The sequence below is a fragment of the Caretta caretta genome, chromosome 10 (assembly GCF_965140235.1).
Source record: "Caretta caretta isolate rCarCar2 chromosome 10, rCarCar1.hap1, whole genome shotgun sequence".
Classification (NCBI taxonomy): Eukaryota; Metazoa; Chordata; order Testudines; family Cheloniidae; genus Caretta; species Caretta caretta.
This window is the reverse complement of record NC_134215.1, coordinates 31,065,924-31,137,815: the sequence shown is the minus strand read 5'-3', so window position 1 is coordinate 31,137,815 and position 71,892 is coordinate 31,065,924. Positions and strand designations below refer to the sequence as shown.

Sequence of the window (71,892 nt, the reverse complement as noted above, 5' to 3'; positions counted from 1 at the left end):
CTCAGTTGCTAGAAGAGGTTTTTATGTGGGGTTAGTTTCCTCTCCAGTTTGCACAGCAAAGGGATTACCTGGCCGATGCCACATCACCCCTGCTGCCAGCATGGTGGCCTCACTGCAGCTCTAGGCCAGCAGTTCTCAAACTGTGGGTCATGACCCCATTTTAATGGGCTGACCAGGGATAGCTTAGATTTATTGGGGCCCAGGACCAAAGCCCAAGCCTGAGGGCTTCAGCCCTGTGTGACGGGGCTAAGGTTACAGGCCCCCTGCCAGGGGCTGAAGCCCTTGGGCTTGGGCCCCCCAGCCTGGGGCAGTGGGGCTTTGGCTTTCCCCCCACCACTCCCGGGGTGGTGGGGCTTGGGCAGGCTCAGACTTCAGTCCCCACCTCCTGGGGCCCCGTGGTAATTTTTGTTGCCAGAAGGGGGTGACGGTGGCAATGAAGTTTGAGAACCCCTGCTCTAGGTGGTTGCAGATCTTCTCCATGAGCAGCCGGAGAAATGCTGACAGGTCCAGGAGGATGTCTGTCTGAGCCTAAGTAGGGTTGCAGAATGCTTGCCCTGCTGCTCTCTGCTCAAACAGATGCTCCAGCATGCAAAAGGCAGAATTCCTTGGTCACCACCTCCTGCTTTATCTGGCAAAGAGAGTGAGACCAGCCGCTCGTGCTGCACAGAGACGGTTTCCATGGCCTTGGATTTGACAGCCACTGTAAGCCACGCTGCACCTGGGCATCCCCCTCTAGAATTCCCTCATCACCAGACTGAGGCAGTGAAGGAGGCTTCCAGCACGTCCCTGGCCTCCATCATGCATGGCCTTGGTGACATGCAATCCATTGTCCGTGTCCACAACACTAGCAGAGAGTTAGGGGCTCACCCATTCCTCTGCAACAAGATGCAGCTTCCCCACAATGCTCCTGGAGGAGTCCTGCTTCACAAGGTGCAGTCATGGGTGGTACTAGTCTTGCAGTTTCTTACCCACTGGGCCATGACAGCTGTTTGACCACTGGTCCATATATTAGTGGACAGATGCTCCTTACCACCGTCACAGTTACCCAGGGAACACCGTATAGCTCCCCTCATGGCTGCGCACAGCTCTGCCATGGCCCTCTTTGCAAAATAGGACTGTCAGGATATATGCCACCTGGGAGCATAAGCAGCTGCAAAGTCCCTGTACCCCTTACTCTCCATTTGGGAGAAAGGAAACAGGTGCACAGCATCATCCTTGGACAGGTTGCAGTCAGTGATATGGCCAAAGGCTGGTTAGGACCATATTTCTGTCCCACTTGAACACACCACACTGTGCTCTGCCAACCCCTGCTCTGAGGGCCCAGTGCATATTTGTTGTCCTGAGACAAGCTGCTGCTACTTTAAGTCATGAGGGCTGTGCGCCATGTGGTTCAGCATGCCAGAGGCCCCTGCCCTTTAGGGGTCACAGTCAAAGCCAGCCATAAACATCTGCCTAGCTGGCAAGTGACCCTTATATTGCCATCACCACCATTCAAAAAGAGGGGTGTCTAAAGGGCTTTGCAGCAGGGACCTGGGGTTTGTAGCTGGTGACGGCTGCTGCTGAATGGTAATGTGTAGGAGCTCTGTCTTCCCCACAGTGCTCCCACTAAACCCATGTCCAGCAGAGGGGGAGGCAGTGCCAACTTCTGCCCCAAACTGCTGCACAATATTCTGTTGGTGCGAACACCAGTGCTGGGAATGAGGTTCATAGAACATTTGCTTCTGTTCCCCAGGAGGTTCCTGTTAGCTTTTATCTCACGGCCGTGCAGGAGGTGAGAGTTCTCTTAAAGTGTTCTAGATGTGACCAGTATATTAGGCGTCAAACTGGACCGCAGTCTAAATAAGTGACAACTGGCTGGAAAGGGAGTGGATGATCCTCAGCACAGACTGTAAGGGGTTGATAGGCCAGGCAATTGTTTAGATGGAAGTTTGTGGGCACTATCAGACTCTCAGAGCAAATCTCCATTTGATGAAGCTTTGGCCAGAGCATTCATATCCTGGCAGAGCGTCTCTTCAGCATTGGGTAGATCGTTATCCACATCAGCGAGACAGAGCCCATCCACATGTACATACTTACAACCTACCACCAATTAAAGCCAGAAAGTATATATGTTGAAAAGGAGGAGACCTACAATGGATCCTTGCAGGAGTCCACTACAGAGATGTCTAAGCCAGTTAAGTTTGTCTCCAGCTTGCAAATAGGAACTCAAATTTATCATCATTTCCAAGATGAGCTGCACCATGGGTTTAGAGAGAATAATGTGACACAACTTGGCAGTCAGCCCCACCTGCCAAACAGCATCACGTGCAGCTGATAGATCCACCAGAACAGCACCAACTTTCTTGCTCTTCTCAAAGGCATCTTCAATGTCTTGTGTTGGGTGAATAATGTGATCTTGGGTACAGCGTGCTCATCTGAAGCCAGCCTGAACAAAGAGCAGTTGTGGCTTGATAACCTCATTGATGCACATCAGAATCGATCTCATCATAAACTTGTATTTGACACAAGGTAGAGAGATGGATCACTAGCTCTTGGGATCTTCCAGGGTTTTCCTGGTTTCAGAATGGCTACAATCTTTGCATTGTGCCATTTTTTGGCATGCGGTTATTCTGGAAACACTGATTGAGGAACCAAAGCAATCACCTTTTAGCCCTAGGTATAGTAGGAACTTCATATGGATAGGTCTGGAGCCTTTTCTGTTTTCATAAACTTTATGGTCCAGTAAAGACCCATCAAGTTTGAATCCACACTAGGAGCCTGCCATCTGTAATCTCAGTTTTGACTGCAGGGCTGAAAGACTTATCCAGGTTCTGTCTATGGGCAATTGCCATTGGCTAGCAAATGACAGCATTTGTAGAGACAGGAAACGCCTTTTTGATGAGCCTGGAATATCCAGAAAGACTTTTAATGGTCTGCCAGGCTTTCCGGCTGAAATGAGTAAAGTCCACCTTTGTGACTGTCTCCCTCTATCGATCACACCTGGTTTGATCCAGCAGTTGAATGAGTTCCTTGCTCTTATGAGCAGCCTCCTGCTTGTTACCAGCAGATCTGAATTCCTGGCATAGCTTAATTGCCTTTGATGACCACCCAGGGATATAATGCTGGCAATAGATTCCAGGGATTGATTTCTTAGCAGCTGGCTGAACTAATTTGCTATTCAAGCAGCTCTAATTAAAATTTCAGCCTTATTGTTCCAGTGTGTTGTGTCCCTGTCCCCTCCCTATGTCTGTGTGGTCCGTTTATTCTGTATGGAATTCACAGTAGGGACTGTCTGCTACTCTGTTTAGCACAGTGGCACCCCATTCTTGGCTGGTTCTTAGGCTGTCCTGGAATAAATAATAATTCAGTTAACATGCCTCCTGCCCCAACTGGCACATGCCACCTGTGGGAAGAGCCAACAGCACTCAGTGAGAGCAGAATAGTTTAAGCCAAGAAGTGAATAGCCTAAGACCAGAAGGGGCCATTATGATCATCTTGTCTGACCTCCTCCACAACATAGGCCAGAAAAAAAAATCACCCCGTGATTCTGGCATCAACGCCATAACTTCTAATTGGGCTAGAGCAGGTCTTTTTGAAAGATACCCAATCTCACCACAAAGACTTCAAGTGATGGAGAATCCGCCACATCCCCAGGTAAGCTATTCCATGGTTAATCACCCTCACTGTGAGAAAATTGCATCTTATTGGTAGCCTGAATTTGTCTAGCTTCAGCTCCCAGGCACTGGATCTTGTTGTGCCTTTGTCTGCCGGACTGAAGAGCCCTCTGCTGTCTTCTCCGCAGGTAGATACTTACAAACTGTGATCAAGCCATCTCTTAACCTTTATGATGAAAACCTTCCACTGATCAGAAGAAAGGGGAGAAAACAGCCTGTGAGGGGTCTTGGAGATCACCATTCTCCCCCATTGCAGGTCTTCACTAGGCATGTGTCACTATGATCTGCCTTACCCTTGCCCCACTGTTTGCTCCATGGTCCAAACTGACGGGACAATGGCCCCTCCCTTTCCTACCCACATCTTAACGTTCAGGACCCAGAGCACCACATGGGACCCTCAGCAGCAGGGTGTGGAGGAACACCAGCAGCTGTAGCATCAGCAGCTCCTGGTGGCATGACCTCACATAGGGGTGCTGTGCTCACAGAATCATTGCACCAACACAGAAACAGGTGGCCAGGTAGCAGAAAACCAGGAAGAGAGTAGTCAGAGGAAAGGGAAAGGAATGGTTGGTGCTACTTGCAGAGTGGACCATTGTGGCAATTTAGACCACCACTGCCAAACTTTTAGTTCAGAGTTACCCCAAAAAATCACCCTTCCCAAACATAGCTTTAGTTTACATTTTTGAGAACAGCAACATTTCAAAACGGTGGAATAGGGGTACCATAGGGACCTGACAAAGCCAGGGTAATGGGCAGCATGACGGCAGATGACATTCCATGTTGGCAAATGCCAGTTAATGCACCTTGGAGGAGTAATTTTAACTTCTCACACTCCTTACTGAATTCTAAATCCACTGGAACCACCCTGGAAAAAGAGCTGGGTTGCACTGCAGATGGCTTAGTAAAGTCCTCTGCTGCGTGTAGCAGTGGCCAACAAGCAAAGAAAATGGATGGAAAATAATAGTGCAAATAGCGTTATACTGTCAATTCTATCACACCATCCAAAGAATATACCAGAAATCAATGAGCTCCAGAGATGGGCAATGCAAACAATTAGAGGAGTGGACAGATTTCTGTATAAAGAGGCGTTAAGACTAGGACTATTTAAGGGGAACTGGATAAGAGGGGACATGATAGAAGGCAGGGGCTAGAGAAGGTAAATGAGATGCTCTTATTCAACCTCCAATACAAAAAAGAACATGGAAATATTCAATAAAATTAAAACTAACAGGAAATATTTTGAAACCCACTAAAAATCCATCAAAAAGAATACTAAACACCATTTGCATACCCACACACCCCCATATCTATATGTAATCAGGCTAGGTGAAGTTCACACTTGTGTAGAGCACCATCACAAATAGACGCAAAAATAAAGTGGTGCACCAGCCTTTGCTAACCCTCAGCAGCATGATGAATTTCACCCCATTATCTTTTGCTTTTGTCTGTGACAATTTTTATCTTTTCAGGGTTAATGCTTATCTGTTTGCCTGTGACTATTGTAGCTGCACTTGTCACTCATTAATTTCTTAAAACAAAAGTGAATTAGTATATTACAAAAACAAAATGCAAATCATTAACTGCTTATATATATTCATATTTAAATACAGAAGTATAAAAATATTATAAATATTAGAGTTTATACATATTTAATATTTCTCACTATAAATGCATTGTGTGCAGTGTGGAGATAGACATTATTCTGTGGAAATATTATAGATAGTTTTGCAGTTTAAACTTGATATGTAATTCTGATTGTGTGGAGGTAAGAGACAGCAACCCAAAGCAGGAGCTTAGGGCCCCAGCTCCTGGAGCCATGTGATGATGCCAGACTCTCAGCTTTCATTTAAAAAAACCACTCCTGGCAGTGAAAAAATGTTTGAAAATGTGACCTAAGAGTTATTGCTACAGTAATCTCTGCCTGAGTCCGAAGACAGCCTGATACAATAACTCTGAGAACTACGGACGACATCATTCATTTTATAGGGGCATAGGAATTGCCAGACTGGATCAGACCCAGACTCCATCTAGTCCAGTGTCCTGTCTCTGACAGTGACCAGAACCAGATGCTTCAGAGAAAGGTGTAATACCTCCATAATAGGAAGATGTGGGATAATCTTCCCCCAAACAGGTCATAGCCTCATCTCTTAGCTTGAGTCTTGAAGCCTATCTTCCAAAATTTGTTCATAATTAATTATGATCAATCTGGATCTTCTTGATATCCATATAAATGGCCAATCTCTTTTGAATCTTGTTCAGATCTTGGCCTCAATGATTTCCTCATTACTACCTGCCTTTCCAGATCATTAATAAATATATAAAAACAACACAGGACCCAGTATGGAACCTTGAGGCCCTACTGCTAAGCTTTGCCATGATGAAAATTGACAATTGAATCTTAGTGTTTATTTTCTGTCTCCTAGCCAGTTTTTTGATCTATGGCAATACTCTGCCTCTCGCCCCATGACCACTTAACTTCTTTAGTAGCCTCTTGTATGAGACATTGTCAAAGGCCTTTGGGAAGTCAAAATACAATATATCAGCTGGTTCTCCTTTATCCATACATTCAAAGAATTCTAAGAGATTAGTGAGACACAGTTTTCCTCTGCAGAAACCATGCTGGTTAGACCCTGGCAGAACATGATCTTCCTGGTGTTTTGTTATTCTATTTTTAAATATTGTTTCAACCAATTTACCAGGTACAGATGTAAGGCTGACTGGTCTGTAATTCTCCAGATCTCCTCTACAGCCTTTTTAAAACCTGGGTACAATATTTTCCACCCTCCAGTCCTTTGGAACAGTAGCAGTTTTTAGTGAGAGTTTGGAAATGTTTGTTTGCAACTCAAACTCAAAAATGTTTGTTTGCCTACTTAAGCTCCTTCAGAATTCTTGGATGCATCACCTGGGCCTAGTGACTTATTGTGATTTATTGCAATTTAAACAATCAGTTTGCTCCAGGACCTTTTTCAGACACCTCCATCTCTGAGAGCACCTCATCTTTACCAGAAAGTCCAATCCCAGGTAGGACTCTTCCTAACAGTGGACTGAGGCAGAGAAATCATTTAGCTTCTCACCAATGTCCTTATCTTCTTTAATTGCTGACTTTAACCCTTGATGATCTAGCAAGCCCACCACTTCTTTTGCAGACTTTATGATTCTGCTATATTTAAAGAATCCCTTGTTTGTTTTTATTCCCTTAGCTATTTGCTCTTCAAACTCCATTTTGGCCCTTCTTATCGCCTTCTTACTTAATGTCTGCTGTAATTTATTATCCTGTTTATTGGCTTCAGAGGCTTAGATTTCCAAGTTTTCAAGGATTTCGGTTTGGCTCAAATAGCTTCTTGAACCTGTCATGTAGAAAACATGGTTTACTCTTTGCCTTCCTGCTTCCCTTTCTGTTCAGTAGTCTGTGTCCTCTGAGATTCTATTATAGGTTTTTCTTAGTAGCATCCAAGCCCTCTCTAGGGATTTTCTTTCCTTTACTTTTAGCTTTAGAGCCTTAGCATCTAACCTTCTCATTTTATTGAAATCTTTTTCTAAAGCAATCTGTGTCACTTTTTGGTATCCTACCTGCCTCGTGGATGTTTAACCTAATTATATTGTGGTCATTGTTAGGTTTGTCACTTTTAAATTAGCCTGAAGTAACACACAGGAGTTAAGTCACAAATAACCTCTCCTCTTCGTGCTCTAGAGCTAGCTGTTTCAAGAAGCAATTACATGAAGTGTTGTCAGGAAACCTTGTCCTGTTGGGCCATCTGACAAGCGTATGTGGGTAACAGTCTCCTATTACTAATATTAGGTTAGATATTGCTGCCTCTTTCATCTCTCTCGCCATTGTGTACTTATCCACCTACCAAATGCCTTATAAACTACACATTGTTGAATCTTGGCCTGTTGAGAAACCTCAGGAGCACTGGAAAGCCTAAAAGAAATTTTAGAGACTCTCTGAAAAAGGCATAGTAAAGGTTGCCAGATTTCTGGATTCAGGGAATAATGCACGCCAGTGTCGTATTTACAGTAAAACTTTGAGCCCCCACACAACCTGGAAAATATTATTATCAGTTGTAGATACAGGAACTTATGCAATTCCTGATTCACAGCAGCTATCACAGCATATAGAGGAAGTCACAATCTTTGCTGTCATTTTATCATAGCATTGTGACAATATCTGTTAGTTTTGTTTAAGGCTGACTAAAGAATCATATCCCGAATAAGTCTCTCCAACCATTCTCTAGTCCAGTGCTTCTCCAGCTATCTGATGGGGGGGACCCGCAATTTTTTTTCTAATGTGCACGCAGACCGGCAGCCGATGGCTTGTGTCCGCGGACCACCACTTTGAGTAGCACTGCTCCAGAATGTACTATTAATTTGCCCTCTCTCCCCACTGGAGAAGCTATGTAATTCAAAGCTTGGTCCTTGACTGGACAGGGCTTCAGCACTCTCTTCAACAGTATATACATGTCATCCCATAAACTATGGGTGGGATTTGCAGAAATACTCAGTGTTGGCTTAACTCTGATCCCATTGAAGTCAATGATAAAATTCCCATTAGTTTCAATGGGAACAGAATTAGACCAACATTGAGTGCTTCAGAAAAATCCCACCTTGTACATTTTCCAGTGAAACTGGGCTTTGAGATAGCTCATACAATAACTTGGTGTTGTCTGAGCAAATGCAAAACAATTGTTTTTTTCTAGGTAATAATTAGAGCTGCGTGAATGCAGAATTTCCATCCTGCAGGAAATTCTGACACTGCAATATTTTGAAGTTTTCTGTGGAATGGCGATTTGATTTGGGAATGCTGAAACATTTCCTTTAGATATTTTTGATCCAAACAACAAAACAATTTGACATTCCTTTCAGTTTGTCAGAATAACCTAAAATGCTTCATATGGAGTCATTTCAACATTAAACTGCATTTTCTTATGGGAGAGCCTGATATCACCATTCTACCCAAAGGGCCAGGCCCCCGGCCTGGACTACAGCTCCACAATGCACCCCAGCTCATATATAGCCTGTCACAGGGTCCATCCTTAGTATTGGCTCTGCTGGCCATCCTTAGTATTAGCTCTGCCAGCTTGCGCTCCCCCTCCAATGTTGTCCCCCCAATCTTGTCTCACTCTGCCGCCATGATCACTCCTGGGTCTGCATCTTCCTCTCTGTCGCTTGGCTTTCCAGGCAGGTCATTAAAGTCCTCCACTTCCAGGGAATTCAGAGGCTTTTCAGACCTGTTGTCTGTCTGGCACCTCCAATACCCCGGCCACTGCCCAATGGCTGGTAGGGGAACTCAGGCCCCCTCTTTATAATGGGTTCCAACCCAGGGACCCTATAACAAGCAGCCACAGTCCCTGTGTACTCCTACCTCTTACTGTTTCCCTGGGCTTTTTCCTACATGTCTGGTTTGCCCCCTCTCTGGTTTTGCAAGCCTCTAACTCCCTCCACTCAGGGAGTGACTACAGCCTTTCCGAGCAGCAGCCCTACTCCCTGGGAGCAGCTACCTGGGTTTATACCGGCCATGCCTCTTCTTGCACAGGTGAGCCTGTTCTTAATTAGCTGTCTCCATTCTAAATCTCCCCTGCTTGCAGCCTAATTAGCTGATTGGGCCCATCTGGCCTAACTCAGCACTTGCTGGGCTCATATGGGGAGCATACCCCCATTATGCACCACTCAACTTGGTCGCAGTGAAATCAGTGCATTGCCTTATCAGAGATGTAGTCCCTCTGGAGCCTAGCCCATAAGAGAGAATGGGGGCTGGAAATACACCACCCATAAGTAGGGTGACCTGGTGTCCCGATTTCATAGTCAGGGCTTTCTCTTAAATAGGCACCTATAGCCCCCACCACCACCCTCAGTCCCGATTTTTCACACTTGCTGTCTGGTTGCCTTACCCATAAGACAATACGCCACACAGTAGGATAAGGAAGTTTAATTTTGTTTAACTGATTCTAGCTGAATCAATCTGGGTCATTTCAAAAACAAACCATTCCAGTTTGGATCGACTTGGCCCAAACTGAAATATTTCATTCTGATTTTTCCCAACAGAAAGCTGCATTTCGCAGAAACTGCACTTTTCACTGGAAAAATCATTCTGATGGAACATTCCAAACCAACCCTACTAATAACATATTTCAAAATAGTTTGTTAAAAAAGGTACAACTAATACAATTGTTTTCACGCCCAACATCAGCTGCCATTTTTAGCTTCTGTCCATTCACAAGCAGTTGCAGGCTTTTTTACTTCTGATTTAATAACACAGTTATTTTATCTCCTGAAACAGCTCACAGTCTCCCTCCCATTGGGGGTTGCTTTAACTCAGAATTTCTGTGGCCCCTTTTGTTTATGATTTGCTTTTTTTCTGCCAACTCTAGCAGCATCCCACTTCCTTACAGCACAGAGCTTTGGATTTCCTTGACCTACGTTTATTTTGTGAATGTGTGTGGACAGTTCGCAGCCACAGCAGATTTTATGAAGGTAAAATCCATATTTTATACATATGCTGAAGCATCTTTTTGGCTGAAATGGTGGGTAGCTGGGCAAAGAGGCCGTGCTGTACGTGCTCCGGTCGGCCAGTATAGCAGAGAACGCTAGATCCTGCCGGTGCTGACTCAGATAGTCATGCCATGGCAACTGCCTTTTCTACAGTGAAGCCCTCCTGTTGTAAGCATCTTTCACACAGCATTTTGCTGAGCAAACTCCTCTGCAGATTGATCTCAGATCATGACTAATTCAAACGTGCCAAAAACTCACACTTCCTCAGAAGCCCACCTAGTACAGTTCCTAGTTATAGATTTTTAATAGAGTCATGTGGTGTGGAGTCCCGTGCAATAGGTTAGCCTCGTATGTTTGCCTATGCCTGGAGCAGGAAGAGGGAAGATAGACCCAGGGAGCACCTGAGCGCACCTGTGACTATGCAGAACCAGCACCGGGCTTGTCTAACATATGCTCCCCTCTGCGATGGGGACTAGAACTGTGAGAGTGACTGTGAGAGCATCCATGACATTCTTATGATGGAGGGACCCCAGCCACTGAATGTAACTGCAACCAGACCCCAGGGCCAGGGCGTGTGCCTGTTACTCTGACTGAGGGTATGACAGTAGGTCAGGTTCACTATCCTAGCAGTCAAGTATCAGGCGGTAGCCATTTTAGTCTGTATCCACAAAAACAACAAGAAGTCCGGTGGCACCTTAAAGACTAACAGATTATTTGGGCATAAGCTTTCATGGGTAAAAAAACCACTTCTTGAGATGCATGGAGTGAAAATTACCCAGCACATTGCCAGCACGCCACCTAAGATTCCATATGACGACAGGCCAAGGAGTGCAGCTGACACGATGAGAAGGTTTCTCCACAGGAGACAGACAACACGATGTTTCAGAGAGAGCTGCGAGTACGACAGCAGCTCTCTCCGTCATGGAGCGGATTTTCCAGGGCCCTGTATCAGATGACCGTGGTAGGGTACAAATTTGGATCATGTTACCCAAGATCTCTTGATGTCATCTTATAACAAGATAAAAGAGAGAACTGTCATGCTAATTATGGTGGAGTTATAGCTTTACCAACGTTAAGATTGCACCAGAGGTTTTGTTTAAGCAGGAGTGTTAAATTTTTGTCAGAAGTGTCTGAATTCTCAAAAAGTCCAGTTTGAAATTAAGAGCTTAGGCAGTCTCATTAAGAGAAATGGGAAGGTGTGGGACCCCAGCAAACATGACCCACATCTTCCCATTTCACTCCAGTTACAGATGTTTTGAGGGCCCCCTGAACTCAGGGCCCTGGTACAATTGTCCCCCTCTTCCCCTCTTTGCCAGCCCTGAGCTTAATTGTTTCCAAAGTCACAAAAGTCAGTGCATGTGAGCAGGAGAAATGAGGGGGACAGGGATTCCCCCCAAACCTAAATAGTCTCTCTTCTTCCCCCCAGAAAGATGTATGATTTCCTGTTGCATCCCACACCATTGTAAAGTGTATATAGCCATTAACATATACCTTGAAAATATGTTAACAGCTGTAGTTCTTACTCAGCCCAGTTAATTATTTGTTAACTAAGATTACCACCAATCACACTTTTGCTACTAACCAAATAGTGCAAGGTCAGTACTATTTAGTTTACAGCATGTTTCTCCATTCCTATATAAAACATAACAGTTTGAAATGCAAAACAGCCAGGCCCTTTTTCATACTATTCAGCATTCCCATATCATGTGTAATACATTTTTGGAAAACCACTCTGAAAGAAATTTTAAAATATACGAGAGATAGGACTCAAACCGGACTTAAAGATAAGGGAGTTGGCCTGTTAAAAAAAGATTCAAGTCGGAAATGAGGAAGTTACTCGTATTCTTGCTCTGTATAGCAAAAACAAAACAAAATAACCGTTCTTTAATTTGTGGACTCAGGCAATGATTCCTACTGTAGATTTCTGGGAAAAAAAACTATTAACAGAATATTTTATAATGGAAGACAAATTCTGCGAGAAGAGGGCCAGACAAATTCTCACACACAAAAAAAGGGAATTGGCATACTTTGCACAAACCTTTATCTTCCTCTTGGAGCTAAAGACTATGAGAGTCAATAAGCCTGTCCCAACAGGTGGGACAGCTTATCTGGGGAGCATTAATTAAGCTAAAGTAAAATACACAATTACCAGGAAAGGAAAGCTCCAATGGTTAACAAAGTCTTCAAGTTACTGTTAAAGGGAACTTCCCATGATTTGCATGAGGACATAATTCCCATTCTACTGGCTTGCTACAAAGTATTACGAACCAGTGATGTGTGTACAAACGTAAGTTTAAACCCTCTAGAAATAACTAGTTATGAGACCCAGAAAACTGAAGGTCAACTGGAACAAACGACCTGTTCCTGCAAGAAATCCAATCCACATTGCCTTCACCTCAAGCTATGCATTTGTTTGCCTTATGACTCAGATGCACATCTCTCTGTGACTAACCTGTCTTATTCTGACAGTATAAAGTCTCCAACCTCATGATAAGCCCCAGAAGATGTGAAGTGAAAAGAATGTAAAGACTCTGCCCACTAGGGTTAGAGGAACTATAAAGGATGTTGTTTGTTTTCTTCGTAAATTGTTGCACTCTAGAAGTGACAGGGATTGCATGGCACAAGAAGGGAAAAGGAATGGTCTAAGCACCCACTGAGGGTATAGCTTGGGGAATTCCAATTAATAGTCCTGGCTAATATTGAAATACAATCCTTGAAATGAATCCAATATAAAAATCCTACAATAAGGATAGGACTGAAAGAATGTGTTATATACCAACACCCTCTACTGAATACCAAGGGAAGTTTCAGAGAAATTGAGAGAGCTGAAATCTGAATACCTAGCTGGCCAGTGTCCAGTACAAAATAAGGGGATTGCCTTCCTCCAATGGACCCTGAAACAGTATCTCAACTTGGATCATCTTGTGGGACCCTAGAGCTTGCTGAACCCCTGAAGACAGCCTCTCCCCTAGGCCAGAATCACAGGATGGAGCAGGGATGACTGAACCCACAAATAAGCTGCAAAATCCAGACAGGAGAATGATGTTTGGATCAGCCATGAGGAAAGGATTCTCCCCTATTTCATGCTTAACGGGGTAAGAAGTGGTGAGATTAAATTTCAAAGATTGTATTTCTCCTTCTATTCTGTAATATAAATAACTGAAGGTTAGTTTGTTGAGTCTGCACTCTGTAGAGAGACCTCAAATAATCATATTCTGGATTTTAACTAATGCTATTAGCACTTATAGAATCATAGAATCATAGAATATAAGGGTTGGAAGGGACCCCAGAAGGTCATCTAGTCCAACCCCCTGCTCGAAGCAGGACCAATTCCCAGTTCCCAGTTAAATCATCAAAGTAGTTACTTCTACTTTGTATGTCCAGCAAATTGGCCTAAGAGAAATTTAATACAATAACTATAATCAATTGCTTTTGATATTTTAAACTTGTTCCTTTTAGTCCATACCATTCAAATAGCAGGGACCATACTCTTAGAAGTGCCTTAAGACATCCGTGCACATTAGTGAGGGACCTCTAGTATAAAATATGTATTAGAAATGCTGACAAAGTGATTATTATTGATCTCATATGTAATAAGAAATCTTGGTAGTTTGCTTTGTTCCTTGGCATAACTGCTGACCCTTGACCCTAGTCTATGACAATCGCTTCCAAGACTGTGTTTTTGTGTTCAGTACAGACCTAGAAAATTGATTGTGTCTACAGCTGATTGAAGAACTGTTTATGGTATATGGATGTAGTTCCGGATAAATTAATAAACTGTGGATTGATTAAGAATACCAAGTGTACTGATTTGAGAAACACTGTCTGAGCTAGAAGTAGACCTGAAAAAAACTTCACTTTAGAATTAGTAAATTAATGCTTCCTAGACTCAATAAAAAGGGTTAATCCTTAAATTCCATTCCAATACAACACATATTAATTTGGCAAATCTGGTTTGTCAGATTTCAGCTGTAAAATCTAACTGGCATCTTCGCAAGTTGACAAAATTAAGCCCGATTTACACTGCTACTATCTTGCAGCAATGTGCTGCCCTCCCCTGTGGCTCTTTATGCCATCACCACAATTGGTTCCCAACGGAAAGGAAGAGATCAAATCTCCAGGGCAAGCCGGGAAAGGAATGTCTTGTGTCCCTAGGGCCATGACGTGTATGAGGGTAGCGTTGGAGTCTCCAACCCAGCCCAGCCTAAACCCACTAAGGGAACCAACCCTGTTTAAACAAAACTAGAAAATTAAACACACACCACAGTTTAATTTGCTGTAGCAGCACAAGTGTCATGGTTATGCTTGTTGGTAGGTGTAGGAGATGGAAGTGACAGCCTGTGTTATTGCCCACACTGTGGCTATATGAACTGTGCTATTGACTGAACCGGGACTGTAAGGAATATTTAATTAACAGTTCTGTGACTTTACAGAGTGTGCTATTGACTCGACGGTGGCTACATGGAATGTGTTATTGACAGAGATATGGGCTATACAATGTGTTATTGACCACCCTGTGATTATACCGAGTTTGCTATTGACAACCTTGTGGGCTATACAGAGTATGTTATTAACAGTGCTACGGTTGTATGGAGGGTGCTATCAACAGGGTGGTGGCTATATGGAGTGTGTGAGTACACCGAAGGCATCCTTCCTTACTAGTTCTGGCCCTGTGGTTACAGAGCGTTGGACACCTGGCAATTCCCCCCCCTGCAGGGTATGAAGAAGGGGTTTGAACTTGGGGTTCTTAGCCCTTACATGAGTACCTTCACCCTGGTCTATGGGACAGTCTTGTGTGAGTTTGTCCATTTCTCCAGTTGAAGCTGTTCCACTGGGTATGAAATAATTAAATCTGCATTTGTTCCGAGAGCGAGGGAGTAAGGATGATTCTTTACTCCAAAGGTTCAGGGACTCACCAGAGCGGTGGGACACCCACATTCAAATCACTAGTCTAAGTGTTATAAGGGCGATAGCCGCCCCCCACGCTTGTTTTGTGCAGAGTTTGGCATCAGCTGCTGCCGTTCTTGCAAGAAGTGCCTTAGGCACCTGAGTCAAGGGAGGGTTCATGGCTGAGAATCACAAATGAAGAGAGGTGCCAGCCTCCAGCCAGCACTTGGTCATCTCAGTCCTTTTGAGGGGCCACAGCTTAGGCCACCTCCCTCCGCTTGGTATCTGCTATTGACTAGCTTATACCGCTCTCTGCTCAGCATTCTGGCTTTTGCGAGTCCCTTTCCTAGGTGCCTAGCTCTCCCTATGCATTGTGTAGGAAGTCTGGGCCCCTAAAAGTGAGACACTGCAACACACCACCTAAGTCATTCTGGGCAGTTAGTTAGTCCTGTGGCTGTGTGGAGCATGTTATAGACAGTGCTCTGGTTACCTGGAGCATGGGAAGGTGGCAAGGAATGCTGGGGCTGTGGTGGGGAGCCGGGGGCTGTGCTCTGGGTAATGCACTCAGAGGCAGACGGCCTGTGATTGCCCTGCACGGTGCTTCTCACAGCTGCAGCACAAAGTAAACATGTGCCCCCCCCGTAGGTGCTTCCAGTTACAAGCTGGTGTCTACATGGCCCTGACCACAATGAGCCTGCCTTACTGTCGAGCACTTTCAAGTTGGTCAGGCCAGCCTAGTGCCCAAGGCTGCGCTAGGCCTGTCCTGTGCCTGACGGCTGTGGAGGTAGCCTTAGCTTATCCACTCCAGCATGGCTTTGTCTCCTGAGCACAGCTCTTAATGAAGGGCATATACAGGCTTTCCTTCTACTGCTGACTTCCCTCAATGTGTAAACTGGACTGAATTCACATGGTGAAGAGATACCCAGGAAATCTGGGGTATAAACAGTAGTGGACTGAGCCTGGCTAGGAAAACTGGAATAGCCTGTAACAAACTCAGAGGAGCTTGATTGGCCCTGGTTCTGGTCTGAGTGCCACCGGGCTCTAGCTAAGTCCTGCTCTTCTTTCAAAATCAGTGAGAAAAATGCCCTTTTTTCGTAATGTTTTATTTTTCCGTACATTTTTATGATCCAGCATTTGCCTTCATTCCACTCCAAGCAGGTCTGAGAGGATGATCCCAAATCAGGAGCTCCATGCACATTCCTTCCCTCACCTGAGCAAGATGGCCCAAGTTTACCCTTCTGTTGAATGAGCTTTAATGGCTTACTGATTCTTAAAGTACCACCTTAGAAAGCAACACGTCCTGTCCTGGCCATCCAGTAAGCAAGCAACCCAGTGCTTTGGGATAGTGCAGACCTCGTGATGTAATCAAGCTCCCAGCCAAGACAGCTCCAATTTATAGACTATTTGACCTGTTTTACTACAGCCCCTAAACCCTAAATCCTGCCCAAAGAATCCTTGCTTTAGCTCTGTATGGAATTCTACCCTTTCGGGTCTGACGAATCCTTTTCCATTTTGCTTTGAGTCATCATTTTGCACTCAGGGCTAGATTAAGGAGATCTGGGGTTAGGCACACTCCTACATGCAGCTCCCCCAGACACCACCCCAGAGGATGCTGAATCAGTAGCCTCTCCATCTCTCCCAGAAGTGATGGGAGCAACACACCTGCTTTCATTGAGAGTGTAGGGCCAGGCAGCTTCCTCCCTGGCGGTAGCGGCTGCTGCTCCTGCCTCTGCTGGAGGCTCACTGCAGCCGTCATTGCCTCGGGGACACCTGGGCCACATTTTCAAGCTTTGCTTTGCAACCACATGGACTAGAAAACAATTTTTCAAAATTAAAGCTTAGATTCTGGCATCATTGCACAGCTTGGGGAGCAAGGGCCATAGGTGTGGGCCTATAGTGCCTTCATCCAGCCCTGTTTGCTTGTCTATAACACCTTCCATCCAGGAGTCTTTTACTGGTGAGGTTGGAAAATACCATTACTCCCATTTTACAGTCAAAGAAACTGAAGCACAAACTGGTGTTTTGCCCAAGGCGGCACAAGGAATCAGTGACCAAGCTGGGAATGGAAACGATCTCCTGTCACTCAGTCCTGTGCTTTCACCAGCATTTCCTCCGCTAGACTTTGGTTAGCTTGTGACATGACCTAAGGGTCATGTCACAATAAGTGTTACTAGAAACACACGATTGGGGCTATTGTCTGAGTGGAACCATGAGCTTCACCCTCCCCCTGAAATCCAGGACAGTGTTTTCAGGATATTTAAGGGGATGCTTGGGATTGGGTAACTGAATCCCAGAACCTCTGCAGCTACTACCAAGACCTTGTCTTTTGTATGATATGTGGAGTGACTCATGAAAGGAAAGCACTGACTGGCCTCTGGAAGCAAGCAAGCAGCAGAACCAGGGCTTGCTAGCACATATTTGTCTGAGGTTCAGCTGATCTCTCAGCACACCCTCACTGCCTGATTAACAGACAAACAAGCAAAGTCTCCTCCTCGCTATGAACAGGTTGTTCCCCCTCTGTCCTGTTTGGAACAATGAATTGCTAAAATTCTCAGGCTTTCATCTGCTGAGAGTTTACAGTTCCAAATAGCTCCTCTAATTATTTGTTAAGCTGCTGAATCAAATAGAAAACAATGCAAGCTGAAAGGAAATAGTATTGCCACTTACCAGCAGCATTGATATTTTCCTCACAGGAGTACCAGATCCCAGTGTGGAAATACCGGAAGAGAAAGCGGTCATCCCCCGTCTCCCAGCTATAGTGCACCACATTCTGGTTTGTCTCATTGGCCGTCTCATTCCCACTGTAGTTGAGGCAATTTGTCTTCTTGTCTTTCCCACAGTTTGGCTTGGGGACCCTCTGAGTCCCTTCACACCAGTGGGTTGTGATAAAGGCTGTGGTGGAGAAGAGGAGAGCCATCAGGTTCAGACTCACTGCTAGGAGGGCTCTGCATCTTCGGTTTGTCTTCATGGTAACCCACCCCCTCCTGCAGAGAAAAGAAATCAAATGTGGGGTTTGGGGGCTTGGAAGTTCAAAGCCCGTCACAATTCAGAATGTGGTTTTCCAGTCACAGAAACTCTCGGCTTCTTCCAATCTGTTGCTGAAACAGTGAAGGAAATGCTGCAGCCATCCTCCCATTTTCCTCTTTATTTGAAATCCCGTCTTGGTGTGTTACAAGAGCAGCTGCAGCCAGCAGAAATGTAGCTGTATTGTGGTGTGTGTCGTGGCTAAGAGTGCTGAAAGGCTCAGAGAAGGTCTGTCTCAGAGGCAGCATGAAGAGCAACTGAACATCTGCTAGCGTAACACACATGATGCTGAGCAGCTATGCAGCCTTCTCCAGGGGGAGACACCTGCAGGCTGTGGGACTACATTGTACTTGACTCCAAAATCAAGCAGGAGACAGACAGCAGGGGCTGCTTCTGCATGCCATCAAAGTCATTTGTGAATCTCGGCTGTTACTGCATCATGCTGACTGCTGAACGTTACAGAGGAGGCGGGGGAGGAAGCCTCATTTTATATTCAAATTAACAATTATTCAAGGCTAAGGAGCCCATTTTCAGAAGCTGTGCATGAGGAAGCTTCCCCAGAGGAAGGGGGAATTCAGTATGATTACAGACTTTTTATGGTGTCTTGAGTAAGGAACAAGTCAGGGAGCTGATCCTCCTGTTATGTTACGTGGTGTAATTCCTCTGACTTCAGCCAAGCTACTCTCGATTTACACCTATGTGAAAGGAAAATTAGGCCCAAAGGTGATTAATTACTAAAATGCCATAATTAGTAGGAAAAAAATAATCCCACAATAGCAAATGGAGGCCACTGTTACAGACTTATTTCCAGATATAGCACATACAGGTGTGTCTCAGGAAATTATCTGTAGGATAATTCCACTTTCTATGGATGGAGAGAATTAACTTAGAACAAACTGTGATCTTTGCACCTTTGTGTCTGCCTCTTGCCTGCCAGCTGATAAGAGGAACTCCTTAAAAAGACCATATTCACAAGGAATGATGTATTGACCATCATTGTCCACCTGTTTACTGCGTCTCTGATCAGTATACAATCTTTTATTCAGAATTATTCAGTGAATGCTCAGCCTGCTTGTAAACTGTCTCAATGAGCACTGTTGTGAGAATTTGATATACAGAATTCCAAATCCAGCTGTGTGGTTGGTCACCTTAGTCACATGATATTGTTTTTGTGCCCTTATCAGATAAGCATAACTTTTTGAACAGCAGAAGTTGCACAAACCTCTGGGGCTCTGATCTTTTTAGGGAGCCTCTGGAAGCGCTTTAGGGACATACCCAATAAGTGTTATGCAACTTGTATGACATCACAAATTTGACAAAACTCTTTTGTTTGGAAAAGTTTTGACTGACTCTATCCATTTCACTACTGCGCCTTATGTTCCATAGAGAAATGTGGGGACCATACCAAAATAGTGTCTGAACGTAAGCATTCTAAAGCTGAGGCAATGCCACCACCAGAGAAGCAAGCAGCAGCAAACACTGTAGCTGGACACACCTAGGGGCTCCAGGAGCAGCTGTAGCAGGCTGGGGGTGGAACAAAGCTGTTCTGGGCTCCCTGTGACCATTCCAATAGACTCAGCACATGGTTCCTATGGCCTCTGCCCCCTGTGGACACCAAATAGGACAGGAGTTTCCCCAATTTATGGAGGGAATGGAGAGAAAGCCAGGCTAGGCTCCCCTCAACGACCTCCCAGACCTCGCACCTAACTCTAGTGCCTCTTTCCCCGCACTCCTAGGATAAGAGCCTTCACCTGCTGGCAGTTAATGAAATTAGTGCTGTAACTCACTAACAGGTTATCTGTCCTGGAGGTTCAAACACTACTGATGCTGGACAATGGAGCTGTTAGCCACTTCATATGTGTTAGGTATAGTATACATCATCTTAATAGGTATTATGCTCATGGTATTAATGATATACATCATATATGTCATGCTAGGAAGTTATGTTAACTGAATGTATTATGCTTTTTCCACAATTCTGTTCACCCATGTCAGTATCCCACAACACTTTGCAAACCCAAAGTCAGCTTTGGCATTAGAAAATAGGAAGCCTGTCAAAAACAAGATACATGAATAATGTGTAGGTCCTAGCACATGCTGGGATGTCCCTCTTCACCCAACTGATTTAGAATGTAATAACAAAGAGATAAGGAAAAGTACAGAACAACAAGTTAAGGAATTTGTATGAACTGATGGGTTGGATCTTAGGTGATGTATAAAGTGCTTTTAGCTTGTAAACAACCCTACGATAAATAGAGGTAATTTGAGAATGTATCTTTGAAGCTCACCTATCATGTAAGATGAACATGATGTGACAAGCAGCTTCCCAGAGGGAATTACATATAACCCCATGTGACAGAATGTACCCCTGTATTCACACTCTACCCACTCTTGAAATAATCTTTGTACAAAGTGTGCCTTGTATGATATCATCTAAAAACTTAAAATTTGCTGGTCAGTATCATCCTGATAAAATGTGTGTGTGTGGCAGGGTGGACTAGGTCCAGAGGCCTCCTGCTGGAGGCTTCTTGGCCCTGCATCACACTGTCCCAGAATAGAGCAGCAAGAAATCCTCCAGGCAGCCTAGAGTGGCTTTAGAAGAGTGGCCAATCAGAGGGGCTGCTGGAGTGACCAATAAGGGGCCAGAAGGGCCAGATAAAAGGCAAGCAGCAGAGCAGAGCCTTCAGTTCCTGTATAGAGCTTGATGAGGGAGGACCAGGTAGCTAGATGGCCAGCTGGCCTGTTGATAGGTTACTGCAGAGAGCTCACCAGACAGAACTGAGCCCAGCAAAGACTGGGGGCCTGGCTGTCTGACTGGATAGAATAGCAGCAGAGCTGTCAAAAGGACAGTGTGGGCAGGCTGAGCCAGGGGACTGAGTATAAAACCTGCCCAGACCAGATGAGGGTACTGAGATGGGCCCTGCTGGTCTGGTAGTAGACTGAGCATAGGGAGGGATGCTGAAAAGGTCACCAGTTGAGGGTACCAAGATAGGCCCCAGTTGAGTGGTTGAAGAAGACAGTGCCTTTGGGAGAAGCCTTAGAGCTATGGCCCTATACCAGGGCTGTGATAAGAAGTCAGGACTGTATACCCCAGAAAGGGGGACAGCGTTTGTGGCTTAGCTAGCGGGCTGAGCTGCTGAAGACCAGCCAAGAGAACCACCAGACATAGGGAGGGAGGCACTTGCAAGAGGTGGGTGCCACCCTGTTGAAAGAACAAAACACCAAAAGCAGGCTCATACCTAACCAAGAGAAAGGGGGCCATCCACTAGAGGTGGGTTCCCCCCCTCAATGAAAAGAACTGTTTGCAGGCACTATCGGCCAGAGAAAAGGGGGCATGCACAAGAGGCAGGTGCTGATGCCATTACAGTATGACAACATTTAATATGAAGTCATAAGATTCCAATGTATGGTGTTCACACATATTCCAAATGGAGGTTGGCAAACAGGTCTGTCCTAAGCAAAGGAATATGTGCTTGCCTTAATTTGCATTTAAGCAGTAAATAGAATCATCAATCAGGAATGGAAACAAGGGACACCCAAACAGGTGAGGGGGAGTGGGGGAAGCAGCAGGGAACATCTTTCCCCCTAGTCTCTAAGTACTCAGCTGAAAATGTTTTTCAAGAGGGGGATTGACACTATAACAAGGAGGGACAAACACCCCAAGGGTTCCCCTTCCTCTCTCCTAGCCCATTGCATTCACGGCACCTGAAGCAACAAGACAAAGGAAGCATTTGTTGGATACTTGGAGAAGGGGTCCTGACCTAAGAAGTTGGGTCAGTAAGACTGCTGAAAGCATGTGCTGAGAAAACTTTGCTTTGAATGTATAATAGTGTGTTAATCTAGGCATCAGTTGCATTTTATCTTTATTTTTCTTGTAACCATTTCTGACTTTTGTATTTCATTCTTGTATTCACTTAATCTCTCTTTGTAGTTAATACACTTTGTTTTATCTAATCCAGTGTGTTTAAATTGAAGTGTCTGGGAAACATTAGGGGTGGCAATTTGTGTGCATATTATTGCTATTAAAGAAATAACAAACTTGTATTGTCTGGGACAAGGCTGGGTACTATAGGACATATATTTCTCGGGGGAATCTAAGACTGTAGGTGTGTTGTGGTCACCCTGCAGTATAACCAAGGCTTGTGAAAGCCAGACTGCAACCCGCTTATGGCTGGCAGGCTGCAGTTTCTCTCTCTCTCTCACTCAGGGTGTGGTTTGCATGCTGGAAGGCTTTGTGAGTGGCCAAGGTGCGAACTCTTTCAGCAAGGCATCGTAAGGCACCCAAGGTTGCAGGGTGGGATCACACTGCTGCTCACTAGGCTAGATTGTACTCTGAGACTTGGACAGCAGATAGGATCCTGGATGCTTAGAATGAGGCTGCAGTGCAGGTGCCCAGAGACAGAACCTTAGGCACATCTGGAACTTTTACTGCAAAAACTTAGGTGCTGAGCATGCTTAGGATTAAGCAGCAACCATGCATGGATCACAGTGGAGCCTAAAACTAGTGCTTAGGCACCTGACTACTTTTATGGATCTGGACTAAGGTACCTAATTCCCATTGGTGGATGCCTAGGCACTTTAGAAAATCCCACTAGACATCTTAAGGTGCATAAATACCTTTAAAAATCTACCCCTTAGATACCTTTGACAATTTTACCAGATCTATTTTCAAATCTATTCATAAAACAATGTTGATTCATATTAATTATGCTACCTTTCTTTACTGATTGCATCCCATATTAGCCATTTCATGACTTGGCCCAGGATTGATGACATCCTCACTGGCCTATAATTATCCAGGTCATCCTGTTTATGCTTTTAAAATCGTGGCCCAAGATTAGTGTTTTTTTTCTAGTACTTCTCCAGTATTTCAAAAATTTATTAAATATCAACATCAGTGGTTCAGAGTTCCTTGGTCAACTCTTTTTTTAAAATTTGTGAATGCCAATTATCCAGTCCTGCAGATTTAAAAATATTTAGTGCCAGCAGTTGATACTTAACATTCTCCTTAACTACTGTTGAAATAGTAATTATACTTCAAGATATGAATACACCATCAGATTTCTTTTCAAATACAGAACTTAAATATATATTTAACTCTTCTGTTTTTTTCTGCATCATTATTGACAATTTTACCATCTTTCTCTTTTAAGGAACTGACACTATTACTAGGATTTGATTTGTTCCTAATATAGTCTTTTGTTGTCCTAACCCTACTGTTTATAGATATGTCAGACACCTTTTGCTTCTCTTTAGTCTCCTTTCTGTTTTCACTCCTTCTTAACCAATACAGTTTTAAAGTAACCATCTTCTTTCATTATTGGACAATTGGGTTTTTTGCATCTATTAAAGTTTGCTGAAATGACTTCAAATGATCTTTCCCATTGTTTTGTTTAGATTTTTCCTCCCAGTCAATTTTGCTCATAACTCTTTTCAGCTAAGGGAAAATGGAATTATTGTGTGTATGCGTATATGCACACACAAACGAGACGGGGGAGGGAGGTGGAGGGATTTTTTTAAAAACTGAGTTTTTGGGTTTTTTTTTAAAATGTGTTTCAAGATATAGTAATAAACCTCACATTTCTCAGGAGTTGGGGTTTAAGAAAGCCTATTACATGGGGGAATAAAAATCCTCTTATGTCAGGGGAGGATCAAAAAACCCTATTTTGGGAAGTTGAATAAAAAATACCCAGTATCAGGGAGGAGTATAAAAAAACCCTTATATAGGGGAAGTGGGGGGCAGCAGAAGTAAGACTTTTCCATGGTGGGGATTTAAAAGGTCCCTCCACCTCAACCACATGTGTAAACCTGTCTATCGTAATGGGGATACATAGATAGATGAAACTTAAAGGTGAAACAATTGTCATATCATCTGAGAAATTTATTGAAACTGAAACCCATACCTGTTCACACAAAGTACAGACCGAACCACCACTCCCCATCAAGCCACTATCCATGCGACTGCTCTTGCCATTTGTCTCTGTAATCCTGGGGCCACATTGATCAAATTCAAAGCTGAGAGAATTCTCACCTTTAAATTTTATCTCTTACCTCCCCATGATTTGCAAAGGTCTTTTCATGTACCGATGACTGTGTAGCTGTGGTGTGGCTCTTCCTTTTTGTGAGGGACATTCAGGTTATAAATCCCTGGATATTTAGAAATTTTTTGTGGGAAGAGGTTGCAAGATTTTAGTACTGTCCAGATATGTGGATCTGGAGCGAGAGGAGAGTCAGAGATCATGTCCAATTACAGGCCTATGTAAGTTGTGGTGGGTTCCATTGTGATAAAGGGGAAAGAGAGAAGGTTTATGGGGAAAAGATCAAGAGCTCAGTTTTGCAAATGCTGTGTTAAGGGGATGGCTGAACATACACAAGGAGGTGTCAGATGCAGGTTTGGTTGGAGGGAGCCATGTCCCAAGTACAGAGAGAATTTTACATTGACTCAAAATATCTAGTTGAGGTTGTGCAAGCAAATAAGATTGCCTAGCGATGCGGGGCAGACAGAGAAAAGAAGGGGGCCAGTGATGTGCATTCTGTGGGGCCCCAGGGAAAGTTGGATGGAGAATGATCCATCTAATGAAACACTAAAACCAACTGGAGAGAGAGGAGGAGATCCAAGTGAGGGTGGAGCCACAAAACCTGAGTAAGGAAAAGTGTTAAAGTATGGTAGACCGTTATAAAAGCATTGAATGTTCCCATATTAGTCCACCCTCAACACCCATCCCCATGCCTCGGGTACCCAACATAAGAACTTTCCCCGCGTCTTGCCTGAGGGTGCTGCCATTTCATGCAACAATATTTCAAACAATCTGGGCCAAATTTTGCTCTTCTTTATACTACAGCAAATCTGAAGTACACAGGTGTAAAGAAGAGCAGAAATGGCTTACTGCATTTCTATATGTAGACCTAAAAAAAAAAGTCAATTAGTTTCTCAGACAGTTTTTGTATAAATATCCACTTTTAATATCATTGGACTACCAGTCTATAGAGAAGCAATTGCTGCCAAGGAGCTATTTAAAGATACTATAGCCGTGATAGAAATTGTACTTCCCCGTAGCATTCCGAAAGCTTCTACTTTACTACTACAGATAATGCCACATAAATACAACTTAATCCTGATATCTGAACTGCTTTCTGTAACACATGTATGATCTTTCCATTTTTATGCATTTTCAAATCTGATAAACTGGGATTATACAGAGAGGAATGGTTGATGTGTTCCAGCGTGAGAAAAAACAGAGAACCAATTTCCTTCTTTTCAATTAATCCCAACATACACTACAGAAAGTCCCCGTGATTAAGCGAAGCTGACTTTCATTACGAAAAAGATAAATTTCAGGGTAAAACCATCCTGATTTTTGGCCAGCTGTGCTTTAGGTTCAGCATTTTATGACTTTTGAGTTTCTAAAGCTGTTTATTGTAAAAAAAAAAAAAACCTAAGAAAATGCCAGAGAGAACGTTCTTGCATTGTTTGCAAATATCCATTGGCCAAGATTTTCATAATCACTAGTGATATTTGGTGCCTTAATCATAGCCTGCCCAAATTTTGGGACATAAATGAGCCTGGTTTTCAGAAAATGCAGAGCACCTGCTTTCTGAAAATTCAGCCCTTCTAATCTGCATTGAGTTGGACAACTTCTGTGGCTCCCATAATCAAAAGATATTTTTAAGGAACCCTGGCTGAGTTCACCATATATCAATGTCTATCACTTTCACACCGACTGGCATTCTGCTGGTCTCTTGATGCTGTCATTTTAGAGATGTAGAAACCTGGGGAACTTCTAATTTTCATTGTCATGATTAGGTTAGGTCATCTAATCATGCTAGTAATTATATTATACAACCAAAAGTCATGTTTCATGAAACAAAGGGATAATTCACAAAGCAGCCTGTCTTAAAGAAAAAGCTCAAGAACCCAAGACTTTAAATAAAATACAGAGAAAACACAGAAAAACATTAAACAAGTGCATCTAAGCTATTCTAAAGCTTCTACAATTCCTCCATGAGACATATTTTATTAATTGTAAGTTATGTTAATTAACATTGATCACTCTCTCTCCAAGAGAGACTCTAGACCTCTGGAAAAATAATGCAAACATGGCACAACAGTCCCAAAATTCCAACTAACACAGTTCCAGGCACGCTGTCCATCCTCCAACACAAGGAGAAGGCAAGTAGAGAAGTGGGCACCAGCTCATTCAGCTCCCTGATTTCAAGGTGTTAGAGAAAATACATGCAAGACAAAACTCCACTGGGGCACACAGGGCCCAACTTTCAGAATTGAAATGACAGCAGCCAGAAGGAAGGATATGCAACCCTAAAGCTGATGATGGTGACAAGGAAATACAGTGGATAGAAGTGGTCATTGAACCAAGTCCCTGGGGTGGGTGGCCATCGCAATGTCATGTCATTGTGCCCAGGACTCACCTGTGCTTTACTGTGATGTCACTGGAGCACGCTCTAGCCAACGTGGCCAGCTCCTAGAAATCAGAAAATAGCCTCTCCAAGCAAAGGTACTGGGCGACAAGGAACCCAGTGGAGGCCACTAGCTACAGACAACAAAATCACCAATAATGCACCAATGGCATTGGCTCCTTTAGGCATAGCCCAGCACCTCGGCTGGAAGGGGAAGAGGTGGATAAGTGAGGAGACAGCCACTGAAAGGGGCTTGCCAATTTGTCAAGAGCAACTTTTGCTGTTAATTCTCTGGTCCCCTACAGCCTCTCTAAGCTTCAAACATGTGTCAGAGGCAGACACCAAACACACTCAAGCACCCCTTCAGATCCCACATCACACTCCACTACATCCAAAAAGAGGGAGGCCAACTAGAAGGGAATGGAAAGTTTGTTAAAACTCAGAATTAAGCCAGTCAAGTCCATGTTTATTCTTTGGAGACCTCCACTAGCAGACAGCAATTCTGCATGTTCCTGTAGGGCTGTCCCAGCAGTATCCACCTCATCATGTCTTATGGGGTCCTCAGTAGCTCATCATTGGGCTAAAAAAAAAAATCAGATGAACCATTAGATTGTGTTAGCAGCATGAGGAGCATCAAGGGCTGGTCCTGCTCTGCATCCCTGCCAAGCTGAGCCCCATTAAAGGCATGGTGTGCACCATGAGCATGGGTCAGTAACACCAAGGAATAAGTGATGAAAAGCATGGGGTGGGGGGAGAGAGAGAGAATGGTTACATAGCTAGAGTCCATTGGACCAGAATTTGGATGAGTGACTTGTTCTCTCACACTTGCCAAACCAGGTGCCCTCAGCATTATGTTTTGGAAACCTATTTTGTCTACTCTTTTGGAGTATCTGCCTCCCTGAAGACTGACCTTTCTGTGCCCTTTATGCATGTTTCCTTCTAGCTGTGTGAGGCCAGGCAGCTCGGACTGGGCAGCCATGAGGTAAGCTGAGCACCTCTCCTTGTATGGGGATGTTACAGCTAAGTAAGTAGACTCCATCATTTACTTAATCCTCCATTTGCTGGGAATTTGTTTCCCTATTGACCATGCCTTGTCCCAGAAAATTCCAGGAGTCCTAGTCAATGGTTCTGGTTGAATGGGAGCTCTCAGGACTGCTGTCTCTGCCATCACTGGCATCTTCTCCATTGAGAGGGCAGCGCACATGTTAACATGCATGCTGGCCAGAAACATGCATTAGTGGAAGCTCAGACTTTAGCAGTGTGGCTACTGATGAAGGAGATGGTTATTATGCCATAGCTGGAGCAACTCCACGGTTAAGTTTGTAGCAGACTTTTCATTTTAGCAGTAAGTATATTCAAAACATTCCATTTTCATTTTTAGAATTAATTTGAAATGGTAATCCCTCAGTCCTCAGATGGGTTTTTTTTAAACACTTCCCTGTAGAAATAAGGCAGGGTTCTACTTCCTCCCTGCAATAGGGATTTTTTTTACACCTCCTCCCAAATACTTTCCCCCATTTTGACCCCCAAAATAGAGAAATTTTTTAGACTTCCCTCCAAAAGAGGGTTATTTTACCCCCAAAATAATTTTCTTGACTCATCTTCCCTTCACATAGAGTTTTTTTATTCCTCCCTGCCAAAATAGGGTTTTTCCTTCTCTTTCCCCCTGAAATAGGGATTTTTTTCATTGCTCCACTTCCCTGGCATAGGGTTTTCAATTCCCCCCCTGCCCCCTGAAAAAAAATAGGCTTTACCCCTCCCCCAGAATTAGGATTTTTCTACCCCAACCCTGAAATGAGATTTTACTTCCCTATTCCCCCAGTGTATGGGGTTTTTACCCATTCCAGTACATAAGGTTTGTTTACTCCTCCACCTATAGATTTGTAAGCCCCAGAGCTAGAAAGCATAGAGGGCTGGACAGGAAAAGGGGAAAAGCCAGCTCTGGCCAGCCTTATTTACTTACACGAATTATAATGCTGCTTACCCATAGTTCCTTCCAGTCTTTGGGCAGTTGTTTAGGGAGAGATTCTGCCTTCCCTCAGCTTGTCTCCTCTGGAGCTGCTGGTAGCAAGTTTGCTCTCTTCCTTGTTCTGCCAACAAATGAGCTGCTCCTCTGCCTTTTAAATTCTCGGTTGGGGGAACCCATTTGTCACAATCTAGGGCAACTGCCCCTGTGTTCCTCCTCTATGGTTCACCAAATGCACTCAAGTCTTCTGCTTCTGACTCCCCAACCATCACCTCTCTTGGGTGGAGACATGTCTCTCTCCCCACTCCTAACTGGGGTATTTCCAGGCTGCACAGTTCCCTGCCTACACTGTGAATTCCCCGGCAAGTCAGACTTCCTCAGCAGGCCTGCTTTGTCTTCCTTCCTCGGAAGCTATAAACAGCATAATTGCCCACAGTAAGTTACCAGCCAGCTCTTGCTAAGCAAGCACATTTATTCTTTAGGTAAATGCATAACAGAGAAAACATACTAAAAACAATAAAGGAACCTGCACGCATGCAAATAAATTTACCGGAGATCATCTTTCCCCCCCCCCCCCCCTTCCCCCAACTCCTACAAGGGCTCTGGTAGGAGTCAGTCCTTCAAACTCCACCAAGGAGTTATTCTGTGGTTACAAATTCATAACCACATTGGCTCAAAACAAGCACCCCCAATGAATCTGAGACTCACTCTTTTGAACAGTTGGGCCTCTGATTTTGTCTTCAGATAACAGGTGATCAGCAGATGCAGGTCCCCTCCTCAGGGCAAAGCTTCAAAAGGCTGAGTTTTTGCATAATTGGAAGGGTTATATTCAGTGCTTAATTTGTAATGAAAAATATGCTGGGACTCAAGAAATGAGTGCGGGGGCTCAAGTAATTTTTTTTTTTTACATTCATAAGTTATGCAGCACACCCAGAGGTGCCGGGGCTCAGCCTTGGCAAGCCCTGGCACAAATTAAGCACTAGTTATATCTGCATACACCTCCCCCGAGAGATTGCCTGGGAAACCCATTTAACTTCAAAAATTCACATTGTTTCAAACAGTCCTTTGATGCTCATAGCACTTCCCAAGGTGTCCATTAGTCAGGTTTCCTCCCTAGAGACATTACATACAAGCCCACAATAATACATAAACATTGCATTTTTAATACAGCAAACTCCTAAGATACTTAAGTTAAACCTGATTGAATTAAGTTTAATTCAGTCAGGTTTGTCTGGGATATTGCAGGCAATTGCCATTTCTGTTACACCACTGTCTGAGCCAAATGATGTTGAAAACATGACTGACTTCTATCTTTTTATTTATTCATTCATTTTTGATGGCACTTGAGTGACAACTTGTGGACTAACAATAAACTGCAATAAACAAAAACAAAAACAAAAAAACAACCAAACAAGAAAGGAATGAATTGAAAAAGCAAGCTACTAAGAATAATGGTATCAATATTTTTTTCAGAGAGTTAGCACTTTTTAAAATATATTTCCAATTTTGGGACAACATTATACTACAAGGTAGATAAAACACACTGAAAATGTGTTATTTTTAACTTAGCAAGTTTGGAAGAGAAAAAAATAGTTAAAAACATCTAAAAATCACACAATCTTTGACTATCAAAGATTTAACCAATTACTTTTCTGGTTAAAAATAGGCTTTAGCATTTTTACCAACAGATTTTTTAATTATGTGTTTTTAACATCTGCCAAAAAAGTTGTAATTTTGTATTAAGAACTAATTAAAATAACACCACAGAATGCATACTCTGAAGGTCTCTGTTGACTATGAAAATCATATTCATAGGAAAAAATAGCTATTTACCTTACAGTAACTGTGGTTCTTTAAGGTGTGTTGTCCTCACACTCTTGGCATGCGTTCAGCTCACACATAGAAGTTCAGATTCTTTTTGCCAGCAGAGTCTGTTGGGGCCATGCCTGCACCATAGATGTCCTCCCACACCTCCCCCCATGCCTCCTCCCACCTGATGGCATAAAGGGTGGAACGGGCCCAACCATCCCTCTATTCCTTTGCCAATCCAGAATCCCAGAGGAGTGGGACTCCATAACAGCAGGAAAGGAAGGTGGAACCTGGAATCCATGTGGACAACACATCTCAAAAGTTACTGTAAGATAAGTTACCATGCTTGCTTCTTCAAGTGATGGTCCACACAGATTCCACTCTTGGTAGTTAACAAATTGCCAGGTACCTGTTTGCTTGGAGGTTGGTAGCAGAAGTCCTTCTTAAACAATGCAGGACAGCCCTACCAAAGTTGGTATCTGATCTAGAAGCCTCTACCAAAGAATAGTGACTCAAAGGTGTGGACTGAGCTCTGCGTCACTGTCCAGCCTCTTTCAGAAAGAGGTGCTATCTTCAAACAGGCAGCAGTGCCTGAGTGCTAGTGGCATGAGCTCTGTTATTGCGTGGCTAGGTGCGTGTACCCTGGCTAACTTGTAACACGTCCTTATACTGTTGGAGACCTGCTTAGACAAGCTCTGAGGATATTGCCTTACCCTTCACCATCTCTGCAAAGTCCACAGACAGTCTGGGGATGTTCTGAATGGTTTGGTCATGTCGGTGTAAAAAGACAGGATCCTTACTACATCAAGTGTGTGAAGTTTAGCTCCCCCTAAGGCTGGGGGAAGAAAACTGGGAGATAGATAAATTGGTTTGCATGGAATTTTAAAACAACTTTGGGCAGGACATTGGGATGAGGCCTGAGAGTGATCCTGTCCTTATGAAACACTGTACGGGGATCTTGCCATGAGGGCCTGAATCTGCCCTACCCTTTGAGCTGATGTGATGGCTACTAAAAAAGGCAGGCTCCACAGGGTGTCATCTTGGAAATAAAAAGTTTGCACTGCTGCTGTAGTGTAGACACTATAGCAATGGAAGAGGTCCTTCCTTCACTGTAGTAAATCCACCTCTCGGAGAGGTAGTAACTAGGTCACCAGAAAAATTCTCCTGGTGACGTAGCAGTGTCTACACCGGGGCGTAGGTAGGCTTAATCACATCACCCAGGACATGGATTTTTTCACAGCCCTGAGCAATGTAGTTAAGCTGACCTAACTTTGTTCTGTAGAGAAGCCCTCAGAAGCTGGTGGCTTGGACTAAGGGCAATACCATTCTCAATTTCTCACGCAGAGATGACTCTGATACTGGGCCCACAGTTTAAATTACTTGGTATCATGTACGCTTTGGGTATTAAGATAGCCAGTGCTAAGGTACAGGGTATCAAGGAACACAGTTCAGAGATGATGAGTCTGAAGGTAGTAGCTATTGGGAATTTCAGTATTCAGGCACTCAGTACTAAGGCTGTAGGTACCAAGGCACCCAGTGCCAAGGTTGTTTCTTAAAGACTGGTACTGACACATGGTCCATAGACTCAGTAGGTACCGCTGGCACGCTCTTGGTAAACAATACTGCGGCATCCAAGGAGGTGTATCAGGCTTTTGACCCTTAGGAAGTTGAGCCCAAAGATGAGTCAGAAGTTTGATGACACTTCTGTTTTGGCTTCACAGGCACTTGAGAAGATGACTGTGCCTTGTCACCTCCCTCAAGTGGTGCTCTTTCCTGCCCCTGTCAGATGACATTGACACCCAGATAGTAGCAGATGACTGGGGTCTCTTAGTAGATGTGGCCTAGGAACTTGAGGTAGAATCTTGGCTCACCAGGGCACTAATGGAGAGGGACTCCCCAGATGACTTCAAGACTCTCAGTATAAACCTTGCCTTGTAGGTAACAGAGGATCCCAGTTTCTGAGCTCCCCAGAAATGTCAAGTCTCTCTCCAGACCTGCCGACAGCAATTCCGGGCCCCAGGGCAGAACCGTCAATGGGCCCCTGCTGGTGCCCAGTGAACTGCTGGCTGCGCTGCAGGGCACGCTTTTCTGGCACGACCAGGGCTTCCACATGCCCGCCCAGCTGCCTTCGCCGCCACCGGTACCACCATGTGCGCGCCTAGGAGTATAGGTGCCGACTTCCAGATTTCCCAGGGGGTGCTCAACCCCCTGCTCCATACAAGGCTTCTTCCCCCAATGTCCCACCCCCACCACACCTCCTCCCACCCCTGTTCTGCCCCCTCCCCTGAGGGTGCCCCATATACAACTGGTGCCTCCCCATAGTGGGGGGGCACGATGTAAAGGACAGGTCACGTGTGTCCCCATCCCCCCCAGCCCAGGGTCACCACGCTCTCCCCGCTCTATGGTACCTGCGAGGGGCGGGGCACTTTGTCCTCCCGCTACGCCTGCCCCTGCCTGGCACGTTCTGCTGTTCTCCCTGGCAGGCAGGAGTCTAGGCAGGGAGCAAGAGGGAGCCACTTTTAACGCCAGCCCCTCCTGGTCGCTGCTATGCAGCCCTGCCCAGCAGCTGCCTGAGAGAGCCTGGCTGGGGAGAATACAGCTTCCAAACCCTGCCCAGGTCAGCTGCTGGGGACCCCGGCACCTGAGCCCTGGCAGGGAACGAAAGTCACCTCCCCAGCCAGGCTCTCTTAGGCAGCCACCACGCAGGGCTGCAGAGCAGCATCTCAGGGGCTGGAAGGGGCTGGTCCTGCCCCTTCCACTCCCGGCATCTGGGCTATGCACCATCCAGGCCCGCTCCGGCCCTGCCTCTTCCCACCCCCCGCTCCTGCCCCTCCCCGCCAGTGCCTCCAGCACACTGCCAAACAGCTGACGGCAGCAGGTGAGAGGCACTGCGGGGACAGGGATGAGCTGACCGGTGAGGCCTGCTGCTGGCGGGAGGCACTGGAGAGGGAGGGCCCCACCGGTGGGTGCTCAGCAACCACTTGGTGCCTATGCCTAGGAGCTCTGCGCCCCCCCCCCCCAAGGAGATTTGAAAGTGCCCAGGGCTCCCTGCTGCTGATGCCGCTACCACAGCAGCAGCGACCAGGGGCCCAGGACCCTTTTAAATTGCCCAGGACCCTGGGCAATTGCCCTCTTTGCCCCCCCCACCCCCCGTCAGCCAGCCTGTCTCTCTCACTGGGCACACACAGAAATTATTAAGTTCGCTGCCTCCAAAGAGGCAGAGCACAGACCAGCCTGTTAGGTTACATGAAAACTGATCCTTCACTGTAATACACAGCACTGAGATGGTTTTGTAATAAAACAAGAATAAGTTTATTAACAAAGAACAGAGATTTAAGTGATACTAAGCAAGAGAAAAAGAGACAGGTCCGGTTACAAACAAAATAAAACATGCTTTCTAATGACAAGAACGTAATCTTAAAAAGTTACATTCTTAACTTTCCTCAACTTGATGTAGGTACCAGCATTCCTAGCCTTTCAGGCTAGGGAGATTCAACTTTCACAGACTCCAAGGGTGCTGTACCCTTTGTCTCCTCAGTGATGGATCACTAAAATGTCTTTTTGCTCCCCTTCTATTACTCAAAGTCCATTGTCTCCGCCTCAAGAGCCAGGAAGGCTTCCTGGGGTGTAGATTCGGTCCCCCAATGTGATTGTTAAACAGTCTTTTCCCCCACCTATTTAACTTGATGGCTTTGTTCTTCCATTGTCCTCTGCTTATGACAAAGCTGGTCAGACAGGTAGGTACACATTTCTTTATCTAGGGCAGTCTGGTTTTATGGTCTGCCTCTCAAAGACATTTTACGAACATATTTCCAGCATACATTTATAACTCTCTGTAATCAACCCACACATACATCAGTGATTTTTGGGGTGACCAGTGTGTCACCAGTTTACATATGATACCTTACATGATACCTTTGAGATGCATATAGTGTGACAACAGTATGTTGGGGCAATGAGTATGGGAGGCTTGATGTGAGTTATAGTATGAGAGCCCTATGGCAGTTGGCCATAAGGGACTCCCAAGGTCACAAGAATGTGAATTAAAAACAGAACTGGAGTCCCATGTGCACACTCTTGGTTCGACTTGCGTCCTGCGAGTTACCAGACATACATCAAAAAGCTTCCCATTGATCCCTCTGGGTAGACATACCCTGAGTCTGTGGGAGCTGTGTCCAGGCTCCCAGTGCACAATCTGCTTGATCTGTTCATAGATGGTTTTCTACAGGGTTGGTTATCTCTGGGCAGCTTTAAAGTGCGTCCTGAATCCACAGTCGGAGAATCTCTTTGGGGGGAATCACGTGCACAGCCACGTCACAACATTCAGTCCCCTCACTCCTGCAGTGTATTAGCATTGCAGGGGACTCAGTAACTTTCTGTAAAAACAAAGACATGCAAAGCATCTGAGCAGCCTGTGCTGATGTAGTATTGTCCTGCAGGGGCATTTTGGAGTTAGAAACCTTTTCTGCCTACATTTTGCTTGCCCTCCAAGGCCCTTCTTGCCTTGTCTGGCATAATTCCCCAGAGCCCCAGCTCTGCAGGGCCCAGCAGCCCCAGAAACTTGCTTCCTTCTCACTCAGCAAGGACTCAGAGAAGCTAGAGGTCATTTAATTAACCTCAGGCCACGCTTGCAGAGTCATTCCCCAAGGTATGGTATCCAATGCTTTCCTCAGTCTTATGTGTGGTGTCCTAAGCCACGTGCTTCCTTTGGGAGACAGCTGCATAGCTTCAGGCTGCCAAGAAGCATCTCCTACTAGACAGACGGAGTTATCCTTTTCTTAATAGAATCCCATGTTTCCTATTGATTCCCTTCAGCATGTTTGAAGGAATCCCTCCCGCCCCCCACTCCCAGAGGATTATGGCCCTCAGGTCATTTGGGGTGGGGTTTTCAAAGGCACCTAAATGACTTGGGGTACAAGTGCTTGTTACTGGCTTTGCAGTGGGGGGCACCCTGAGCCAGCCTTGCTGAGTAATGTGGGTTTCCCAACTCTGGCAGCCAGCCTGCTCCTGATGTGAGGATTACAGACCTGAGCCCTCAACCTGGCCAACAGGGGCAGCAAAAGCAAAGCAATGGCTCTGTGTGGGATCAGCACCATGGGTATCTGTGCCCTCTGATCCACTCCCTTTGCAGAGCATTTCCCAGATAGGTAACTGCCTTGGGATGCCACTGTCTGCTGGGGGAGCCTCTATGGCCAAAGTACGGCTGTCTAGGCCATGACAGCTGAGGCTGGGACTCCCTATGGGATAGGCTTTACCAGCCTGCAAAGGTGACTAGTTTCCAGCCTAGGAAATCCCCCTCAGAGTAAGTGGGGGAAGAGCTATCCCCCACTGGCTGATTCTCTCCCTGCAAAGAGAAACGCAACAAATGCAGGAGCACGGGAGAGGCAGAACAGGGGAGGATGATGTGCTTGGAAAGCAGCTTGTCAGACATTCTTGCCCCTCTAGGATGCTGGAATCCACAAGTGGTGACTTTTGTTTTTGCCGGCAGGTGCTTTTGAAGAGGTGTGTATTGGGGATGAGGTGCTTTTGAAGAGGTGTGTGCCAGTTTTGGGGGGAGGTTATTTTCAGCATATTTATACACTTCTTTCATATTCTAGTTATTGAATATGATAGAGGTATATAAAATCATGAGTGGTGTGGAGAAAGTGAATAAGGAAAAGTTATTTACTTGTTCCCATAATATAAGAACTAGGAGCCACCAAATGAAATTAATGGGCAGCAGGTTTAAAACAAATAAAAGGAAGTTCTTCTTCACACAGCGCTCAGTCAACCTGTGGAACTTCTTGCCTGAGGAGGTTGTGAAGGCTAGGACTATAACAGGGTTTAAAAGAGAGCTGGATAAATTCATGGAGGTTAAGTCCATTCATGGCTATTAGCCAGGATGGGTAAGGAATGGTGACCCTAGCCTCTGTTTGTCAGAGGGTGGAGATGGAGGCAGGAGAGAGATCACTAGATCATTACCTATTAGGATCACTCCCTCTGGGGCACCTGGGATTGGCCACTGTTGGCAGACAGGATACTGGGCTGGACGGACCTTTGGTCTGACCACTATGGCCATTCTTATGAACGTATGTCTCTCACTGGTATCTTCACGATTTTAATAATGATTAAATTATGAACTACATAATTCCTTTATCATGAATTACAGTATATTAAAATCATTGCAGTCACCTACAAGCTGTCTTCACTAACATCCCAGTTTAAACACATTCTGTCTCACTGTAGCTTTCTGGATGAAAGTGTCTGCAAACTTATTTACATCTAGTTCCCTAGTATGGTCTTGCTGCACGTTAAGGACAGCTACTTTATTCAGTTGCGTCTGTCCCATTGATGACTGGAGATAATTTTAAAGTCTTCTGGAGAGTGAGCGTTCTGCAGTTCAGGACGATACAGACACAGTGAGAAGTATTCTTATAAATGTGCAGTACTCCGGAAACATAGTGCTTCCAGAATACTGCCAATGACTCCAACAGCTCTTTTTTTGATGGGTAACAACTAATTTAGATCCCAACTATACCTAAAAAATGATGGGATTATATTTTTCCATGTGCATTACTTTGCATTTAACAGTGAATTTCATTTGCCATTTTGTTGCCCAGTCACCCAGTTTTGTGAGATCCCTTTGTAACTCTTTGCAGTCTGCTTTGGACTTAACTATCTTGAGTAGTTTTGTATCATCTGCAAATTTTGCCACCTCACTGTTTACCTCTTTTTCCAAACCATTTAAAATATGTTGAATAGGACTGGTCCCAATACAGATCCCTGGGGAACACCACTATTTACCTCTCTCCATTCTGAAAACTGACCATTTATTCCTACCCTTTGTCTCCATCTTTTAACTGCAAAAAGAAAAGGAGAACTTGTAGCACCTTAGAGACTAACCAATTTATTTGAGCATGAGCTTTCGTGAGCTACAGCTCACTTCATCAGATGTATACCGTGGAAACTGCAGCAGACTTTATATACACACAGAGATCGTGAAACAATACCTCCTCCCACCCCACTGTCCTGCTGGTAATAGCTTATCTAAAGTGATCATCAGGTGGGCCATTTCCAGCACAAATCCAGGTTTTCTCACCCTCCACCCCCCCACACAAATTCACTCTCCTGCTGGTGCTAGCCCATCCAAAGTGACAACTCTTTACATAATCAAGTCGGGCTATTTCCTGCATAAATCCAGGTTTTCTCACATCCTCCCCACCCCCATACACACACAAACTCACTCTCCTGCTGGTAATAGCTCATCTAAACTGACCACTCTCCAAGTTTAAATCCAAGTTAAACCAGAACATCTGGAAAAAACCAGAGGAAACAGGCTACCTTGCATAATGACTTAGCCACTCCCAGTCTCTATTTAAGCCTAAATTAATAGTATCCAATTTGCAAATGAATTCCAATTCAGCAGTTTCTCGCTGGAGTCTGGATTTGAAGTTTTTTTGTTTTAAGATAGCGACCTTCATGTCTGTGATTGCGTGACCAGAGAGATTGAAGTGTTCTCCGACTGGTTTATGAATGTTATAATTCTTGACATCTGATTTGTGTCCATTTATTCTTTTACGTAGAGACTGTCCAGTTTGACCAATGTACACGGCAGAGGGGCATTGCTGGCACATGATGGCATATATCACATTGGTGGATGTGCAGGTGAACGAGCCTCTGATAGTGTGGCTGATGTTATTAGGCCCTGTGATGGTGTCCCCTGAATAGATATGTGGGCACAATTGGCAACGGGCTTTGTTGCAAGGATAAGTTCCTGGGTTAGTGGTTCTGTTGTGTGGTATGTGGTTGTTGGTGAGTATTTGCTTCAGGTTGCGGGGCTGTCTGTAGGCAAGGACTGGCCTGTCTCCCAAGACTTGTGAGAGTGTTGGGTCATCCTTCAGGATAGGTTGGAGATCCTTAATAATGCGTTGGAGGGGTTTTAGTTGGGGGCTGAAGGTGACCGCTAGTGGCGTTCTGTTATGGGACTTAAACTTGCCCCATAACATAAACTTGCCCCATAACATAAACATTAAACATAAACTTGCCCCATAACCTCAGCCATGCGGAACGCAATGCCATCCACAGCCTCAGAAACAACTCTGACATCATAATCAAAAAGGCTGACAAAGGAGGTGCTGTTGTCATCATGAATAGGTCGGAATATGAACAAGAGGCTGCTCGGCAGCTCTCCAACACGAGTTTCTACAAGCCATTACCCTATGATCCCACTGAGAGTTACCAAAAGCAACTACAGCATTTGCTCAAGAAACTTCCTGAAAAAGCACAAGATCAAATCCGCACAGACACACCCCTGGAACCCCGACCTGGGATATTCTATCTACTACCCAAGATCCATAAACCTGGAAATCCTGGGCGCCCCATCATCTCAGGCATTGGCACCCTGACAGCAGGATTGTCTGGCTATGTAGACTCCCTCCTCAGGCCCTACGCTACCAGCACTCCCAGCTACCTTCGAGACACCACTGACTTCCTGAGGAAACGTCAATCCATCGGTGATCTTCCTGATAACACCATCCTGGCCACTATGGATGTAGAAGGCCTCTACACCAACATTCCACACAAAGATGAACTACAAGCCGTCAAGAACACTATCCCCGATAATGTCACGGCTAACCTGGTGGCTGAACTTTGTGACTTTGTCCTTACCCATAACTATTTCACATTTGGGGACAATGTATACCTTCAGATCAGCGGCACTGCTATGGGTACCCGCATGGCCCCACAGTATGCCAACATTTTTATGGCTGATTTAGAACAACGCTTCCTCAGCTCTCGTCCCCTAAAGCCCCTACTCTACTTGCGCTATATTGATGACATCTTCATCATCTGGACCCATGGAAAAGAAGCCCTTGAGGAATTCCACCATGATTTCAACAATTTCCATCCCACCACCAACCTCAGCCTGGTCCAGTCCACACAAGAGATCCACTTCCTGGACACTACAGTGCTAATAAACAATGGCCACATAAACACCACCCTATACCGGAAACCTACTGACCGCTATTCCTACCTGCATGCCTCCAGCTTTCACCCTGACCACACCACACGATCCATCGTCTACAGCCAAGCTCTGCGATACAACCGCATTTGCTCCAACCCCTCAGACAGAGACAAACACCTACAAGATCTCTGTCAAGCTTTCTTACAACTACAATACCCACCTGCAGAAGTAAAGAAACAGATTGATAGAGCCAGAAGAGTTCCCAGAAGTTACCTACTACAGGACAGGCCTAACAAAGAAAATAACAGAACGCCACTAGCGGTCACCTTCAACCCCCAACTAAAACCCCTCCAACGCATTATTAAGGATCTCCAACCTATCCTGAAGGATGACCCAACACTCTCACAAGTCTTGGGAGACAGGCCAGTCCTTGCCTACAGACAGCCCTGCAACCTGAAGCAAATACTCACCAACAACCACATACCACACAACAGAACCACTAACCCAGGAACTTATCCTTGCAACAAAGCCCGTTGCCAATTGTGCCCACATATCTATTCAGGGGACACCATCACAGGGCCTAATAACATCAGCCACACTATCAGAGGCTCGTTCACCTGCACATCCACCAATGTGATATATGCCATCATGTGCCAGCAATGCCCCTCTGCCATGTACATTGGTCAAACTGGACAGTCTCTACGTAAAAGAATAAATGGACACAAATCAGATGTCAAGAATTATAACATTCATAAACCAGTCGGAGAACACTTCAATCTCTCTGGTCACGCAATCACAGACATGAAGGTCGCTATCTTAAAACAAAAAAACTTCAAATCCAGACTCCAGCGAGAAACTGCTGAATTGGAATTCATTTGCAAATTGGATACTATTAATTTAGGCTTAAATAGAGACTGGGAGTGGCTAAGTCATTATGCAAGGTAGCCTGTTTCCTCTGGTTTTTTCCAGATGTTCTGGTTTAACTTGGATTTAAACTTGGAGAGTGGTCAGTTTAGATGAGCTATTACCAGCAGGAGAGTGAGTTTGTGTGTGTATGGGGGTGGGGGGGATGTGAGAAAACCTGGATTTATGCAGGAAATAGCCCGACTTGATTATGTAAAGAGTTGTCACTTTGGATGGGCTAGCACCAGCAGGAGAGTGAATTTGTGTGGGGGGGTGGAGGGTGAGAAAACCTGGATTTGTGCTGGAAATGGCCCACCTGATGATCACTTTAGATAAGCTATTACCAGCAGGACAGTGGGGTGGGAGGAGGTATTGTTTCACGATCTCTGTGTGTATATAAAGTCTGCTGCAGTTTCCACAGTATACATCCGATGAAGTGAGCTGTAGCTCACGAAAGCTCATGCTCAAATAAATTGGTTAGTCTCTAAGGTGCTACAAGTCCTCCTTTTCTTTTTGCGAATACAGACTAACAGGGCTGTTACTCTGAAACCTATCTTTTAACTGGAGTGCCTGGCAATACTTTCAGGATCATCTAACGACCCTTAACAAAAGGCTTGTCATTAAATTACATTATCTTAATCACCCTGTCTCTATTTATAAACAAACTCCCTGCCCCAAGGGCAGAAGCTGGGAGCAGCACTGAACTTATCACATTCCACACCCAAGCTCTATCCGGGGCTAGGGCCTTCCCTGTGAGCAGACCGCCAGTGCGAAACTTGGGCGGCAAGGGGGCTTGAACCACTAGGGCTCGTGGGTGCTGAGTATCTCCTATTTTTTTCCCCGTGGGTACTTGAGCCCCAGAGCACCCATGGAGTCGGAGCTTATGCTGGAATCCAAGAGCTTTGTGCACACTGACAATGATTGTCCCAGTGTAACTGCATTGATGTCATTGCACATCATTAAGCTGTATCAGGACGTGCTCTACTGTGCTGGTGCAGTCCTGATGCCTTCCGCTGTTCTGAGTCTCCTCACTAGGCAGGCCTAGATGACCAGCCCAAAGCTCTGGCCTGCTCCCAGGCATAGTCAGCAGCCTTCGGCACCCAGCCAGATTCACGGGCATTGACCCCAAGCCAAGACCCTGCCCATTGTGGATCTAGAAGAAGCTGGGATTGCTATTGGGGAGCACAGAGCTGGCAGCATCCCCAGCAGTGGAGTCATGCTGTCTGCCATCTCACTAAGGCTCAGTTTACACTGTGGGCACCAGGAACAGCTATGCTTGTGAACACCAAGTGTCTACTCTGCACGCACACGCTGGCAGAGGCTGCATGGTGTCTGCACACCTGCAGCAAGGGGCCATGCATGTTGTAGGATTGCCAGGTGTCTGGTTTTCTAGCAGAATGTCTGGTCGAAAAGGGACCCTGGCGGCTCCGGTCAGCACTGCTGACCGGGCCATTAAAAATCTAGTTGGCATTGGGCTGGCAGGCTCCCTACCTGGCTTCACAAGGCTCTCCGGAAGTGGCCAGCATATCTCTCCACCCCTATATGGAGGGACAGCCAGGGGGGCTCTGTATGCTGCTCCTGCCCCAGGTGCCGGCTTCAGCTCTCCCATTGATTAGGAACCATGGCTAATGGGAGCTGCAGCAGTGGTGCCTGTGGGCGGAGGCAGCGCGCAGAGCCGCCTGGCCATGCCTCTGCCTAGGAGCCGAGGGTCATGTCACCACTTCCAGGGAGCCGCCCGAGGTAAGTGCCACCTGAAGCAGAGGCAGAGCCTCAACAAAGGGGTGTGGCAGGGGTGGGGCAAGGGTGTTTGGTTTTGTACAATTATAAAGTTGGCAAACCTACACGCATGACATCTGCAAACCTGCCCTAGGGGTGCCACACAGTGTGTTTGTTAGCATTCTTTCCAGCCCAATTCACTTCCCTGGAGGGACTCAGCCCAGTGCAGCCCCGCTCTGGTTGCTGCTGGTATTACTGCAGAGCCCAGAGCAGCCAGAAAAAGTACAGGCCAGGGCTATGCTGCCCGTGCCTCCAGCACAAGGAACCTGCAGCTCATTACTCAGCCATGCAGCAAGGATGGAGGGAAGGGATGAGGCACTCAAATGGGGAGAGTCAAAACAGGAGGAGAAAGGGGACAACCCCAACAGGGGTTTGTGGGGACAGCCACATGGGGCAGGGCAGGAGCCTGGGGATGGCTGGGCTTCTGGGAACGCAGGGTGGGAATAGGTATGCAGGGAAATAGCCTTCTCCTTCATGCTGGAAGGACTGTTTGGCTTTGAAATACTTTCGTACTTCCCTAAATACATAACACTGTTTGCTCCCGCTGCATTGGGCCCTCCATGGCTGTAGCCCTCTGCGTGACACTACAGCAGACTGTGTTCTCCTGGAGGCTGAACCCCGCCCCATTGGCCCAAGTGGGAGGGGAGCATGCTCAGGATGCCTGGCTGTCATCTCACAGCTCAGGGCTCCACTTAGGAAAGCAGAACAGGCCAACATTGCTAATGGAGGGGCCCTATGCTGGCCACCTGCATCCATAGGTAGGGGCTTAAACAAGCGATCTCATTCCTAGAGCTGCTGAGACCCTGCAGTTTGAGTCAGTGCTTGGATGCCCTAAAAACCAGGCCACTTGCTGAGGTGCCTAAATTGAGATTTAGGCACTTAGCTTCAGGCAGCTGTGTTTGAAAATGTGCCAATCATTCCCCTCTGGATTTCAGCTCCACTTGGAAGGAGCAACATCCACTCACTCACTCAGTCTCTTCCTCCCTGGAAATATACAGCATCCCAGAAATAACAAGGAAGACAAAGAAATTACCAGGGTGTCTGGTAGGACAATGACTGGACAGCAGGAATACTGGAAGATTTGACTGATTTTCCAGGCCAGGAAAGGCAGGGCCAAGACACCTACAACAAATCCCGCGAAGGACACCACGGCAGTCATCATCCATGTAGATCTGCCACCATCTAGAGACAAAGGAAGGAAGGAGGACTTCAGCAGAGAACCTTCGAGGGCAAGCGACACAATTACAGATCCTGAGAGAAATGCAGGGCCTGTCCTTCTCACTGACCCCAATGGGAGCCGTGAGTCCAAAAGAATCAAACACTGCCCTGCCAGTGCAGGGATGATTCTTTCCCACACACCCACCCCGCTTGCAGAAACAATTGCAGCAGGCTGTGTACAGGGCAAGAGACAGCAGCAGAAGTGAAGAGGAGAGATGCTGGCAGACTGGGCAGCTGCACAGAGAGTCACTGCACCATGCTTCCCTGATACTACTGGTGAGGAAGTCTGGTCATCACCTGGCCCGCGAACACACTGTGTTTGGCTGAAGTTGCTGCTTCTGTTGATGGCCTCTACGTAGGTCTGGGCTTTCACACAGTACTCAGCTCCTGCTTCCATGGTGTCCAGATGCACCACAGAGCTGATCCCCTTCACAGTCTTCTTGTGCACCTGCCAGAGGCGATGACAAGGAGGTCAGAGTCCAGAGCCCAGTGAGAGCAGGGGGCTTGCGGGCAATGATGGCCTGATTGTAGGCTGTAGGGAGAAAGGGCTGGGAGAGTCAGAGAGGAATGGGGAGAAGGGAGTGGGAACTAAGGAACCAAGAGATAGAAAGGGAAAATGGAGGGGGAGGTTATGGGGTGGGAAACAGCGCAGCAGAGTGAGACTGGACAGCCACCGGGGTAGAAGGGATGGGATGAAAGGCACTATAAGCCAAGGGCAAACAGAGGCTTGATTGGAGCGAATGCCTGTGTCAGGAGGTTGTGAAGGCATCTCCATGTACAGGGGGAAGGGAAGGGAGGGGAGGCCACGGGGCCTAGAGCCCTAGGCAATTGATTCTGGGTGCCAGAGGAAGGCAGGAAGAACTCTGTGACCCCAGGTTCCTGCTCGAATGCCATGCCCCTCTCCCGTCCATTAAATGTGTGCGATAACTCATTGACCAGGGCCTGTGAGTGAGAGGAACAAGCTCTCACACATGGTGAACGAGAGGTACAGGTGAGGGAAGGAATGAATGAGGGCAGGGATAGACTACGAGGGGAGAGAGTGCAGTGGCAGACAAACCTCTACTCTGCCCCGCACTCTGGACTAAAGTCCCCTCCACTCCACAATTTTGGGATCCCCTTACTTTATTTACATCTGAGATGCAGAATTGCAACAGAGGTTAGAGAGACAGAGTTGTTTCCGCTAAGGGAAGCATTCCATTTTCATTTGTGTCCCTCACTTCAGGCTTTTGTGACACATTCATCACACTGCTGACAGGCTGAGAGGAAGGCTTAATGTATTTGTTTTGCATGGAAATTCATTAGTTTTTCATTAAAAAAAAAAAACCTAAGGAACTCCATCATTTGCAACGGTAATGAACCACTGAATGGGTGTGAACCATTAATAATAATAGCACACTGCTATTACTTAAGCTACAGGAGGGACTCTGCTAACTAATAGCAATAGTGGGTTGTTATCTTCTGTGTGCCAGCCAGTAGAGGAAGCTGTATAAACACACATTTTGCTAGTTGCTTTTAATTCTGTGAATATTCCAGATGCAATGTGCATCTCCCAGCAGGCCCTGCTGAGCCTCCTGTGCCATATACATTCAATGTGCACAGAATTACAAACAGGACACAAGAAAATCAGAACCTCCTCCCCATCAGAATATCTTTCTCTAGGGGAAGGTGCATTGGGCTGGGAGCCAGGACACTTTGTGGTCTAGTCACTAACTATTGTTAATACTTCTCTGTAATACACAGCCCTTATTATAAATCCTCACATAGTCCCATTCTAAGAGGAAGACAAATATTAGCCTCCATATGTTTTAGCAAAGCACTAATTAACATGGGGCACAAGCTCGCTTCCGGTTGAGCTGGGAACAGAACCCAGGCTTCTAATATGACAGATGTTTGTCTCAGCCATTTAGCTACACTGTCTCTGAGAATGACTATGCCAAATTATGAGCTTGAGTATTCTGTCTGTAAAATGCAGAACTCCTGCATATGTAAAATGCTGTTTCAGTGAGTTACACATCATCCTCTAGTGGCTGGTCCATAGTGGATATGAGGCTTCTCCCGCTACCAGTTAACATAAGTAATCCTTCAGCTCAAGTAGTATCTATCAGTGCTAATGCTGCATGGCTCACAGCCTGCTCATGTTGCATTTGGGGAGGGGGGAGTTTTATAATTGAACATAAGATTGTTATTTTTATTATTTTAAACCTATGAAGTTATTTATAAAACACTGCAATCTTAATAACCTTCTGACACAAAGTCAGAAGTTGGGAAATGCCAGACTTAGAGTTGCCCGTGCAACTTCAGTCCTGCCCGCTTGTGTGAATGCATTATGTTTTATTTACATGGGAAAGTGGCTTTGTTTTAATTTAAATTGGGTTTTTAAAATCAACATCGTTAAACTGGTTCAAACTCCCGTGTGGTTGGTTTTATTCCTATTTAAATCAGGTACATTTGCTTAAATGATTCCTAATTAATTTAAGATAAACTGAAATAAGACTGATGTAAACCATAGTCAGTACATCCACACATAGGTTTGCAAGGGATTAAATTGGTTTAAAACCCTACCTGTAGTTAAATGGGTGTAGCATTGCCATGTAGGCAAGGCCACAATCTTTAATATAGTATTTTTTTCCACAGGACCCCTGCATCATTCAATGCACAGGAGGGGCCTGCTCTGGAGACGAATCAGGGATGTGTAGTAAAAGGAGATTGGGAAGGAGATAGGGAAGTGTTACTGCCATTATACAAGGAACTGGGGAGACCTCATCCAGAATACTGTGCGCTGACCTCCCATGTTTAAGAAAGATGAATTCAGACTGGAAGAGGTACAGAGAAGGGTTATTAGAATGATCAGAGGAACGGAGAACCTAATTTACAAGAGGAGACTTAAGGATCTTGGCTTGTTTAGCCTAACTAAATGAAGGCTGATTGCTCTCTATAAATAGAACAGAGGGAGAGGAATTAAGGCTCAATGTTGGCATAAGAACAAATGAATATGAACTGTCCATCAAAAAGTTTAGGCTTGAAATTGAAAGAAGGTTTCTAGCCATTGGAGGAGTGAAGTTCTGGAACAGCCTTCCCAGGGGAGCAGTGGGAGCCAAAAACGTAACTTGTTTTAAGACTGAGTTTGATAAGTTTACGGAGGGAATGGTATAATGAGGTCGCCTACAATGGCATGTGGCCCATCTGCAACTGCTATTAGCAAATATCACCAGTGGTTAAAGATGGGAGAGGGAGAGTTCCAAATTACTATAGACAGTTCTTTCCCAGGGATCTCTCTGGTGGGTCTTGCTCACACGCTCTGAGTAACTGATCATCATCTTTGGGGTTGGGAAGGAATTTTTCACAGGTCAGATTCGCAGAGACCCTCAGGGGTTTTCACTTTCCTCTGCACTATGAGGCATGGGTCACTTGCTGGTTTAAACTAGAGTAAAGAGTGGTTTCTCTGTAACTTGACGTCTTTAAACCATGATTTGAGGACTTCAGTAGTTCAGCCAGAGGTTAGGGGTCTAACACAGGAATAGGTTAGTGAGGTTCTGTGGCCTGCAATGGGCAGGAGGTCAGACTAGATCAGTGGTTTTCAAACTGTGGGTTGCGACCCAGTACTGGGTTGCGGAATGTAAGGCAATGGGTCATCGCAGCTCTGGTCTGCACTGGCTAAGGCAGGCTAGTCCCTGCCTGTTCCGACACTGTGCTGCGCTCCAGAAGTAGCCAGCAGCAGGTCCGGCTCCTAGGCAGGGGGGGTCATGGGGCTCTGCGTGCTGCCCTTGCCCCAAGCACTTGCTCTGCATTCCCATTGTCCGGTTCCCAGCCAATGGGAGCTGGGGGGTGCGGTGCCTGTGGGCGAGAGCCGTACACAGCCGTTTGTGCACCTCCGCCTAGGAGCTGGACCTGCTGCTGGCTGTTTCCAGGGCACAGCGCGGTCCGCAATGCCAGGACAGGCGGGAAGCCTGCCTCTGCACCCCAGCTGCACTGCTGACCAGGAACCGCCAGAGGTAAGCCCATGCCCCAGCCCTGCACCCCAATCCCCTGCCCCAGCCCTGAGCCCCCCTCAAACCTGGAGCCCCTTCCTGCACCCCAAATCTCTCATCCCCAACCCCACCCCAGAGCCTGCACCCCCAGCCCAGAGCCCCCCCCACACACCCCGACCCCCTGCCCCAGCCCTGAACACCCTCCCACACCCTGAACCCCTCATTTCTGGCCCCACCCCACAGCCTTCACCCCTGCACCCCAACCTTCTGCCCCAGCCCTGAGCCCCTCCCACACCCTAAACCCCTCATCCCCAGCTCCATTGGGTCATGGGCATTAACAATTTTCTTCAACTGAGTTGCCAGAAAAAAAGTTTGAAAACCACTGGACTAGATGATCAGAATGGTCCCTTCTGGCCTTAAAGTCTGCATCTAAGTGTGTGTGTTTCCAGTGGGGTCCTGCAGGGATCAGTCCTTGGCCCTACACTAGCCAACATTTTTATCAGTGACCTGGAAGAAGAAAAAGTCATCACTGATGAAGTTTGCAGATGAGACAAAAATTGGCAGAGTGGTAAATAATGACAAGAACAGGTCACTAATTCAGAGCAATCTGGATCTCTTGGTAAGCTAGACGCAAGAAAACAATATATGTTTTAACACAGCTGAATGTAAATGTATACATCTAGGAACACAGAATGTCGGCCATAGATACAGGATGGGGGGACTCTACCCTGGAAAGCAGTGTCTCTGAAAGAGATTTGCGGGTGATTTTGGGTAGTCAGCTGAATATGAGCTCCCAGTGTGACACTGTGGCCAAAAGAGCTAATGTGATCCTGAGATGCATGAACAGGGGAATCTCGAGTAGAAGTAGAGAGGTTATTTTACTTCTTTGTTTGGGTCTGGCATGACCGCTGCTGGAATACTGCATCCAGCTCTGGCATCCACAATTCAAGAAGGATGTTGATAAATTGAAGAGGATTCAGACAAGAACAACAAGAATGATTAGAAGATTAGAAAAAATGTCTTATAGTAATAGACTCAAGCAGCTCAATCTATTTAGTTTAAAGAGAAGATTAAGGAATGACTTGAAAGAGTTTAAATATCTACTTGGGGAACAAATATTTAATAACGGGCCCTTCAATCTAGCAGAGAAAAATATAATACAACCCAATGGCTGGAGGAAGATGAAGCTAGACAAATTAGGACTGGGGGAAAAGGCGTGAGTTTGATAGTGAGGGTAATTAACTATTGGAACAACTTACCAAGGGTCTTGGTGGATTCTCCATCACTGACAATTTTCAGATCAGGTTTAGATGTTTTTCTAAAAAGACCTGCTCTAGGAATTATTTTGGGGCAGTTCTCTGGCCTGTGTTATGCAGGAGGTCAGATTAGTTGAAAACAGTGTCCTTTCTGGCCTTGGAATCTACAAACCACAGCCTGCCCAGGCTAGGGGCAGGTCAATCAGACCTGGCAGAAGGGCAGACATCTTGACTTTGTGATTATTTTAATTGTAATGGTGCAATGTGCTTAAACATAAAGACTTGCTCTGTGACTTCTTGCATGAGAAGTGAAACACAAAATGGCAGCTGTCTTGGACAGGGACTTCCTTTCCAGTTACATTACTGCATACACCACAATTGGCTTATGATCGTAGCTGCTACATCAGAGGTGGGCAAAGTACGGCCCATGGGACCATCCTGCCCGGTCCCCGAGCTCCTGAAACTGAACTGGTGCTCTGTGCTGCCCCGTGGCGTGGCTGGCTCCAGCCGGGCAGTGCGGCTGCCTGTCCTGGTGCTCTGGACAATGCGGCTGTAGCACCCCCAGCCACCGGTGCTCCAGGCAGCGCGGTAAGGGGGCAGCTAGCAGGGGGGGTTGGATAGAGGGCAGGGGAGTTCGGGGTGGTGGTCAGGGGGCGGGGGTGTGAATAGGGGTCGGGGTGGTCAGAGGGTGGGAAACGGGGGTTGAATGGGGGCAGTCAGGAAGGAGAGGGGCGTTGGCTGGGGCAGCAGGGGGCAGTCAGGGGCAGGGGTTCCGGGGGCGGTCAGGGGACAGGGAGAACGGGTGGTTGGATGGGGCAGGGGTCCCAGGGGGACAGTCAGGAACGAGATGAGGGGTAGGATGGAGCAGTTGAGGGCAGTCAGGGGCAGGGGGTCAAGGGCAGTCAGGGAGAAGGGGGGATGGATGGGGCAGGAGCCCCGGGGGTGGGCAATCAGGGGACAGGGGGGGTTGGATGGGGCAGGAGTCCCGGGGGGCCGTCAGGGGGCAAGAAGCAGGGGGGTCAGATAGAGGGCGGGGGCCAGGCCACGTCTGGCTATTTGGGGAGGCACAGCCTCCCCTAACTGGCCCTCCATACAATTTCAGAAACCTGATGTGGCCCTCAGGCCAAAAAGTTTGCCCGCCCCTGTGCTACATGCTATAGCAGAGGACTAGAGAGGGCAGAAGGATGCTGTGCTCAGAAAAATATCCTATGCACTTTCATTCTAAGCCATGCAGTGTTCTCCATTCTCACCTGAGAGCAAGGGCAAAACTCACCCAACTTTCCTGGCCCTTCCTCCAATAGAATATGTGGAATTGAAAGGCTGGTCCCAGGTCTTCCAGCTTCACCAGTAAGTGATACCCGTCTGCAGAGACTTCCATTACGGGTGGGGTGAGGAAAGCTGTCAAACACAGAAGCAGCACTATTACCACCACCAAAGGCAATCCTGAAACCCCCTTTCCCAGACTGGAAGAGAGGCAGGAAATGTTCCCTTTTGTGACTCCCCTTGAGCTTTATTGGCAGCCAATTGCTTCTTTGTGGCGGTTTCCCTTGATCTTCCTCCCTCTCTACCCTGCTTTGTTTCTAGAGATAGTAGCAGCCCCTTGGGCCAGGGTGGATTTTATTCTGTTAGGTCGAGGTATTTAGCAATAGCTGAGTTGCACAAACTTTAATTGTTTTCTGTGGGGGGAGGAACTGTTTTGTTTGAAGGCCCCATCCAAGCAATAACAGAACCAGGTAGGGCAGAGGGTGCTGAGAAACCAGACCAGACTGGTTCTTCTGGACAAGGGGTGCTAACTCTCTCCAAAGGCCCAGAACACATGCTTTGAAACTCCTTTCTCTGACAAAAAGAAAAGGAGGATTTGTGACACCTTAGAGACTAACCAATTTATTTGAGCATAAGCTTTCTTGAGCTACAGCTCACTTCATCGGATGCACGAAAGCTTATGCTCAAATAAATTGGTTAGTCTCTAAGGTGCCACAAGTACTCCTTTTCTTTTTGCGAATACAGACTAACACGGCTGCTACTCTGAAACCTTTCTCTGACATTGGTTCCTATTGGCCTGATTTTCCAAAATGCTGACCCCTGTAGCTCCCATTAAGGAGTGGGGATTGTGGGTGGAAATCAGTCAGTCTGTTTCCTGCATACTGTAGGTGATTTTTATTCTTGCAGCGTTGTGTGTAACACTGCTGTAAATGACTCTTGTTGCATGGCTATTGTGATAATCAAGGCTTGCTACAGTTCTGGAATTAAGCCTTCCATGTTTGCAGTATTATAGGAACAAAGTTTGGACTCACTACTACTAAATACTGAAACATACACATATTTAAGTTACGGCGAGGGTTGCTAAGTGTAGTATCAGGGCAGTGCAGAGATGACCTTTGAGTCTCCTTTGCACACAACACAGGGTGCAAGTTGCAGGGAATGTGTGTTTGGCTATAGCTGAGAATCTGGCCCAACATCCCTTCCCCACAACAGGAAGGATAACATCCCTCTGGCCAAATACGTGTAGAGAAAGGCACTTGTTGGAATTTGTCCCCACACTCATTGCGCAGCCAGCATAGCAGTGTTCAGACACAGCAATGTGCGCAGGATGTAATCAGATCACATGTGCAAGGAGTTCTCCATAACTGGAAAGGCTGGAGAATCACTTTTCTTTAAAATGAAAGATGAGAATCTGAGGAACAAGATGCTGTCGCAAAAGTGTGCGACCTAGACCCAGTGTGACCTGGTCCAATTGGAGCCCAGGCCTGAGGTGAGCCACCAGTAATTTCTGGCTGTGTGTTAATATTAATAAATAAGTTGATAAATAGGATGAAATTCCATAAGGACAAATGCAAAGTCCTACACCATAACGAGGGCCACTAACCTCTCGTGAGCGCCTCGTGAGCTGGGTGTGAACCTGCATTCTATCTCTGCTCACAGTGCCTGTCAGCAACTACTCTCCAGCTAACCTACACACAGTCTAAATGTATGAAGGAACCCTGCTGGGGTAACAGTCCAACAAATGGTTGGCCTTCTCTGAGGGCTTCAGCCCTGTCTCTGGGCCTGTTTAAACTCTAGCCGCTTTCTCAGGCTCCAAAAGGAAACTTGTGCTCTTCTCAGGGCTTTGGCCACTTCACCAGTAGGGAGAACCAGTCCTGCCCACTACTCCGGGTCCCAACCAGAGACCCTATAAGTAGCAGCCACGTGCTGCTTTCTTTACTAGTTGCTACTGCTGTATTCCCTGGGCTGCTTTCCACTCTGTCCCATCACCTTCTTGGGTTCTCTGTCTGAGCAGGGTCTCTCCCAGGCCTGCTTGCCTAAAGAACTTGTAACAGTCTCTGCCCCCTTTTTGTCAGGGTTCTTTCTCCCAGGCCACTGTGCCTGGAGAGCTTCCAGTCCTATCCCTGCTGGAGCAGGGTTTCTCCCCAGTCTCTTTGCCTATGGAGTCTCACAGCCTTCTATTCCTTCATCCTTCTGATCCCCACCAGCAACTGACCTGCTCAGCCCCTGAAGCGCCTTTTAACTGAGCCTGCTGGGCTCTGATTGGCTGCTTCCCTGCAGCCTCTCTAGGCAGGCCTGGAGAACCCACCTTCACTGCTCCTTTCCTGGGGCAGGGTGGGGTAGGACCGCAAGGCCTCCAGCATGGTACACCCCGTCACATACACATAGGAAGGAATAATCAATTGCACAAGTACAAAATAGGAAATGACTGCCTAGGAAGGAGTATTGCAAAGAAGAATCAGGGATTACAGTGGATCACAAACTAAACATGCACCAACAATGTAATACTTTTGCAAATAAAATGGACATCATTATGGGATGTATTAGCAGGGCTGTTGTAAAAAAAACATGAGAAATAATTCTTCCACTCTACTCAGCATCAATAAGGCCTCAGCTGGAGTACTATGTCTAGTTCTGGACACCGCACTTGGAGAAAGATGTGGACAAATTGTAGGAAATCCAGAGGAGAGCAAAACAAAACAAAAAACAACCTTCCCCCACCCTACCCCCCAAAAAGATTAAAGGTCTAGAAAACATGATCTACAAGGAAAGAATGAAAATATTGGGTTTGGGTAGTCTAGAGAAGAGAAGACTGAAGGTAGACATGATAACAGTCAAGTATGTAAAAGGTTGTTATAAAGAGGAGGGTGATAAACTGTTCTCCTTAACCACTGAGAACAGGACAAGAAGTAATGGGTGAAAACAGCAGCAAGGGAGATTTAGGTTGGACATTAGGTAAAATTTCCTGACTGTAAGGGCTTTTAAGAACAGGTTTGACAAACACCTGTCAGAGATGGTCTAGATAACACTTAGTCCTGTATCAGTGAAGGGGACAGGACAAGATGATCTATCGAGATCCCGTCCAGTCCTACATTTCTTTATTATTCTAAGATTGTTATTACTTTTTAAGGAATTTAATTTTAAAATAACATTTATTGACATAAACTGTTTTTAAGAATTAAAAAGTAATTAAAGTGATCACTAGTAAATAAAAAGTATCTATTTTGTTATGTATGAGTAATGATATATTAATACGCAAATACTTAGTAACAGAACTGCAACTTATTATTTACTCCCTGTACTTACAGTGTGAATTGATCTGCTGTTTCAACATCAATGAAAACATTTTTTTTTCAAAAGGAACACATTTTATATTGGTTATCCCAGGTGGTGATGTGACTGTCAGGAGAAGGCAGAGAGCTTACTCGTTATGCGATTGAAGAGACCTTTTAGTGTGCTCCACTTTGAAACCTGAGAACCTAGGTTTGCCCTCACGCGTAGGTTATAGGGCACGGTGGCAGAGATGTCCTCTGTGACGTTGCACTGAGTCACAATGATGAGCGAACATTCGCTGATGGGTATCCAGATCTCGTTGGCATAATCTCTTTCATACTCCCTGGGGAAAGCAAAGAAAAGCACACAGGCAATACAGGATAAAATAACACACCTCTATCCTCACCCCTTAACCATCCCATATCCTCTAAGGACTCTACCCAGAATCAGCTTCACCTGGGTACTACTCCAGGTTTTTCTTCTCCAGGTTTTTCTTCTTTGTTACCAGAAGCACATGAAGCGTGACATCCACCATTTGCAGAGGGAGAGCATACAGCCACAAGCACAAGGCACATTTGAGAACTTAAGTGGAGTTTAATTGGCTCACAGGCCATGTGCTGGGCTCTGCTCAGGGGGAATTTCACCCTGGGGGACATGTCTAAGATTGAATTTTTAGTCATGTTTTAATTTACATGATCACAAATTCTACTGCAGACAAGATGCTAATGGACCGCTTGATGATTGCCGAAGATGAATCACTTGATGATTGCCCGGTTCTGTTCATTCTCTCTGAAGCACCTGGCATTGGCCACTGTAGGAAGACAGGATACTGGGCTAGATGGACATTGGTCTTACCCACTATCACCATTCTTATGTTTGTAGCTAGTCATGCAGCTTAGGGTTAAAAACACAACTAGGAACAAATGTTTGTGCCCTGTCTACAAAAGAATTCACAATTTTACGAATTAATATTTGTTAAACTAAAAATTCACATGCAGACAAACTCCAATAGAATCAGATGTCCAACGCTCCTACCACACAACCTGAGACTGTTTGCCATCAGAGGGGACCCCTGGGGCTGGCATAATGGGAGTGGCTGGAAGCAATAGGAGTGCATCTCAGCCTCCCTTATTCTTCAGTGTATCTGTGAGCGAGACGTGTGAAGCTGTTTGAGAAAACCCCTCCTTGGAGTGAATGAGAAAGCTGGAGTGAATGAACTCAGTGATGCAGCCGCAGTGACGATGCAGATGCTTTTAGCATTACAGTTTCTTTTTAGCAAGGTGACTGAATATTCTACTGACTTTATTTCTTCAGAACCCTCCTATATATTTTCCAAAATAATCTGCCGGCGGGGAAAAAATTCACTTGTATGTTTCTCTGTTCCCTCCCCCCCTTTGTCGGTTGCCTGTCTTCCTAGCTTGTGAGCTCTTTGGGGCGGAGACTTTGTTTCCATAGCGGTGTGGAAAGTGCCTAGCCCATAGTGGGCACTGCTGTGATCCAAATAACACACAATTAATGATAAAGACCTGGGCTGCAGGCAGGCTCCGCATGAGGCCAATGACATTTTCCCACTTCTGCATTATTATTGATGGAACTGTCACATTTCTCCCGTATCAGTGTGCATAGACCTATGTATGCCATGTGCAGGGGATGCAAAGCTTTTGTCCAACTAGCATCCAGAGAGGGGAGAAAAAACAGGCGAGTTACCCCTGAAACTCAACAGAGTATCTCACAGTTTCTCCAGGGACCGTCACTGGACTCCAGGTCAGGAAGTGCTTCATGTTGGTGGACAGGATAGAGATATTCTGAGGGGCTGGCAGCAGGGCTTCTTCATCTAGGATTCCACCAAAGAGAGAGAAACAGCTAGCTGTGACCATTTGCTAAATGAACATTACAGTTTGGAAGGACATGATTCGATGATGAAGCTTCACGACGTGCTTCATCGTTGCACTTCAACACTGCCACTCGAGCTCTGAAGGACTTTAAAAATTAGCATATAGGTTGAAATTATAATTGAAGATAGAATGATCAAGCACCTAGCTGTTTGTAATACAACAGGGACTCAGACCCAGGGCTGGTGCAAGGATGTTTTGCACCCTAGATGAAACTGCCACCTTGCACCCTGCTCCGCCCTGAGGCGTCCCCCCTGCAGCAGCTCCCCGCCGCCCCCCCTCCGCCCTGAAGCACCCCCCCCCACAGCAGCTCCCTGCCACCCCCCTCCACCCTGAAGTGCCCCCCCGTGGCAGCTCCCCGCCGCCCCCTCTTCCCTCACGGAGCCGTGCGGCAATTCCCCTCGGCCCGGGGAGCCGTGCGGCAACTCCCAGCCCCAGCTCACCTCTGCTCCGCCTCCTCTCCGAGCACGCCGCCGCCGCCGCCACTTCTCCCACCTCCCAGGCTTGTGGCGCCAATCAGCTGTTTGGCACGCAAGCCCGGGAGGGAGAGAAGCAGAGCGCGGCGGGGCGCTCAAAGGAGGAGGCGGAGCAGAGGTGAGCTGGGGCGGGAAGCGGTTCCCCTGTGTGCCACCCCCGTTACTTGCTGCAGGCGGCCTTCCCTGCGCCCCTCTGCCCCAGCTCACCTCCGCTCCACTGCCTCCCCGGAGCGCGCTTTTGGCCGCCCCCAACCACTTGGCACCCTAGGCGACCGCCTAGTTCGCCTAGTGGTTGCACCGGTCCTGCTCAGACGACCATGACTTGTGTAAAGGAAAATCATGCCTCTCCACTCCATTAGAGTTGTTTGAAGAGGTCAATAAAATAGTGGATAAAACTGGACCTTTTAGAAAGGCATCCAATCTAGAATGAGCAACTCTGAGTGATGGAGAACCCATCACATCCCTCAGTAAGTTGCTCCAGTGGTTAATTCCTCTTGCTGCCTTATTTCCAGTCTGAATTTGTTTGGCTTCAGCTTCCAGCCATTGGGTCTTGTCCTGCCTTTTTCTGCTAGATTAAAGATCCCTCTAGTATCAGATATCTTCCCCTTAATCATCTCTTGGATAAACTTAATAGGCAAAGCCTCTCACTGGGAGGGAGGTTTTCCAAACTTTGGATAAGTACTATAGTTCTTTTCTGAACCCCTTCTAATTTTTCAAATGTGGACACGGGACCTGCATGCAGTATTCCAGGCATGGTCCCATGTGTGCCATATAAAGGGGTCTTACTGTTGTCTCACTACCCCCTCATAGCATGAGTTGGCAGTTCAGCAGCTCTGCCCCACTGTCCTCCTCTGGGTGTCAGGGATCACGGGGGCCAACTTTCATCAGCGCCGGTGGGTGCTCACGCCCCGTCCCCACCCCGCCCCAACTCCACCCCTCCCTGCCTCTATTCGATCCCTCTCCAAATCCCTGCCCTGGCCCCGCCTCCTCGCCCAAGCACGCCGCGTGCCCCCTCTTCCCCCCCCAGGCTTGCCACATGAAACAGCTGTTTCGTGGCACAAGCGCTGGGAGGGATGGGGGAGAAGCAGGACCCAGCGGTGCGCTCCGGGGCGGAGGCGGAGCGGAGGTGGGGGGTGGGGGGTGGGGTGGGGAGCTGCCGGTGGGTGCACCCAATTTTTCCCTGTGGGTGCTCCAGCCCCGGAGCACGCACGGAGGTGACGCCTATGTCAGGGATGTGGAATGATGATGACTTGGCCCTCTGGCCAGGTCACACTATAGGTCCTCCCCTTCCAGGTGTTGATTGCCAGGATCCATGGATTAGAATTCTGAGAGCCAGGGTTAGCTGATATTTCCACAGTGCCACCATATAGCCCTGCAACCAGGGAGCACTGTGGGGAGTAGGTGCTGTAGGACATACTGCCCAAGGGATCCAGAGTGACGACAGTACCCTGAGGTCCTCTGATTGGCCAAGCACCCTATTTAACCCTCCAGGGTGGCCCAGGAACTTTTGTGGGCAATCACATAGACTTCTGGTCTGCTGCAATGCCAGACCTCACCTTGTATCCTGATCTCTGGTCTCTGATCCCAGCCTGACTCTTGCCTCCTGACTCCAGCCTGGTACTACCTCTGATCTTGGGTCTTCAACTATGGCCTGACTCTGACCCTGATTCCTGCCTCCTGATTCCAACCTGGTACTGCCTCTCATCTCTGGTCTCTGATCCCAGCCTGACTCTGACCCTGACTTTTGCTAACTAACAGTGGCTATGAACCAGAGTTAGGCCTGGCCTTGGCAGAATACTAACACACCAGGTATTGGCTAATCAAGTCAGCACATGCCTGACCGGTGAGGACGGTACAACAACACCCAGAATGCTCAAGTTACCACGTAAACAAATTCCCAAGAGGTAGCACAGGAACACACTGACCCCTCATAAGATAAGGAGGGGAATGACAGGATAATGGATGAGGATGTTTTGTTCAAACTAGCAGGTACAAGGTATAGGGGTGGTGACTAACAACATCTGGAATGTAATACATAAGTTGTGTGTATCAATGTATAAAAGGAGAAGTCATTGAAGGGGCATCTTTCTATCAACGAAGGGAACAGTATTCTGTTATGTTGACTGAGCCTTTATCTTGTCACGGGTGTACATGTTAAACTAACTCTGTCATTCCCTGATTTTTGAGTGCTTGACTTTGCAACCTTAACATTCATTTAACACAGTTTTGTATACAATTTCCTAAATTATTTTAAGACGCAAACTGAAAAACAAATCCCATCATACAGAAATTCAGGGCTCATCATTTAGATCCATTGCACAGGTCTCTGCCCCTTGAGTTAATGGGGTAACTAGCAGCGGCAGCAGACTACTGTTCTCTGTGTAAACCAGCTACTACAGAGGGGTAAGGCCAGAGGGTTTCAAAACTAGTTTCTGACAGAAAAGGAGTGTTGCTTCATTTACCTTATTTGTTCAAGCCCAGTTATGAGAGGAGTTTGTGCCAGTGGATTAGGTATTGAATTAGGCATAACTCAGTGGACAGGGCACTCGTACCGTGCTTTGTGGATAATAAACCTGGCTGAGCGCCTTCACCAACAAACTGAGCCTGTGGTCTTTCTTTCTGAATAACGTCAGGGTCTGCTGGATCAACATGCTGCACGCTCTGTGAGAGCAGCTAACACTGGAGTTCCAAGAATAGCAGCATTAACAACTGTGCAGCATCAGCAATGCTCTGTAACACTAACAAAAGAACCCAGCTCTAGTGATTCCTCCAACCCCTGTTCACCAACTACTGTAGCTGTGACCACTAGGCCAGCCTGCCTACGGCTCGGTCTCTTTCACTGATGTCCCAAACAAAGAAAGTCTGTCAGAATACTGTCAATCAACACATCTTCCACCTCTCAGGCTCTAGTTAACCTCTTCTCAGTTGATGCAGGGTTTATATATACATCAGCATCACAAGTGGTAACACCATCTCCCTGCTCCTAACCATAATCCCCTGTTTATTTATCCAAGGATTATTTTAGGTCTCTTTGCCATCACATCATGGGAGATCATGTTCAGTCAGACTCCACCAGGACCCCTGATCCTTTTAAGAGTCTCTGCTTTCTAGGGTACAGTTCCCTGTCCAGTCCTGTGACCTATATTTTTGGGTCCTAGACATATGACCTCGCATATAACTGTATTAAAACATGTTATTCAAGTGAGCTCATTTTACCATGCAATCTAGATTGTACTGTATAACTGATCTGTCCCCTTCATTATTTGCCACTCCACCATGTTTTGTGTGATCTGCAAACTTCACCAATAATGATTTTATATTTCCTCCCAGATCAGTGATAATCATATTGAATACCATTGAGCCAAGAACAGATTCTTAGAGAACTTCACTGCCCCTATTTGTTGATAACTCCCCTTTACATTACTTTTGGGGACCTGTTAGTTGGACACTTTAATCTATTTAACATGGGCTACCTTGATTTTGATCAGTGATAATATTTTAATCAAGATGTCATGTGGTACTAAGTCAAACTTCTTGCATAGGTAGGTCTAGTTATATCATGTCAATAACATCTTTACCAACCTCATCGCAAACCAATGTCAAGTTTATTTAACAAGACCTATTTTCCATACAAATCTGTTGAATAGAATTAACCATATGACCATTCTTTACTTCTTTATTGTCGAAGTCTTGTTTCAGACCTTCCATGGTTTTATCTGGGATTGACATCAGGCCCACTAGCCTACTTATCTGGGTCACTGTTTACCCTTTTTTAAATATTGGCACAGCATTAGCTTTTTTCCAGTCTGCTGGAACTTCCTCAGTGTCCAAGATTTGTTAAAAATCAGTATCAGTGGTTCAGAGGGCTCCTTGGTCAATTCTTTTAAAACTTCTGGGTGCAAGCTGATTTAAAAATGTATGACTTAAGCGGTTGCTGTTTAACAACCTCTGCAGTTACTGCTGGAATGTCAAGTATTTAATGGTCTCTGTACTGTGTGAATATGGCATCGCGCTTTTTCCAGATACAGAACAGAAATATTTACTGAACACTTCTGCCTTTTCTGCATCATCAACAATTTTACCATCCTTCCCTAGTGGCACTTTAGGGTTCAATTTCCAGATCCCAGATCCTGAATCACAGCTGATGGGGCCCTGGGATGCATACTCTTCAGGAGTGGGTAGACAGGATCCTCACTCAACAGGATGAAGCTAATGGAAAACAGCTGTCTTCCCTGCCTAACCGGAATTAATCAGAACAGACCACACCATCTACTCAGGACCTCATGAAGTAATCTGGAAGGAAGGAAGAGAATTTCAATTTTGCTCTTCAGAGAGGAGCCTAGAGGACCCTGATGCTTTGCACCATTACTCCTCCTTGTGATAAGTTGGATAGTTGAAGACAAGGTTTAGCTACAGTGACACACAGAAGTTTTTCATTCTTACTGTACTTCACATAGTTTTATATAACTCATTAAATCAATCTTGGAAATGTAAAAGTCTGCTTGCCCTTAGCAAGTAACTTTTTTTAATAGGCAAGTAAAATATTAGTTTTTAAGTACAATTACTGCCACGGGAAGGATGGATTAGAACATCTGAGCCTAGGATGACACATTTTTATTACAATTTTGCAAGATTTAATTCAATCGGCACAAAAGAAAGCTTAGGGTTCTGATGTACTTGTTCTGGTGTGAATAAATCCACTGAGGTAGATGATATTTACTTGCCTAAGAATATTTAACAGCAAATCTGAAAAGCACTAACAGAAAAAGCATATGAGAGACACAGGTTGTCTCAATTATCATTCAATACCTAATCCACTGGCACAAACTCCTCTCATAACTGGGCTTGAACAAATAAGGTAAATGAAGCAACACTCCTTTTCTGTCAGAAACTAGTTTTGAAACCCTCTGGCCTTACCCCTCTGTAGTAGCTGGTTTACACAGAGAACAGTAGTCTGCTGCCGCTGCTAGTTACCCCATTAACTCAAGGGGCAGAGACCTGTGCAATGGATCTAAATGATGAGCCCTGAATTTCTGTATGATGGGATTTGTTTTTCAGTTTGCGTCTTAAAATAATTTAGGAAATTGTATACAAAACTGTGTTAAATGAATGTTAAGGTTGCAAAGTCAAGCACTCAAAAATCAGGGAATGACAGAGTTAGTTTAACCATATGCCTTTAGTTTGGCTCCCTTACATGTCTGCATTATGATACAGTTTCTAATTACATCAGCACATACTATTTTTCCCACACTAGCTCTGTCTCATTCAGCGCACAGGATGGATGGTGCTCAGGGACTGAATCAGGTGCTGTTAAATGCTTCAGTATCTTTCATTCTGGCATTTCCTAACTTTTGAGTCCTTGATTTTGGAACCTTAATGTTCTTTTAATGTAGGGGTTTTTTTAATGTAAAGAGCAGTTACAAATTCTATCTTTAGGTTGCCAGTCATTTCCATTATAATAATTTGGCTTACAGCAGGACTTTGAAATTTGGTAAAGGGATAGTCCTGAGGCCAGGGAGATGTCTTTTGTTGACCCCAAGATGTTCTGATTTGGGAAAGTTATATCTTCATTTACAATATGTGTTTTCCTCAGTACACATTGTTCCTGGTTTGCTGCCAAAACCCACAAACATTCTATTAGCACTTCCCTGGAACCTGACTTCAGCTTGCCACACACAACTGCTCTGGATCAAACAAAGGCACAATGGATCATCCACCTATATTGGCAAGTACCCTGCAGCCAACAGCTAACTGTGTGGTACTAAAAAACCACCAAATTATAAGTTTGAGTCTTCCCTTTTCTGGGTGGTGGTAATAATTGTGGGCTTCTTACAAACCTTGTTATAGAGCAAGCCCGTCTACCCAACTGAAAGATAACACAAGCTAGGAAGAGGCCAAATTTTGAGCTAGATTGACTCCCAAAAAAAACCTGCCAAATCTAAATGCCCAACTGTGCTATCTGAAAAACAAGGCTACTAGTGTTTATGTAACTCATTGTTTCAGTATGTAATACACCCTTCTCAAGTATCTGGTTCACCAAGGACAACAGCTGCTGTAATCAATCCTTTAGCTCAAGTGCTAGAGGTCTGTGCTGCAGTGTTAGGGCATGGCTACACTTGCAGATGTAGAGCACTTTGAGTTAAACCTGCCTTCGGAGAGCGCAGTAGGGAAAGCGCTGCAGTCTGTCCACACGGACAGCTGCAAGCGCACTGGCGTGGCCACATTTGCGGCGACTTGTGATGACATTGGGAGTGGTGCATTATGGGAAGCTATCCCACAGAGCACCTCTTCCCATTCTGGCGCTGTGGCTTGTGGGAAGGGTGCGGGGGGTGCGGGGCATTCTGGGTCCTGTCCCAACGCCCTGTGATGCACTGGTTCGCATCCCAGCAAGCCCTGTGCTTCCGTCCACATTTGGCGCCTTCTTTCAACATTTTTTGTACTGCGCGCTCTGTCTTCCCTTTTGGTCTGTGGGAATGGAGCCTGAACTGCTGAGGAGTATGCTGACGAGTCTTGCCACCACGTCACGTTTTGTAGTTGAGTTATTCCTGATGATCCAAAGTGACAGTGAGGGCTCCGACAATATCAGCTCGAGTAACGCATATGACATGAGTTTGCTTGTGGCATTCACGGACATGCTCACCACCATGGAACGCCGCCTTTGGGCTCGGAAAGCAAGCACTGAGTGGTGGGATCACATCATCATGCAAGTCTGGGATGATGAGCAGTGGCTGCAGAACTTTCAGATGAGAAAAGCCACTTTCATGGGACTGTGTGAGGAGCTCGCCCCCACCCTGCGGTGCAAGGACACGAGATTGAGAGCTGCCCTGATGGTGGAAAATTGAGTGGCTATTGCAATCTGGAAGCTGACAACTCCAGACAGCTACTGACCAGTCACTAATCAGTTTGGAGTGGGAAAGTCGACCGTTGGAATCGTATTGATGCAAGTTTGCAAGGCCATTAATCGCATCCTGCTCAAAAGAACCATGACTCTGGGTAATGTGCATGCCATTGTGGATGGCTTTGCACAAATGGGTTTCCCTAACTGCGGAGGGGCGATAGATGGTGCACATATTCCAATTCTGGCACCAGCCCACCTACCCTCCGAGTACATTAATCGGAAGGGGTATTTCTCTATGGTTCTCCAGGCGCTTGTCGATCACCGTGGGCGTTTCATTGACATTAATGCAGGCTGGCCCGGAAAGGTGCATGATGCATGCATCTTTCAGAACACTGGCCTGTTCAGGAAGCTGCAAGCCGGGACCTTTTTCCCAGACCAGAAGATCACCATAGGGGAAGTCGAAATGCCCATTGTGATCCTTGGAGACCCCGCTTACCCTTTAATGCTGTGGATTATGAAACCGTACACAGGGAGCCTTGACAGCACCAAGGAGCAGTTCAACAACAGGCTGAGCCAGTGCAGAATGACTGTGGAGTATGCTTTTGGCCATTGAAAGAGCCGCTGGCGCTCTCTGTATGGGAAGCTGGACCTGGCCAATGACAACATCCCCACGGTTATATCTGCGTGCTGTACCCTCCATAACATTTGTGAAGGGAAGAGTGAACGATTCACTCAGGCATGGTTCAACACCTGGAGGCTGAATTTGAACAGTCAGAGAGCAGGGCTATTAGAGGGGCCCACTGCGGGGCTGCAAGGATTAGAGATGCCTTGAGGGGGCAATTTGAGGCTGAAAGCCACCAGTAATGTCTGGTGCCCTGCATGGGAGTGAACTGCAGTGGTTCTAACGTTAGTAGGAATCTGTGTTTGCTGATGTAAGCAGAGTCAGGATGAGCTCTACCCTGACATCTGGTGGCGAGTCATGGTGGGTTGTGGAAAAGAACTTCAGGGGCTGATCTCATTTGCATAGGAACACCCACCCTGCCTAGATGGTCATTTTGGCTGCTGCAGGAGCCCCAGTTTCTCTGTTATTGGGGCAGGAATAAACTGTTATTATCCTGATTATGTGAATTAAGGACAGTGGAACTGTACTTGGCCTTTTGTTATGATGGAGGGACTCACCATCAACTAAGCAGCACTCGCTAGGCAAGGGTCATGGGTTCCAAAATGCAGTGAATGGAGAGAGGCTGGGGACAGGTATTAATAGTTGGTGGTATAGGCCCCCCTGGTGAGGGCCTTATATGCTAATTGCACTTCCTCCTCTTTCTACTGTAGAATATCAGAGCTAATTTTGATTCAATTAGGAGTCTAGTTACAGGCTGCTGAGCTGAATTCACTTTGGGCTAATGGTGCACTATCACTGAGGCTCCCCTACTACAAGCTGAAATCACTGAGTATTGTGTTAAGTAGTGGGGGAGCCTGAAGATATAAGGTGGAGCAGTTTGCGGGACGGCGAGCAGAGCATTGCAGTTTGCGGGACGGCGAGCAGAGCAGAGCGGCTGGTGGAGCAGAACAGTTTGTCGGATGCCTAGAGCAGCTCATGGGGGTGGCTGGCAGAGCGGAGCCCCATGGAGAGGTGGGGCAATCAGCTTTGGACCATGTAGGTGCCCCTTAAACCCCCCCCCATCTCCACCCAGGTTGGGAGGTAAAACTCTGCAGATAAACTTTTGAACACTGGGGCTGCCCTGACCAGGGACAGAGACTTTTGGGTTGTTGGACTTTTGGGACTTTGGGTGATTTTGGGTTGCTGGACTCAAGAACCAAAGGGAAAGGAAACGCCCCAATTTGCTTGGGGTGGGTTTTTTTTGCTCATGGGTTGTGTTATGAATCCTGTTGGTGGTGTTTCCCCAACATAATGCCACATTGTTTCTCTCTGTTATTAAAAGGCTTTTTGCTACACTCAGACTATGTGCTTGCGAGAGGGGAGGTATTGCCTCTTGGAGGCGTCCAGCGGGGGTGGTATATATTTGTCCCAGGTCACTGGGTGGGGGCTCGAGCCGGTTTTGCATTGTATTTTTGGAATGGAACACCTAGATACTGAACCCGGCCCTTGTTGCTGCCAACTCTGATGGGCAGAAGGGTTACACTATGCTGACTTGCAGTGCCTGTTTCTTTCCTGGGCTAAGGTATCTTTTACTTTATGCAATAATAAAGAATGTTTTCAAAGCCAAAAAATCCATTTATTGAAAAGAAAATTCATTTATTGAAAAGAAACACAAATGCTTGGGAAACAGAAAGGTCAAGAGGGTGGGGTGGGGAACGGTACAATCACAGATTTGCGTATGTCCTGTTATCATACTCAGCCTTCCTGTCTGGAGTGCTGTGCAATGAGTGCTGCACTTCAGGGTGGCTATACTGCATGGTGATGGGGGTTGAGTGCAGTGAGTAAGGGTCATAGTTTTCAGGGCTGGGTGGTGAAGCTACAGGTGTTGGAAGGAGCTGGTGGTGGTAAGAACCCGGATGTTGGGGAAAGTGGGTTGGAGGTGACATGGGGGCACAAGGGAAAGAGTTTTGGGACAAGGGCTGCCGGGGGGCGGGGGAGGCGGGCACGGTAGTGCTCCACCTGCATTGCTACGAGTGCCTGGATAGAATCCGCTTGGTGCTTCATGATGCTTTTGAGCTGATCTGTGCTTTGCTGCTGGAGCACTGCGCTTTTGTGCCGGCGCTCCTCATTCTGCTGGTGGATCCTCCTTTCCTTGTCCCGCCACTCCTGAACTTTCTGATTTTCATGACTTGAATGCTGCATTACTTCATGCAACATGTCTTCCTTGAGCCTCTGTGGCCTCTTTCTGATTCTTTGGAGTCTTTCAGCCGGTGATAACAGACGGCTGAGATCTGAAGGTTGGATCTATAAAGGCAAAATGCAACACTTAACAGAGGCAGCATTGTTCACACCAGACAGAGCAATGATTCCCCTGTACTTAAGGGCAAGCACAGTCTACCCAATAGCATAATTTGCCCGTCCCAAAGCGAGCGCACATAACCCACAGGAGCCCCAAAATGGTGAGTAAGCACAGGGTCAAGCGTGACTGATTGTTTCACGGCTCTACTGTCCTCTGGGTTTCTGTGCCTTGGGGAGAGCCAACAGCGGCAGCGGGCCCCTATACTGAACACTGTCCCCACATTTTCCACAGGAGTTCGTCCTGGAAGAGATCTCACTGCTGAGGGTGACCTGGGATGCAAGAGAGGGTCTTCTACTAAAATGCAGCTTCAGTCTGGCCCACATGCAGCTTGCCTGTGTGCAGCAATGGTCCCCCCGCCTCTCATGGCACAGTGACACAGACAAGTTAGCCTGACTGGGACAAGGACCACAGTGGCTCTCCCGAGAAACCTGCGCAAGCGCATTGCCCAAGTTCTGGATTAGACCTTTGAAGAGATCACTGAGGCCAATTACCGTGATATGAGAGAGCACATCAATGCCCTATTCCGCATCTAGGCAGGCATGCAGCCCTAACCCTCCTCGCCACAAGAGCCCGCACTGAATAACTTCCTTCCAAAAATAAAAGCCGCTTACCGGGAACCTCCTCTGATGTTTGTCCTTCCCCAAGCACTGGCCGTCGCAACTGGCTACCTTCCTCCTGGCTTGAGAACAGCTCCTGGCTGCATGCGTCTAGGGATTCCAGGGTGTCTTCCTCTGCCGGAGCACCCTCGCTCCCGCTTTGCTGCTCCTCCTCCTGCCTTGTTGAACTGGGCTTTGAAGTGTCCACGGTGGTACTCGGAGTGGAGGTGCGGTCACCCCCAAGTATCGCATCCAGCTCTTTGTAGAAACGGCAGGTCGCAGGGGCAGCACTGGAGCGGCTGTTTGCCTCGCGGGCTTTGCGGTAGGCATTCCACAGCTCCTTCACTTTAACCCTGCACTGCAGTGCGTCCCGGGCATGGCCTCTTTCCATCATGTCCCTTGATATTTGCCTGAAGGTATTGTAATTCCTATGGCTGGAGCACAGCTGGGACTGGACAGTTCCTCCCCCCCAAACACTGATGTGGTCCAGCACTTCGCCATTGCTCTATCCCGGGGATCGCCTGGCGCGTGGAGGCATGGTTACCTGGAAAGATTCACTGAGAGCACTCCTGGCTGAGCAAACAGGAAGGGGATTTTCAAAATTCCCAGAGAATTTAAAGGGAGGGTCTGACGGTTGGTCACCTGAGGGCTGGGCAGTAGAGTTCAAAGTGATGACCAGAGTGGCTAGAACAGGCATTGTGGGACACTTCTGGAGGCCGATCAGAGGGCACTAACAGACCAGGGCATCCACACTGGTGCCGCAGCACCCCAGCCGGGGCCCAGCAATTGTTATGCTTCTTGTGGAGGTGGATTATCAGGAGCGCTCCAGCCACAGAGTCCAGGTGCTCTACGTGCCTTGCCAGTGTGGACGCGTCATGAGTTAGGGCACCCGGGGCTGTTTAATGAGCTCTAACTCGCAAGTGTAGCCAAGCCCAAAGCTTCCACCTCTCGCAGAGGTGGAGTAATTGTGCCGACGGGCGAGCGCTCTCCCGTCTGCATAGCGTGTCTTCACCAGATGCACTACAGCAGTGCAGCTACGCCAGTGTAACGTGGTAGTGTAGACTTGCCCATAGTCTGAAGCCAGAGGCACAACTGTGTAGCCAGCATGACAGAGGAGTGCAAGAAAGAGATTTCCTCAAATGAATTACCCGGAATCATAAAAGACACCTGACCCTGTAGCTCTCTGTCATCTTGTGGGGTCTCAGAGTCACTCCCCAGGTTGTGGTCAGGACCATACACTCAAAACACAGGATACATAATTCAATGTTTCTGTTAAATACCCAAACCAACAATTATTAATAAGCACCTCCAGCCACCCCTGTGCCACAGACACCTCATCAAAAACAATGAGGAAACCCTGTGATTAACCCTGGGAGAAAGGAGATGTTAAAGCCATCATAAATAGGGGAGTGGTGACTAGGAGGAGGGAGGTGATCATGATGGTCCCTTCTGGCCCATAGTCTGTGAGATGTTACCACTGTATACAGCATTGGGGAGAGCCATGCAGGACTCCTGCATACAGTTCTGCAGTCTAGATTTGGAAAAGAATGTTGAAAAACTGGAGAGGGCGCAGAAGCTAGACACAAAAATTATTCAAGGACTGAAGAAAAGGCCTGATCATGAGAGACTTACAGAGCTTTATTATGCTGTACCTCCATGGGGAGACAATGTCAGGTGCTAAGGGGCTCTTTAATCTAAGGGAGGGGGAAGCAGAACAAGAGTCAATGGCAGAAAGTTAAAGCCAGATAAATTCAAATTAGACATTAGGAACAAATGTTAGCAGTGAGGGTGATTAACCATGGGAACAAACTAACCCAGGTGGAGTCTTCATCTCTTAATGTCTTCACTTCAAGATCTGATGCCTTTCTGGAAGACATGCTTTAGCCAAACACAAGTCACTGGATTCAGTGCAGGGGGAACGGGCCTGTGTTATGCGTAGGGCCTTACCAAATTCACGGTCCATTTTGGTCAATTTCACAGTCATGGGATTTTTAAAATCATAAATTTCATGATTTCCACAATTTAAATCTGAAATTTCACAGTGTTGTGATTTTTTGGGTCAGGACCCCTACAGGAGTTGTAGGGGGGTTGCAACGTTATTGTAGGGGGGGGTTGCGGTACTGCTACCCTTACTTCTGTGCTACTGCTGGCGATGGTGCTGCCTTCAGAGCTGGGCAGCTGGAGAGCGGTGGCTGCTGGCCAGGAGCCGAGCTCTGAAAGCAGAGCTGCAGTCAGCAGCACTGCAGAAGGATGGCACGGCATGGGATTGCCACCCTTACTTCTGTGCTGCTGCCTGCAGAGCTGGGCCCTGAAGTCAGCAGCCGCCACTCTCTGGCTGCCCAGCTCTGAAGGCAGCAACACAGAAGCAAGGGTGATAATGTCATGACCCCCCTAAAATAACCCCGTGACACCCCTGCAATTCCCTTTTGGGTCAGGACCCCCAATTTGAGAAACACTGCTCTCCCCCATGAAATCTGTGTAGTATAGGGTAAAAGCACACCAAAGACCAGATTTCACGGGGGGGAGGGGAACAGATTTCATGGTCCAGGACATTTTTTTTATGGCCATGAATTTGGTAGGGCCCAAGTTATGCAGAAGGTCACACTAGATAATCTAGTGGGCTCTTCTGGCCTTAAAATCCATTAATCTTGCCCTTCTGGTTCATTTCTTGCCTTCTGTTCCTTTCCCCTATTTAGAGGTCGGCATTGCCCTTGGGAATCTCTGTGATAGAATTAAGGAGCCTCCATGCCAAGTGTAAGGATTTTAATTTCTTCCCTTTTCCCTTTACGCTCTTTTTGACAAGCCTCCTCACTTCTGGGAAGTTCCCCTACATAAAAGTCAGTGTCTGTGGGCTAAATTTTGGTATCTTTCTTTGTAGATGTAGAACGTAATTACATTCTTTTCACTGCTGCTTAGTCCTAAATAACATGCAGGAGATGGTTAAAAAGTAACTATAGCTGGTGTCACTATGTCAAGAATAGCCTCCCCTCTTGAGTGCTCCACTATTAACTGCTCCAAGAAGTGGTTGTTTAAGACAGTTGTTTTCCGCCGAGGGTCCTGTACCCCCAGGGGGCACGCAGAGGTCTTCCCGGGGATACATCAACTCATCTAGATATTTGCCTAGTTTTACAAGAGGCTACGTAAAAAGCACTAGCAAAGTCGGTACAAACTAAAATTTCATACAGACAATGATTTGTTTATACGCCTCTGTACACTGAAATGTAAGTACAATATTTATATTCCAAATGATTTGTTTTATAATATATATGGTAAAAATGAGAAAGTACGCAATTTTTCAGTGACAGCGTGCTGTGACGCTTGTATTTTTATGTCTGATTTTGTCAGCAAGTAGTTTTTAAGTGAGGTGAAACTTGGGGGTGCGCAAGACAAATCAAGACACCTGAAAGGGGTACAGTAGTTTGGAAAGGTTGAGAGCCACTGCTTTAGAAGACAATTTAGAAACAGAGAAAAGGAATAGGAAGATCTAACGGGTTTCCTAAAACTCCAGAACAAGGATTGTGGTCAACTTCTCTGCTCCTCATGCACAGGAAAATTAAAATGAGAGATTTTTTTTTGCAATTTTTCAAAATTTGGCCAGTTTTGTCACACTTTAAAAACAGTCGTCATATGCTTCCCCATTCCACATTCAGCGAGTGTGGAAGACATTTCCTAAAAACATTAACTCATATCACTAAAATGGGGTCAACATTTCTCCTCTTCCCCTTTATGGGAAAATGAAAGACTTTTATACTTTGTGTAATGAAAGAATCCAGGGAGAGTCTGTTCCTGGCTCATGCAAAACTATTAGCCACCCCTGAGAGCTGCATGGAGCAGGAAGGAGCCGGGCAAGATACAGCATGATTCAGAAGCAGAGACTACACACTTATGAAACACAGAACCCAATGAATATTTAGTCCTGCCATGCGCGCAGGGGACTGCTCTAGATGACCTCTCAAGGTCCCTTCCAGTCCTCTGATTCTGTGAATCTGAGCTGACAGGCACTGTGTGAGGATCCTTCCTAGAGGGATTAAAGAGTTGTGGAATACATGGTTTGAAGCAGAGATCCAACTGCTACTGATGTTAAGGGAATGATTCCCACTGGCTTTCTTTGGTGGGATGTGTCTTGGCCCCAGCATAAGAAGCACAGAAGAGCAGGCAGTAAAACACTTTCAGTCCCCCAAGATATCTACAGCCTTGTGCTTCACCTTTCAGGTCAGGCTTACATGTTAGTAACAAAAACTTTCTAACTTGCACTCTGAGCCTGCAGCTGTAACGCAGACAGAACCATCATTAAGGCAGTCTGGTCCAAAGAGGGCTTGTAGGGTCACCCTTTTAGATGTCAATGAAAACTAGGAAATACTACCAAAAGATCCTAGACACACATCATCCGCTTTGTCCCAAAGTTGAAATCCTCCTTTGGATTTGATAGTCCCTTTCTATAATTTGTTTACAAATTTCCTTTTTAATCTGATTATTCCAGGATTAGCTCAGGCAAAGATTTCTAACTCAAGACCACTTGTTCTTAATCTTTTACAAACTGGATTGAATCTCATAATTTGAATACAATAAATGTTAAAAAGCGAGAGAAGATATTTGACACCCTTCCCCCAAACGTACTTGTTATTCTAACTTGTCACCTTTGGGCATTTTGGCCATTTACCTGTGAGAAGAGGTGCAATCACAGAGCAGAGAATGAAGATGAGGCTTGTGAACATTTCACTCAGACTCATTGTCTTTGTCCAGGTTCATGCCATGTAGTTTGGCTCTGAGTTTCCTCTTCCCAGACAAGGAACACCATTCAGTCTATCCATGCTTTGAGCAATGTGGGGATTCTGAATCTCAGCACAGACTTTGTGTGGATGTCACTGCAGAGTGGAAACTGATCCTGTAATGATCAAGCCAGGAACAGGCATCCTCCTGCCTACACAGCCAGATGCATTGCTTAGGAGGGCGTGGCCACAAGGAGTGCCAGGGATAATTGCATACAATCATCTGCTTAAAGGGTTGTGCAATTACCCAGCTAGAATAGACAAGGACAGTTGCTCAACTAGAATAGACAAGGCTGTCCCTCTTCTAACTGAACAGCTACTACATGTATTAAGGTAGGCCATTGCACAGGTAAAACCAGATTCTTTTGCTTATTCTGTTGCCCAGAACACTAGCCCTGTAATTACCAATGGTGAGGAGTATCCCTTCCTGGGTACCTCACAGACACTCGATGCTGATGGTGCTGTCAATAGTAGCATTACTACAGCACAGACCAAGGTCATGAAGTTCTTCCTGGTTGCCTATATGCAGATCAATAACTCAGAGTTTGGGGAGTCTGTGAGACCCAGCACATCTCCCGAACCTGGTGTTGCAACAACTCCTGACAGTGAGAAGAAAGGAGATATGACGGCTCCGCAAGCCGGGCAGACAGAATTGATGGTAACACCATTGTGAATTCCAGTGTCTCCGCTGTCACGGTGACAGAAAGAGAGAGCGAGAACAGGGTGCAGGGAAAGGTTCTGGTGAGGGTTCCTGGTAGCAATCCGGCATGTCCCTTTTGTGGGGATCATGCTGGAAAACCAGCAGCTCTGAATATTCATCTTAAATGTAACCATGGTGGGACGACTGTGGAGTTCCAATGCTCCCTGTGTGAGAAAACGGATCTAAATCCCCAAGTGTACGAGATTGACATCACAGGACCCAGCTGATGATTGGCTTGTGAAGTGTGTGCCAGATGGTGTGGCACCAAATCAGGTATCTCTCAACACAAGAGACTAACCCAGCCGGCACAGTGGTACACACCACAGAGCAAATCCAAGCCAATCAACCTAAATACAACTCACTCTGTGGAAAACACAAGAGTTATAGGATGGTCCAGGAAGAGTTACTCCTTACCAATTTTGGCAATATATACTTGGGCCAGAAGTATATTAATAAACTCGTTGCAAAAGAATTGATCACCAAATCTGCTAAGCAAATTGGTGACAAAAGGAGGATGCTTGGCCTGACCAACGAGGACTCGGAGACCTCTTAGCTACGATGTGGAGCAACCATTTGTTATCTGGAAGTAAGATCTGATGAGCAGGGCCAGATTAACCTTTTGTGGGCCTGGTGCCAAACATATTTGTGGGCCCCGATGGGGCAATGGAGCATGGTGCAGGGGGGTCGGTCCCCGGAGAGAGGGGCTGGCCAGGGGCCTGGCATGGGCAGCCCTGCTCCACCCAGCCCAGTGTGAGGGCACTATTTACAAACTGGCAGTTGCCAGACACACAGTGGTCCGCCCAGCCCTGTGCTGCCAGCA

General features: G+C 46.3%; 2 protein-coding genes across 9 annotated transcripts in view; both read right to left on the bottom strand.

Annotated features, from left to right (window-relative positions):
* Window positions 1-18,492, bottom strand: part of GSG1L (GSG1 like) — a 123,961-nt gene extending 105,469 nt beyond the window's left edge. For 3 of the 8 annotated variants that reach the window (XM_048867347.2, XM_048867353.2, XM_048867352.2), the window contains exon 1: window positions 17,697-18,492. In XM_048867347.2, the coding sequence (XP_048723304.1) occupies window positions 17,697-17,997 (301 nt within the window). In that variant the 5' untranslated portion in view covers window positions 17,998-18,492. The remainder of the gene's footprint in view (window positions 1-17,696) is intronic. The other 5 variants (XM_048867350.2, XM_048867348.2, XM_048867346.2 and 2 more) reach the window with 2 other exon arrangements.
* A 15,039-nt stretch (window positions 18,493-33,531) lies between these two features.
* Window positions 33,532-70,430, bottom strand: IL20RB (interleukin 20 receptor subunit beta). The gene is made up of 7 exons (XM_048867354.2): window positions 70,264-70,430; window positions 54,549-54,675; window positions 52,994-53,184; window positions 49,579-49,703; window positions 43,379-43,529; window positions 42,897-43,045; window positions 33,532-34,619 (listed from the first exon to the last, which is right to left on the bottom strand). The coding sequence occupies exons 1-7, from the start codon at window positions 70,331-70,333 to the stop codon at window positions 34,494-34,496; spliced, it is 939 nt and encodes a 312-aa protein (XP_048723311.2). The 5' UTR covers window positions 70,334-70,430; the 3' UTR covers window positions 33,532-34,493.
* Window positions 70,431-71,892: the final 1,462 nt, after the last annotated feature.

Bases quoted from the DNA above. Each gene is read 5' to 3' on its own strand.
- IL20RB (XM_048867354.2), bottom strand. From the start codon at position 70,333: ATGAGTCTGAGTGAAATGTTCACAAGCCTCATCTTCATTCTCTGCTCT. The intron at 54,676-70,263 runs GTAAATGGCCAA...GTGGAATCCTAG, and splicing joins GATTGCACCTCTTCTCACAG to ATGAAGAAGCCCTGCTGCCA. The intron at 34,620-42,896 runs GTAATTTCTTTG...TTGTTTTTACAG, and splicing joins TTGTCCTACCAGACACCCTG to AAAGTTACTGAGTCCCCTGC.